Consider the following 72,089-nt stretch of genomic DNA (forward strand, 5'->3'; position numbering starts at 1 on the left):
AGTTTTTCTAACATAAGGGAGAGAATATGCTGCTAAGAAATATGTTGTGAATTATCATCAGTATGATCCTCAGATAATTCAAGTCAAATGCTGGAAGCATTTGTTGACCCAACTATTTCATATTTCATCTGCAAAATACTCCTAATGTCCCTGAAGGACAAAGTCTATAGCATGCATGAAGCATGGTAGATGAATCGATTCCAAATGCAACAACCCTTGAAAAGGGTGAGGACCAAATGTTTTAAAGGATCATAATAATGAGGCAATATTCTCTTGAAGAGCCTACGACATAACACTTCATAACACCTCATGGGAGAGGTTCAGATACCTGAAAATAATGAAGTAGATCTCAATAAGTTATGTCGAATTGCGAACCGATACAAATTGATATCTCGTCGACGACTTCTTTGATACAAGATGCGCGCAATATTGTGTAAGATTCTGATGATCTGAGTTCTATGTCTCTTAAAGCATGCTGACGTAGAAATAATTACCAAATGATATGATACATCTTGGTAAGCGTAAACTTTATTAGACCTGCAGTCCAGACATTACTAGTTCTTGGGGAACTTGTTCATAATCCTTATTAGATTAAATCAGGTAAGGCAAATGTGATTTAATCACCTTAGTGAATATTCATTGACAAAGGAACAAAGATAATCCTATTTACCCTTGTCTATTTATGATAATTAGAACCTTTCACATTATTATGTAAGTTGATGACTTGAATATTATTAGAGTTCCTGAAGAGTTTCCAAAAGCAATGGATTATCTGCTAAAAGAAGTTGAAATGAAAAATTAGATTGGTCTTAGATTGGTCCTAAAGTACCATATATTTGTGCAATTGTTGCATTTATTTATCTAGCTGTAACTATAAAGCATGATAGAATCTCTCTCTTATATAGAGATGTTGAAATATGATCAATTGCATAATGCAGATAAGCCTTGACATGAATGTGTTTATCCTAACAAAAATTGTCAAGTGATTTGGGTATATAGGGCATTCATCTGATCGGCGTAAGAGTTCGATCCAGATATATTATCTATTCCCATGAGAGGTTACTATCATAGCATGTTGTTCTACATGACAGTCAAATTATACAAAGATAAGAGCTAAAGCAAGCCATGAATGTACTTGACGTGATTCCAACAATATTATATGGTGATGATGCAACTCTATCTAACGAATGAAGATGCAAATGATCATTTGATAGATCTCATCACAAAAACTCTGTCAATCTCAAGATATGATAAGTTGGTATACAAGATCGGAGTACATCATGTTCAAGAATTATGTGATGATTTAATTAGGGGGAGTAAAATACGCGTTGTAATCTTTTTCCCTTGACAAGGTTTTGTCCCATTTGGGTTTTTCTGGTAAGGTTTTTAATGAGGCAGCTAGCAATGCGTATTACTAGACACGTGTATTCTTTTTCCTTCACCGGGTTTTTCCTAGTAAGGTCTTACGAGACACAACTCTATTAATGAACATCCAAGGGGGAGTGTTATAAATACACCGTATTGTGAATGTTCATTCAAATACACAGTCAACTGGATAAGCATACTATTAAGCAGACAACTTGCCAATAGCTCAAGCAAATAGCTTGCAAGTCGCTCAAGCAGGCAACTTGCAAGCAGCTTCCTGAAAAGCCTTGCAACAGCTTCCTTAGGCTTGCAATCAAGCAGGTAGGTTGCAAAGTAGCTCAAATAGGCAGCTTGTGAGTAGCTTCTAAAAAATCTCGTAGTAGCTTCTTTTTATCTATAAATAGAAAGTCAATTCAATTCATTTAGACATCAATTGAAAGAGCAATAAAATAATTTATCTCACTCTCCTCAATTTCTTTGGCTATATTTGTTATTGCTGTGTAATTTTAATATTATTTCATAACACCTCCCTTTTTTTTTAATCTTTTTTACACAGTAATTTAAAAAGAAAGAATCATGGATTGAGTCACGAAACTTCAAGAACCGACAAAAACAGGACTTACCCATTTCCTAAAACTCACATAAAAAACAGAAGACCACAACAGACACATATATCAAGAAGTCAATTTTCAAAACCAAAATCCAAAAATATCTCTCTTTCATCAAGTGACAAAGCTTCAAGAACGACCGCCAAAAGGGACTTAACACAATTCCTGTCAGTGTCAAAATATTTATAGTTTTTACTAAAAATATTTATCTTAAAATATTTATTATTTTATTTAATTAAAAAAAATACAGTAATTTTTTTTCTTTTACCCTTGTATTAATTAGCAACATTTAAGAGGTTCTCACTGGAGTAGATATTTATCGAGGAGAGATTATATCAAATATGTTAAGAGGGTAAAATAGTCAAAATATTACTCTTATAAATACTTTTTTAAGAGGCGTGTAAATAAAAAATGCGACAAATATTTTGAAACGAAGAGAGTACATGAATCAATTATCAAACAAGTTAATTTTCAGAACTAAACCCCAAAAATCTCTTATCAAATGAGAGAACTTCAATTACCAAAACACAAGAAACAGAAGTAACCCAATTCCATAAAGTCACACAAATTTTTTTTTTTCTTTTTAACAATACACAAAGTTAATCATTTTTTTTTTTTTTTGGGTGGGGGTCGTTTCTGTTTTTTTCTTTTTTTAATTAGTGAAGAGAACTTACAGATACAGGAAGTGGGATGAATAAAGTGATTTTGAGTTTAAATAGAAGAGTATTAAGCGGAGTTCTTGAGAGAGCAAAGGTTCAAGCACACTCCAATCTTTCTTTAACTTTAGTCTCATTTTTCTATTTCCCTAGTAGGAGTCTCATGGATTACCTGTTAGCCCATGAATAAGGCTCGTGGGCGGCATGGGATAGATAAAGATAGTGCGGGGGTAGAAATATTCTATGGAATTAGCTATTTCACTTTCTATATGGGATAGCTAATTTCACCTTTTAGTATAAAATGTTCGAATAAAATAATCTCAAGACTAATTAATTCTATAACCAAACACGAATCAAACGATCCCATGGATTGATGCTTCGTTAGTTTCTTTAATAGTAATGCGCATCTTTCAGACAGAAGAAAATCAACGCAAAAACAACTAACCTATTACTCCCTCCGGTCCATAATAAATATCTGACACAAATATCTGAAGTTGTCTGAAGGAAAAAGTCATCAGAAAACTGATATCAAGCTCAACACTGTATCCAGGATTACAACTAACCAAAAATTTCAATAGTATCTATTAGCTCATACAAGCAAAACAAAACGCCAGAAACTGCAAAGATTATAAAATACAATTTCCTTAGAAGATGCGTTGAGTCTTTCCCATGGTACTCTTCAAGTACAAGCATCTCACCTGTTAGCATTAACGACAAAGAGACATTAGTAATAAGTGGACTCAAAGGAACTATAAGGTAAATGCTCGTGGATAAACGAACTGACAGGATGTTAAATAAACTCACATTTTGCCAATTCTTCTTTAGCAAGGACACTAGAAAGTTGACACTCATCTGCACGTTCTGGAAGATTTGTTTCTCCTCCATATCCATATTACCTACGGCAACTCCCATGCAAAGCACCTTCTTCAATTGGAATTTGATGGTGGCCTTGGTCTCGTTAACCTTAGACTCGAGTGATTCCTGGTGGGTAACAAGGGTAGGAAACTTACCTGCATTTTAAAATTAAAAGATAATCGGTTTAGAGATGGGCAAAAATGATCTAAATGAACCACAGCTAGTGAGATAGGCATTTATGATCTTTACATTACAACACTGCAATTGTGAAAGTCTAGGCATGATGATTAGTGAGAACCAAACAAAACCTACAATAAGAACATGTACCAACTTTTTTCACAACCATGATTAGTGGATTCTACATTAATTACTGGAAAATGCTAATTAGGGAAAATTAGAGAGGTGAGAATTTCATTAACCAATATCTTCTGGTAAGTAGGGTTGGCAAAACTAGCCCATGAAAACATGACCCGCCCAACCCTATGAAGTTTGGGCTGGTCGTTAACCTACCCATTTATTAGCTCAGTCCATTTTAGCCCATCTAAAAATTGGCCCATTGAAACCTTGTCAAAATATTTTCAAAAGACAACTTTTTATTTTATATGTTTTATATACCTTTATTAAAGAAAAGAAATAGTTTTATTAGATGCTTACAAATTATAAAAGAACAGACAAAGAAATTAAAACTTGGTAAGAATTGGGCGGGTTGGGTCATGACACACGTTTCAGCCCATCCCATTTCAGCCCAAGTAATTTTAGGGGGCTCATTTTGTTTTATTAACTCAGGCCATTTTGACCAGCCCAATCCGTCCATTTGACACCCCTACTAGTAAGTGTGTTGAACATGTTTTGGACAAGGTGGTTTGTTACTTGCAAGTAAGATAATGAGGTAAGGGAAGTAATTCTCTATCAAAATAAGCCACAACCACCAATATGTAACAACTATAAACCAAAGACATTAGACTTAAACCAAACTAGATCTATTTAGAGCTAATTAAAACATCAAAATAGTCTAATGAACTTGCCTGCCTTGTTCAAACCAGGGCCCAAGAGACGGGGAATCTGCTTAATAACAGCTTCTGATGCCAAGAAAGCATGGTATTTCTTTGCGAGCTTCTTAACTAACTTCTTGTTTTTGTTAAGCTTCTTCAGGCCTTCCACATCCATGTACTCCAAACCAATCTTTGTTGCCTGGAAGACAAATGTGCAACAAGCTTTGATTACACTTGCACAAAACCATCTAGAGCAGTAGCTTTAGCCTTTAGGTAAATTAACAACCGCGAAATTTCAAATAGTTAAAGAGGACAAAGCAGGTCTAATCCATATAAAAATGGACCTCTATAAAAGTTGCTGCTTCCTCAAAGCTAAGAAACTGCCAGTCGTAAAATGAAATTGCACTAATGTCGTACATCTAAAAATTAAACCTTAGAAGTCACTGCCAAAACATGTGAAATCAAAAGTTCAAGAGTTCTTTGATAACAAATGCTATCATCTCATACCTCACTAAAGATCGGAAGAATATAATTGAATCAAGGGAATGCTGATTTTGATCCTTGTAATTTTTTATCAAGAACATTAAACCTTCAATTAATTGATATACGCGCTTTTGATCCCTCTAATTGTGAATCTCCACAAACTTAATGAATCTTTACTACTACTTCATATTTGAAGATAATATACTTCAAAAATAGTCTAGATTTCACATATTTCCAATATTAAGGGACAAAAAACACACATTTTAGTTAACTGACAGAAGTGCAATTATCCCTTGAATCTATGTTAGTATTACACGAATTGAGTATAAGCCTTAAGGACCATCACCTAAACCTTACAGAATAATCTTGAGGGGATGCTTATGCAAATGTGAGGCATTATAGCTTGCCCAAATGTAAAAAATAAGGTGCAGGGGAAAAATGCAGCCTAATTATTCATGTGACTAGTTAGCGATGATTACCTCTTCAACGTGCTGAGCATCTCCGAGCATGCAAATCTTCATCTTAGGGCGAGGAATGTGTGGCAACTTAACTGAACCACTGAAACGCTTGTCCTTTTGAGGATCATAATTTTTCAGACCAATCTGAAGCTCAATGGTTTCAGTGAACTTCCTTTTCTTCTCTGCTGAATCATTCTTAATCACAGAGATGGCTTCTCTAACGGCTTCACTCTGAAGCTTACTGTAACAGAATCAACATCAAAACCAGATCAGTGAAGGTAATTAACAAGAACGTCCAGGATATTCCAACTAACCAACTTATTAGAGTTCTTTTCAACTATGTCATGCTAAAGTCACAGAAATAAATAAAATCTTAACTCTACAACTCAATCAACTATACCTCAACCCAAACTAGTTGGGGTCTATTATATAAATTTAGGCCCATGTCACTTCAACGCTCCATAATCAGCACTTTAAGAAAATTCGGGTTTCTCTAAAATTACTGATTCCCTAAATCTCACCCGTCTCCTTATCAGTAACATTGACCATACTAACCATATCAAAATGACTTCAAGCAAATACTATGTGAATGTCAGATTCTACACCTAACTTAGAACATTTGAAACCTGTGAATCAGTGTATTTTACTTGACTTCCAATCTTTTAACTTTAAGGGTGTGTTTGGTATGGCGGAAAATTTTCCCATGTTTGGTTAGTCGAACATTTTGGAAAATATGTTTTCTAGGAAAACAAATTCCTTAAAAATGAGGAAAAGGACACACCCTCGCCCCCCCCCCCCCCCCAAAAAAAAAACACACACACACACAACAGTGTTTAGCTAGATTATATACAAATGTTTTTGGGACAATACTTTCTTGGAAAACATATTTCTTCGTACCAAACACACCCTAAAAATCAGGTTTTTTCTTACATTAGATTCATTTGCACATTCCAGAAAACTGCACATCAACAAATGCCAAAAAAATTCTTACAAAATGAGAGTTATCCATCTCTAGTTTCATTAGTAGGACAATAAATATTCGTCACATTCAATCAACAATTATCTTATTGACCAAGATCCCACTATATTAAAAGATTCATATGCCTAATAAAGATAATTGAATGAACAAGTAACAACCTGCATATTCTATATACACAGCAGAAACTAAAGAATCAAATCATTTTCAAATTGTGTAAAAAATAAACCGTACAACATAACAGAATAAAATAATTGTGGTCCAGAACCCATAAACTAAAAACCCTGGCTCCGCCCCCGTACTAACCATATCAAAATGACTTCTAGCAAATACTATGTGAATAGTCTAAATATACACCTACTTAAAATATTGAAAACAGTGAATTTTACTTGGCTTTCTATATTTTAACTTTAAAAATCCTATTTTTTTCCTTAAATTAGATTCATGTGCACATTCAAGATAACCCCACATCAACAAGTTCCAACTTTTTCCACATAAATAAAAAAGCAAAATAAAAAATTTCCTACAAAAAATAAGAAATACCCATGTCTAGTTTCATTATCAAGTTAATAAATATTAGTCACATATTCAATCAACTATTATCTTAAAAGACTAATATGTCAAATGAAAGAAAATTGAATGAACAAGTAACAAACTACATACTCTAGACAACCCCAGCAAAAAATAAAGAATCAAATTGTGCAAATCATATACTAAAAATTGTAATAGATGATAAAAACAAATAAAGTTTGGAGCTTTGTGCAAACCTCATGGTTCAAAGCAAATTGAGAGGAATATTTTGCAAATAGAAAAGGAGATGAGTGAGTGACAAAGCGGCTACTTGGTGGCAAGAATTTTGAGGGTTAAAGCAAGTTTTAATTGGGCCTATTTTTGCACTTTGGATTCAGTGATAGGAGATTTTGTTTGTTTTATCGGGCCTACTAAAAGATACTTGGGCTTGTTCAGAAGTACATCCATTTTTTTGCGCGGAGTGACCTTCTTTTGGGCTGGTCTTTATATTTTGCCCCTCATTTATGTCTTCTTTAATTTTTGTCCTTGTCGCCTGTTTAATGAAAGTTTTCTGACGAAATTACCCTTAACCCATTAAAAACCTTTCTATTTCGTCATTTGCCCGTTTCTCTTTCTTTTTTTGCTTCTTCATTCCTCCTCTGTTTTGTGTCTGTCTTATTTGTTCTAAAATTTAAGTACGAATTTGGATCTGTTGCTCGTTTCAATGTTTGTTTTTATGTTAAATTGTTGTTTGTTGAATTGATATCTTTGTCTTCGTCGTTTTTTATATTTAATTGATCTTTTTTTATTTAAAATTATAGTGTTTTGTTAAAGTGTCTGTATGATTTTTTGAACTTTAGTTTCGTTCCCCATGTATATATTTTGGTTTTTTGAATGTCGTATTATGAATGTCGTAATATGTTTTAGTTGATTTTGATATGCGTTTTGATTTTCTCTTTGTTGAATCTTTGAAGTTTTGCCTGTGAACAGCTGTTTTATGTTGTTGCTATTGTTTTTGTTTAGTAAACTGGTTTTTGTGAACAATGTGTTTGTCTGGTGCAACATATGTCGGGTCCGGCAGAATTCTTGGTTTTTGAAACTGAAGTTACGCCGGTTCCGACATAATTTCGTGATTTAAGTTAGTTTGTATGTGTTTTGATTTTTTGGTGTTTTGTTTTTGTTAATAATGTTGGTTTTTATGAAAGTTTATATGTTTTCCTAATTATAAACTTTAGTTTAAGATTTTTGGTGTTTTTTTGTTTAATAACCTGTGTTTTCAAGAAGAATGTGTTTGTCTGAGGCAACATATGCCGGGTCCGGCAGAGTTCTTGGTTTTTGAGACTGAAGTTATGCCGGTTCCAGCATAAAGTTATGCCTGTTCCGGCATAACTTCATGAATTAAGTTAATTTATGTGTGTCTTGGTTTTTTGTTGTTGTCTTGTTAATAATTTTGGTTTTTATGCAATCTTATGTGTTTTTGGTGTTGTTTTGTTAATAATATTTTTGTTTTGGTTATGAAAAATGAAAGTTTGCCTCTCACGGCATACTTTATAATTTTGTAAATTGAAGTTTTCCCCTTCCGACAGATTTTTCTAGTTCTTAACACTTGCGTAAATTTTTGTTTTGCTCATAAAAATGAAAGTTTGCCTCTAACAGCATACTTTGTTCTTTTGTAAAGTGAACTTCTGCCTCCTCCGGCAGACTTGTCTAATTCTTAACACTTGTGTACTTTTTATTTTGCTTATGAAAATAAAAGTTGCCTCGAACTTGTTCTTTTGTAAAGTGAACTTCTGCCTTTTCCGACATACTTTTCTAGTTCTTAACACTTGTATACTTGATGTTTTGCTTATGAAAATGAAAGTTTGCCTCTAACAACATTTGCTTATGAAAATGAAAGTTTGCCTCTAACTGCATATTTTGTTCTTTTGTAAAGTAAACTTCTGCCTCCTCCGGCAGACTTGTCTAATTCTTAACACTTGTGTACTTTTTATTTTGCTTATGAAAATGAAAGTTGCCTCTATCAGCATACTTTGTTCTTTTGTAAAGTGAACTTCTGCCTCCTCCGGCATACTTTTCTTGTTCTTAACACTTGTGTACTTGATGTTTTGCTTATGAAAATAAAAGTTTGCCTCTAACAGCATATCTTGTTCTTTTGTAAAGTGAACTTCTGCCTCCTTCGGCAGACTTGTCTAATTCTTAACACTTGTGTACTTTTTTATTTTACTTATGAAAATGAAAGTTGCCTCTAACAGCATACTCTATTCTTTTGTAAAGTAAACTTCTACCTCCTCCACCATACTTTTCTAGTTCTTAACACTTGTATACTTGATGTTTTGCTTATGAAAATGAAAGTTTGACTCTAACGGCATTCTTTGTTCTTTTACAAGGTGAACTTCTGCCTCCTCCGGCATACTTGTTCAGAACTTTGCCTGATTATTTTTTGTCAACTGAAGTTACTATAATTTCAAGTCTAAGTCATTGAGCATTGTATACTAATCAAATGGAACATATAAACTAATCAAAATCAGAACAAAGTAATAAATTTGATCAATTCTATGTTGTTGAGTAAAATTATGATTCGCAATATTGAATCTCAACTGAATATCAGTTGTTTAGTTCATAGAAGATGATTTGTTGTTATTTTCAAATATTAACAAATCTAAACTTAATAAAGCATCAAATTGTTGAATTACGTTCAATTGAAACGCTATATATTATGTATTTACCTTTTCCGACATTGTAGCAGCAAAATCAATGGAGATTTCTCCAGTGAAATGTTGGAACGATGGAACGATTAAAAGGTTTGTTGTTGGAATGATGGATAGGTTTAATTGGATGTTTGGGGTTCGTTACAGACTTTCAGATTTTTATATGTTATGGATAGGGGTAGTAACGTCTTTTTCTTATTATCTTTTAGCTCAGAAGGGCAAATATTAAAGACCACGCATTACGGGGGCAAAAATTAAAGACCAGCGCATTTGAAGGGCATTCGCGCCAATTGCCCAAGTACAACCGTTACGTGAAGAAATCAGTTTTTTTGCAAGCTTTTTTTGGCATAAGTTCTGTAACATTTATCTTCGGAAATTAAACTTCTGTCTCGCTTTGCATAAATTCTGTAGAAATTAAGTTATGCGGCATAACTTGTATAATATTTTCAGAATTTATTGTTTTGTTCAGAAACTAAAGTTATGCTTTTTGGAGCATATGTTTTTTAGCCTTTTTCGTGCATGTTTTTTAGGAGCTTGATGTGTTTTTAGCCATTTTTATGTTGAATTGTGAAAGTTTTGTCATGTCTGGGGTAACTTGTGTGATATTATGATACGAAAATATAAACTTATGTTGCGCGAAATTTGAGGGACAAATATTAAAGATCACCCCGAAATAAGGGTATTTGTGTGAATGACCTTGAAGAAATTGCATGACTTGGCTTTCAAATGGGCTGATCTTTAATTTTTGTCCTTTAGCAATTGAATTTATGCCTAGTGGGGCACAAGTTCTTTAAGGGCAAAGTCTTGTGGGGTATAACTTCTGAAATATTATGATGTGAAATATAAACTTGTGCTCGCGAAAAAATTGTTTGTTATGAGAGCAAAAATTAAAGATCATCACAAAATAGGGCATAAGTGGCACTGGCTGCTTATTGGGCGTGCTTGAAGAGACTTGTTCTACCTAATGTAGCTTTTGTAATTAATTGTCTTTTTTTTGCTTCTTTTCTTTTTTATTTCTCTACTTATCTTCTTTACTTCCTTTTTTTTTTTCTCATTTTTTTTCTTATTTTTTGTTCATTTGCACTTTTTTCCAAATCATACTATTTTTTTCACCATAGTCTAACTCCATATTTAATTCTAGCTCCTTTCATTTCGTTTTTTTTCTATTTGTTTTCTAATTTCTTGTTCCTTTTTCATTTATTTCTTTTGTTTTGTTTTTCTTTTTCATCTTCATAATCCAATTTGTTTCACCCTTTGTTGCTATTTTTATTTATTACTTTTTTATTTTTTATGATTTTCATTTACTTTTTTCTCCTTTTTTAATTTCATTTTTTTTCAATTATTTATTCTTTACTATCTTTTCTTCATAATCTAATTCTACACACCTTTCGGCTCCTTTATTTATTTATTTTGTTTTTTTCTTTTTTTATATCAATAAAAAAGATATTGATATATTATATTTATTTATTTATTTATTCTATATCTCAAAAAATAATTTATTCTAGCATATAGTATATCAAATCAGTAGCAGTTGAAATATATATATATATATCATGTGCTGACAAGGTATCATACAAGACTGACGGCTCATTCCTTCGAGAAAAACACTTTGTCCTCCATGATACCAACGTGGTATATATCATATACTGATAAAGTATCATAGAGGACTGATTCATTCCTTCAAGAAAAACACAACTCAACCCTTTATAATTCCAACATGGTATATATCATATACTGACAAAGTATCATGGAAGATTGATTCATTTCTTTAAAAAATACTACTCAATCCTTTATTATACCCATATGGTATATCATATACCATATAGGTATCATAGAGGACTAGAAGTTCATTCCTTCAAGAAAAACACTCTTCAATCCTCTGTGATAGTCACACGGTGTATATCATATACTGACAGAGTATCATAAAGGATTGGTTCATTCCTTCAAGAAAATGCAAGTCAATCCTCTATGATACCCACATGGTATATCATATACTAACAGGGCATCGTAGATGGCAGATTTATTCCTTCAAAACCGCTCTTCAGTCCTCTATGATACCCACATGGTATATATCATTTATCGACAAGGTACCATAGAAGATTGTTTCATTCTTCAAGAAAAACACTCTTCAATCCTCTTTGATACCCACATTGTATACATCATATACTGACAGGGTATTATAGAGGGTTGATTCATGACAGGGTATTATAGAGGGTTGATTCATTACTTCAAGGAAACGCAACTCAATCCTCTATGATGCCCATATGGCATATAACATATACTGACCCTTCAAGAAAAACACAACTCAATCATATATGATACCAAGGCCACATGGTATATATCTTATACTAACAAAGTATCATGAATGATTGACCTCACATGATATATCATATACTGACAAAATATCATAGAGGACTGATTCATTCCTTCAAAAAGGAGCCCAGTCATCTATTATACCCACATGGTACATATCATATATTGACAGGGTATCATAGAGACCGATTCATTGCTTACATCGTCCTTTATGATATCATATATATATATATATATATATATATATATATATATATATATATATATATACTGGCAAAGTATCATAAAAGGATTGATCCACTCTTTCAAAAAAAAATTCACTCCTTTATGATATTCACATGGTATATCTTATATATTGATAAGGTATCATAAAGAACAAGTTTATTCATTCAAAAGAAAAAAATTATTAAAAAAAAATTCAACAAAAAGAGTTTAAGCTTAATTTTAAATCATTTTGAGCAAGTTAATTTTTATAAAACAAATTATTAAAAAAATTGAGTCATAGTTTAGATATAAAGTTTATTTTTATTTGCAAAAGGAAAAAATTATAAGAATATTTTTCTATTAATTTATATTTTTAATAAATAAGTAGTGACTTTAGTATTTTCTATGTCCTATTGTAGTCTAATTATTTACTTTTGCTATATTCTTTTTAATCTAAAAATGGTTAGCTAATAGTTTGGTGTTTGTATTTTATATTTGTCTTTGAAAAGAAAGAAAAAGATAAAAATAAAATAAAGAAAAGACAAAAAAAAAAGAAAAAAACAAAGAAAGAAAAAGACAAAAATATATAGATTAAGTAAATGTTTTGGAATGAAGTGTAGGGGTGTTAAAAAGGAAAGTTGGTCCATAGTCTTTCTCGTCGGTTAAGTTTGGATCATTATCCACGTGGCAAACATGCATGTAATTAGAATTAGGTAATAAGTATTTATTATTGTAGTACAAAAGCAGTTAATAAGCTAAAGGTGGCATCAATCAGTGATTTCTTAAGTTGGCATACGGGTAATTATTTATTGTCGTGCGGGTAGTTAAAGTTATTAAATTTTTTTATGGGGACAGAAATGGGTAAATATTTTTGCCTTTTATGGGTATAAATAACAAGCGTATAGTTAGTAATAAGTAAGTATATATTTGGTGTATAATATATACAAACTAATTATAGATAATTCATACCGCAATTATACATTGGATACTAGCTAAAATTAGTAAGAAAAATAAAGATTAAAGTTAATTTAACATGTTTTTAATTCATAAGTTTGTTTTGTTCAGTTGGCAAACACTCCGGAAACAATTACTTCCTTACTTTTATTGTTTCTAATTTCAGTGCATAATTAAAGGAGCTTGTTGAGAATCTAAGGAATATACACGTCACTTAATTGCTTTTTCCTATTTGGTGAAATATTTTTAGGAATAATATCCCAAATGCTCCTCAATTTTCATCACTGTTAGTGTACATGATCGTAGTATGTCTCGTCCCCGCTGCATCGAAGAGTATCTATGTACTATGTTGCAGTTCATTGATAATGAAGATAGCGTTAGGGAGTAATTTTCTAACATAACAATTGGATGATATATAGGCGCATTTAGAATTTGCAATTGGTGGGTAAATGACTACTGACTGAGAATTTTTTTTAAAGAAATATCAAAATATCTTGTAGTTGTCAATGGTGACAGTGGGGTTTTTATTTGTTTGTGCACCTATTAATTAAATTGTTTGATTTATTCAAACTCATATCGTTTGGCTATTATGATATGAATAACTTATCCAAGAAAAAATGAAGAAAAATTGCTGATATGAATAAGAAAGGAACATAGATTTGAATTTAGGCTAACATAGATTTGAATTTAGGCTAGAGCTGAGGAGATTCAAGATTATCCTTAATATTGAAAATCCAAATTGAGTGGTCCCTTAAAAGCCTAAACTACCTAAGCAAATTCATTTGTAAATTCAGACGGTGAATTACAATTTGCACGGGTTCAATTGAATGCTCTTCATAGGTCAAAACTATTTTTTATATTATTGTACATAAAAAATGTTGAATTTCTTTCATATAAAGGAGATTTCAGTGCGCAAAAATGGATTCATAATTAATTACCACTAAGGTAAGACTTAGTGGCGGTATTTTATTAAAATAGATGAAAACTAAAAAACAACAAAACAAAAGCAACAAAAGGAAATAAAGATAGGTAAAAGTTTAGTTTCCTAATCGTCAAAGATATCGACTGGCTTCGTCCTAAATTCTCTCCACCTTCTTGAAATTTTCAACACCACGGGAGCTTCATCAGAGAAAATATCAAGTGTGACAGAGCCGAGAAACCTCCCCAGAGACGGCGTTGGAGCTAAACTCATCGATTTCAGCTTAGATCCACCTTCAAAGGTAATATCCAACTTCTCTGGTTTGACTGCACTTTAATTGCACCTTTTACACTCTCACCTAGTGCAGTGACGCCATAACAACGGAGTAAGAAACTCAAAAGATGATGAATCTCAAACAGTAGAAGAGCGGTCCAGATCTGGAATCCACTAGTACAAGCTATCTTGAGTGGGAAATATATCAAGCATTTGTACAAAAGCTAATGCTATCAGTAGTACTTAGGGTGTGTTCGGTACAGAGGAAAATATTTTTCAATTTTGTAATATTTTGTTGGTCAAAATTTTTTAAATTTTTTTTATAGAAAAACAAGTTACTTAAGAATGGGGAAAATGACTTCCCTAATGGAAGTATGGAAAACAAGTTCAACAAGGGGCATTCTACATTGATTATTTGATAGTTGTAACCCCCACCCTCCAACACACCTCATCTTGACCGCCATCCTCGTAGCCCCCTATCCCCACCACTTCACACCCGTACCCTCACCCCAATCTCCCATAGTATTTGAGTTAATCATAATTAATGCTTTTACAATAATACTTCTTATGCTTTTACAATAATACTTCTTACTTACGTACCAAACACAAAAAAAAAGTAAGAAACCCATTTATTTTCTTGAAAATTATTTTTCACTAAATACATTTTCCTTTGTACCAAACACACCCTTACTTTATGAATGGCGCCATTAGTAGTACCATATGTGGTCGTAGACCCTGTATCAGTTTAAAATAGATTTTTTTTTTAAAAGAACAAAACAAAACCAACAAAAGAAAATAAAGACAGACAAAAGTTTTGTTTCCTAATCCTCAAAGATATCGATCGAATTTGCCCTAAATATTTTCCACTTTCTTGAAATTTTCAACTCCGCCGGACCTTCTTCGGAGAACAAATCAAGTGTGACAGAGATGAAAAACCTCCCCAGAGGCGACAGAGCTAAACTCATCGATTTCCAGCGCTTAGATCCACCTTCAAAGGTAATACTCAACTTCTCTGGTCTGACTTCACTTTAATCGCGCCTTCTACACTCTCACCTAGTTCAGTGACTCCATAACCATAGAGTAACAAATTCAGAAGATGATGAATCTCAAGCGATAGAAGAGTGGTCCAGATTTGGAATCCACGAGTACAAGCTATCTTGATTGGGAAATATCAAGCATTTGTACAAAAGGTAGTGCTATTAGTACTACTTAGGGTATGTTCGGTACAGAGAAAAATACTTTTCAATTTTTTAATATTTTGTTGGTCAAAATTTTTTAATTTTTTTTTATAGAAAAATAAGTTGCTTAAAAATTAGGAAAATGACTTCCCTAGTGGAAGTATGGAAAACAATTTCAACAAAGAGCATTCTACATTGATTATTTGATTGTGTCCTCCCCACCCTACAACACACCTCATCTTCACGGGCAATTTGCAGGATTGCCCTTCGCTCGGGGTGGTCTTTAATTCTTGCCCCTCAAATTGGTGGTCTTTAACTTTTGTCCTTCACTAAAAATTCTTTGGTTTCGGATTCGAACCCCCGCTCAGTCAAAAATTTTAAAAAAATTCGCAAGGTAGAGTTGCCCCCCAAAATTGGTGGTCTTTAACTTTTGCCCTTCTAAACTCTGCCTTAAGGTAGAATTTTGCAAACGGAAAAGGGCCAAATATACCCCTGTACTATCAAAAAAGGGCCGAATATACCCCTCGTTATACTTTGGGTCCAATTATACCCCTACCGTCATACTTTAGACACAAATATACCCCTCTACCGTTAAAATTGACCAAAGTTACACATGTTAGTAATATGTTAATGAATTAAATACATGTGGCATGCCACCTCACTAGTTAAATCCAATTTTACCCCTCCACTCCCAATCTTGTTCTGCCCCACCTACTTCTCTATTCCCTAAGGCTCTGATGTTCCTTGATTTTGGTCGGCCTCCCCTAAGGTCCGGGGTTGGCTTCGGGTTCAAATCTTAAGAAGCCCAATAAAACAAGTTGCCGTGACATTTATGAGGGGAGGCCATGAAAGTTGATTTTGAGAACTAAAGCTCCTTCTGAAGTTGCTTGTTTTGGATCAATTGCTGCTAACGATGCTTGTCTTACCCAGACACTCTCCAAAAGAGGGGTTTTCATTATATACTAGGTGTTTCTTCTGTGAGAAGGCATTGGAAACAATTAACACCTACTACTACTACTACTACTACTACTACAACACCGTGGTTGGTCCTGGTAGATTCGGATAATGTTTTTCAAACATTTTTGGAGTTCAATTGGTGAAGCCTCTTAAGGATGTGAAGAGTTTGCTCGTATGTTGAGTTGGACAGAGAGTTGGAAAAGAGCTGAGACCGATATTGTACCCCTTCCTCCGCGAAATTCGTCCACTTTAGTAGAATTACTGGAAGAAAATTTCAGTTTGTGAAAGTGGTTCAATGGTGGCAGTAGTAGGGGAGGTGGGGTGGAAGAAGATAGGGAGTGGAGGGGTAAAATTGAGTTTGGTTAGTGAGGTGGCATGCCACATGTATTTAATTTATTAAAATATTAATGCTATGTGGAACTTTGGTCAATTTTAACGGTGAAAGGGTATATTTGTACCTAAAGTATGACGGTAGGGGTATAATTGGACCCAAAGTATAACGAGGGGTATATTTGACCCTTCTTCGATAGTACAGGGGTATATTTGGCCCTTTTTCGTTTTGCAAAATTCTGCCTTGTGAATCCAAACATCGGCCTTGCGATTTTTTTTTTACTGAACTGGGGTTTGAACCCACAGACTCAGTATATTAGGCGAAGGGAAAAACTTAAAGACCACCAATTTGAAGGGCAAAAGTTAAAGATCACCCCAAATGAAGGGCAATCCGCGCAAAAAAAAAAAAGTTGCATCTTCACCCCACATCCTCGCAACCCCCCATCCCCACCACTCCAAACCCCTACCTTCACCCACCTCCCATAGTATTTGTCTTAATCATAAGTAGATGCTTTTAAAATAATATTTTTTCTTACGTACTGAACACAAACAATAAGTAAGAAACCCGTTTATTTTCCTAAAAACATTTTTCAAGAAAACATTTTCCTTCATACCGTGTACTCCCTTAATTTACTAACGGCACCATCAATAGTACCATTTGTGGTTCTAGATCCTGCATAAGTATCATTAGAGGCAGTTTCACTGTTTCCTACTAGAAGGGGCAATTTAGTGACAGCATTTACACAGTAACAAAACATGAACAAGTTATTATCAGAGGCAGTGGACGGTTAGAGTTACATATATCCTTGAAAATTCTAGTAAAGCAAGTTTCTTCCTTGTCTAGCTTGAAGGTTTGGCAAAACAAACAAGGGAGGAACGTCAAAAAACATGGGATGATCATAGTAGTCTTGCTTAGCTCCTTCCTTTGCACAGGTATTCACATACTAGTATTCTATTCTAATACTTTCTCTTTTACAATTTATGCGATACACTTTCATTATTAAAAAAATGATATATTTTTATTTAGAAATTATTTTGGGTTATACTTTTCATTTTATTATTTAAGGTTATACTTTTCATTTTATCCTTAATGAGATAATTTATAGTCACACAAACATATATGACTTGCTTCAATTTACAAATTTCAAAAAGAAAATACTTTCTTAAATTCTATGCTCAATCAAATAACATCACACAAAATGAAATGAAGTAAAACATATTTTTTAAATCCTGTTCAATTTATTCATTTGGCTCCGCCACTAAATCCATAGGTAAGGCAATAACATACATACATGCACAACAACGGCTAGTATCAAAGAGACACTATTAACTAGTACATCACAGTAATCCTTTTAAAATCCTTTAACTTACATGCACAACAAAGACTAGTATCAAAGAGACACTATTAACTAGTACATCACAGTAATACTTGTAAGTAAGCAAGCATTCATCATATGATAAAAGCTATGATCGCCATTAAACACTTGACATCCTTCTAAGTGTTCTCAGTTTGTCAGCCATCCATTGAGCTTTTGTTGGTTGATTCTTTTTCTCCTCCTACATCACACACACATATATATGAACAATTACAAGATAGCTGTAAATAAATACTCTAACTACTTTAAAATAATCATATAAAGGTAATCTTAAGCATATTTTATATATTTATATAGGAAATAGTCATACCTCTTCTTTTCTTTTTGTTGCAACTTGAGCCTTGGCCATGTTAAGAAAACAAAAAAAAAAAGTAAATTAATATTAAAGGTGCTATGTGTATTACATAAAACACCTCCCCCCCCCCCCCTCCCCCACCCAAAAAAAAAAAAATCCAATTATACGGATGCGATTTTTATCTTTCAGCTTACCACAAGCAACTTGAGCCTGTCATTCTCTTCTCTCATTCGATCGAGCTCTACCTCCAATTCTGCTGTATATGCCTGCATCATAGCAAAGTTTACTCTAATCAAGTAGTACTAGATAAGTTTGGGTTTAGAAAAGATAAAAAAAAAAAAACAATTTCTATGAAGAATTGAATTTATTTTTTTGAAAGAATAAATATCATAGATATTTAGAAGAGTATAGAAAGTTATATTGTAATATCTTTGATATTTTGGAAATGTGTAGAAATTGTAGACACTTAGATAATTGTAGTAGAATTATCTAGATTTTTTTGAATCTAAAAATAATAACTAGATGTTCTAAAGTAGCGGTAGAAGATAAGAGCAACTAGATTTTTTGTAGATGTATCTAGAACCATTCCTGCACAAGTATAAATAGGAGGTGACCCTAGTCATTTTGTAATCAATCTAATACAAACCCAATTTAATACCATTCAGTTTAATTCAAGTAAACCTTCTTCCTATCCATAGCTTCCTCTTATTTCGTTAAATCTTTTGATCTTAGTTAACGATCTTGGGCTAGTAGAAGGTCTCCCCAAATTTTAATTTTTATTCTGCTATATTTCTCTATATGGTGTCAGAGCCATAGCCTTGGCTTCTGGATTTTATTTCAAGATCGAGTTAGTGATAGATTCAACTGGTTTCACTAGGTAGATGGATTTGAGCAGTACGTCCTGTTAATGGACTGGGAATGAAATGTTGAACCAGTCCAATTACAAGTTAGGGAAGACATGTATGGAATCATACCTTGTTTGTAAGGATTTGTGGAATGTTGTTAATGGGAGTAACACAAGTCCTCCTGCCGACGGATCCAAAAATAACAACACATACAAGAAGTGAAAGCAGATTAATGTGAAAGAGGAATTCATCGTAAAGAGGTCTATCTCTCAATTTTTTTTGATCGTATTATAAGGTGCAAATTAGCTCATGAAATATGAGGACCTTCAATCGGTTGTTCAACAAGAACGATGAAGCCGGCTACAGACATTGGAGAATTAATTAGAGAACACCACTCAAGGTACTCTTTCTATTGCCGAGTACTTTTTAAAGATTAAGAACTTATGTTAGGAAATTTCGTTATTGAGTCCAGAAAAGGCTATATCTGAAGCACGAATGAGAAGAATTATCATTGTGGTTGAAGTGTGATTGATATATCTCTTTTGTTACATCAATTTAAGGATGGGTTCAACGAACATCCTTCGAGTTTGAGAATCTATTGTCATCATAGGAGCTACTAGCGAAATAGATGGCTGGCGTATCGAGCAAAGAAGCGGAAGAAAACATTCTTGTAGCTAACAAGAGGAATTTTAAATAAAGGCAAAAGCAAAGTGGTTCAAGACAGATGGCTTATTCTCAATTCCAAGAGGGTTCAAGCTCGCCAAGACAGAAGGAATAGTCTTATAATAATTATTGTAAGAAGACTATTAAATGTTGCTGATGTGGTGAAGTAGGACACAAAAAAAAAATTGTCGAGCCAAGGAAAGCAACATGGCTCAAATTGAGAAAGCTCCTGAAGAAGAAGAAGACTAAGGAAAATTCCTTGTAGTTGATACACGAGGAATAGATGCCATGACTTCCATCAATTTTGAAAGAGACTGGATCGTTGATTTACGATGTGGGCACCATCTTACTAGAGATCAGTCTAAATTTTCCACCTTTCATGAATGCAATGGTCATGAAGTATAATTCAGTCCATGGTGTGGAGAAGGAAGGCACTGTTGTCATCAACAAGAAGCAAGGAGGCTCTGCCACTCTCAATAGTGTCTTTCATGTTCCAAGTATGAAGAAAAATTTATTTTTAGTTACAAATGCAGTAGATGCTAGATGCTATCTACTATTCGGCCTAGATGACGTGAAGTACCTGCGAAATATCAAGAAAGTCAAGGCGGATACCATTCATATTGGTAAGAGAGTTGATGACTTATATGTTATCATCAGCCGCTAATCCATATGTTGAGAAGATGAGTAGCAATGATAGTACCCATCTATGGCATGCTAGACTTGAGCATCTTGGCATGGATAAATTGAAAGACATGGTGAAATTGAATCTAGTAAAAGGGTTGCCTAATTTTTTTTTTTTTTGGTGGAGGAGAGGTTTATGAAGGATGCCAATACAGAAAGTCACACCGACTTCTACTTGACATAACCTTGTCAAGGTGCAGTGTTTCACTAAAACAAGTTCACACTAATTTGATGGGGCCAATAAGTATTCCTTCGTTCGCCTACTCACATGCTGACTTTTATTGATAATTTTACTAGATTCACGTGGGTTTATTTTGTGAAGCACAAGTCAGAAGTCTTCAATAAGTTTATGAAATTCAAAGAAATAGTTGAAGTCGAGCTTGGTTCAAGGATAAGGCGGTTGCGAACAGATAATGGAGGTGAATTCACTTCTGAGGAATTTCTCTGTTTTTGTCATCAACTGGCATTAAAAGAGAACTCATATGTAGTGATATACCACAACAAAATGGAGCAGCTGAAAGGAAGATTCGGCACTTAACAGAGACATAAAAGAGTTATGAAATGTGCGGCATGTGTAACTAATACGATGCTACTTTTTTCCGAACAACATGAAGTTACCTTATGGATTGATGTTTGGGGAGAAGCCAAGCGTTAAGTATCTAAGAGTTTTGGCTCTATATGTTATGTTCATATCCTAGATTATCAACGGAGCAAGTTGGATGCTAAGGCAAGAAAATGCATCTTTGTAGGATATGACGAAAGGAAAAAGTGTTGGGAATGCATGAACCCGAAAACTCATCATTTCGTCATTTCTCGGGATGTCATATTTATGAAGTCTCCTTGTACTATGGAGCTGCGTCGAAAGGAGCGAATCCTAAAATCTCGAACCCTGGAGTTCATTACTTACCTATCACATGTGTTTTTTCAGATAGTACATCTGCTGAGAAGCTAAGAACTCAGCAACATGAAACTCAACAAGAAGATTATTTATGTGGTTCACAAAGGCTACAAAAAGACATTTTGAAGCCAGCCCGCTACAGAGATGAAAATTTTGTCAATACGTATTCATATTTCTTTGCCGGACCAATTAATGACGTAAGACCTTCCTCATTTGAAGAAGCAAGAGGAGTCGAGAAAATATTGTTAAGATCTTCACCAAGACACATCCAAAAGCTTTGTCTGAGTTCTTTTGAGACAAGTTTGGGATAGCTTCCAAAAAATTACTTTAAGGGGGAGTGTGAAAAATTAAAGTTATTTTTTTGAAAGAATAAATATCATAGATATTTAGAAGAGTTTCTAGAAAGTTATACTATAATATCTTTGATATTTAGGAAATATCTAGAAATTTTAAACACTTAGATAATTGTGGTAGAGGATATAATTATCTAAATCTTTTTGTATCTAGAATAATATCTAGATGTTCTAGAGCAACTAGATTTTTCATAGCTATATCTAGAATAGTATTTAGAACTATCCCTATACAAATATAAATAGGCGGCAACCCTAGTTATTTGTAATTAACCCAATACAAACCCAATTCAATACCATTCAAGTCAAGTCAACCTTCTTCCTTTTCATAGCTTCCTCTTCTTTAGTTGAATCTTTTGATCTTAGTTAAGGATCTTGAGCTAGTAGAAGGTCTCCCCAAATTTTAATTTTTCTTCTGCTATAATTCTCTACAATTTCTCACTTGAATGGCACTTATTTTCCATTTTAAATTTCCTTTGAATATTTTAGCTATTAAAAATTCTTGAATAGCCTTAGCTATTGATTTTTAATGGTTAGGAAGCCAACAAGGTGAAAGAAATCGAATTAGGGAGATTTTCGTACTGAATTTGATGATTGGAGCAATTGACTTAGTCGCGCACGCATGCCAGAATAATTTTGGAAAAAATATTTCTAGAATGACGCCGAAAGTAATTGGTAAAAGGTCAACTCATAATTAAACAACCTAGTTGTAGGAGCTAAGTTTAGCCGATAATTTGGGAATCATTATCTTAGGTCGTAACCATCACCGCCGGAGGAGCTAGGATTTTTAATAAGGAATTCAAAATATAAAAAAAATAAGCACATTAAGAAGCCAAGGGGATTCAATATATACTGTATATACATAAAAAATAATTTGATCTCATTTATGCAGTGTAATTTTTTATCGAAGTGAACCCCTTCTATACACTTGACTCCGCCCCTAACCATCACAGTTATTATGTAACTCTATTCACCAAGACTTGAAGCACATGAAAAGAAATCACCTAACTTAAATTTGTTTTTATTGAAATTCAATCTCAGATCTCCCGGAATCTTATTCCACTTCATTGATCACTAAACCATATCCACTTCTAAAATCTAGAAAGTAAAATTTAATTTGGAGATGGAAAATTATACTAACCTCCTTTCTAGCTCTGGATCTTGCAGCAGATTCTCTGTTCTTAATCATTCGACGTTGTCTCTTCTCCGTTAATGCTTGATCATCATATGATGACCTTCTTCTTCTTCTCCCACTGCTTGGTGGTTCACTAACATCTGATGCACTGTTGGGTATTTCATTTTCATTTGTAGCAATTTGATCTGAAGGATGGTGCACATTGAAATCAACAGTAACTTGTTCAAGGATATGATCACCTCCCATACCATTTTCAGCACCATAACTTAAATGTTGTCCTGGTCAAATATTTCCGGGAAAAAGTTGCATTATTTCATCTCGCATGTCATTTATTATTTTCTCAATGAACGTGAAAAGAGTTAAGCGATAGTTAAAGTGGAACAAAGAGAGTATATGTGAGTTCAAATAATAATATGATGCGAATTTCGAGAGTCAATTTTCTTAAGCTTGACCATGAATTTAGAGATAGAATCTCTTAGCTTGTTCAAATAAAATTTACGGAAAAGACTCATAAATATCCCGACTTATGCAAAAAGGGTCATTGATACCCTCCTTCCACCTTTAGGTCTAACAATACCTCTCATTCCACCTTTTGAGTCTAAAAATACCCTTAATTAAGGTTTGTTTTAGGACTCAAGTATACCCCTCAAATTAACCGGTCAAATGTGACTCTTTTAAAAGCCACATGGCAGAAGGGTATTTAAAAGAGTCAAACTTGTCAGTTTGAGGGGTATGTTTGAGCCCAAAAACAAAGCTTAGGGGTATTTTTAGACCCAAAAGGTTGAAAGAGGGGTATTTTTAAACTAAGAGGTAGAAGGCGGGGGTATTGTTAGACCCAAAGGTGAAAGAAGGGAATTTACGAGTTTTTTTTTATATGTTAGGGATATTTATGAGCCTTTTCTATTAATATATTTGGAACCTAAATAGGAAGTAATATAAGTCACAATAAATTAATATTTTAAAATATTTAAAATGCATATGAAAATATTGTTGCCAAATAAAAAACTCATTTGAAACTCGAAATTCAAAAGATTCCACATAAATTAATATGAGGGAGTAATTAAAGTTTTTTAAAAATTACACTAACAAAATTATTTTACTTTCTAAATAGTAACGATACCATTCATATGAACAAATAAATGTTCATGACACGTGCGATAAAATAGGAGTGATGTGTTTAAAAAATGATAAAGTGAAAATGTCGTTACACATTTAATTTACCTTCTATAGGAGTATCTTGATTTGAATTGGGCATAACTTGATTTCCTTCAGTGTCCCAAAAATTGTGGAGCATGCCATCAAAATTCATAGACCCATAATTTCTTTCCTTCCTGCTTGATGAAGAAATTGAAAGGTAATCTGAAGGTCCTCCTTGCATTTTTGGTGATTCTTCTAAATTAACAGTACGATAATCAACACTCTGCAAAGTAAAAGGAGTAAGTCTTAAATTTCATCTATCAATAAAAAACAAAAGTAAAATAGTTAAAACGGAAAAGGGCCAAAATTACCCCTGAACTTTAAAAAATAGTTCATTCATACCCTTCGTTATACTTTAGGGTCAATTATACCCTTACCGTTATACTATGGGATCAATTATACCCTTATGTCTAACGGCTGCCACGTGGCATCATCTCAGCCCTTCAAAATTATTTTACCCTCAAATAATTTTTTATCCACTAAAATAACTCAAAACGACCCGATTTTTTTTTTCCAGCAAAAATAATACGGAACTATTTTTATATTTTTTCTGGAAAAAAAAAAATTCGGGTCGTTTTGAGTTATTTTAGTGGGTAAAAAATTATTTGAGGGTAAAATAATTTTGAAGGGCTGAGATGATGCCACGTGGTAGCCGTTAGATATAAGGGTATAATTGACCTCATAGTATAACTGTAAGGGTATAATTGGCCCTAAAGTATAACGAAGGGTATGGATGAACTATTTTTCAAAGTTCAGGGGTAATTTTGACCCTTTTCCGTAGTTAAAATACACACAAGCTGGTTCAAAACATGAATGAAAATCGAAACAAAATAGTACTCCCTCGGTTTCAAAGTATTTGTTGTTCTTATTAAAAATAACTGATCCAAAATAGTTGTTATTTTAGAAAATCAAAATATAATTAGTTACTAGTTTTCACTTTTCCTCTTACTCAATAAATGTGGTGAAGAAAAGAAAGCATTATTAAATCGAGAACAAAGACAAAATGAGGATAATTTGATCAAATTACTCTTTTAGTTAACTATTTTTAAGGGCGCTAAAACCAAGACAAGTAAATTGGACCAGAAGGAGTACAACCTTTTCTAGCATTAGGAGATTAATTAGGAGTAATTTTATTAATTAGCAGTGAGTTTGACTCCGACTTAAATTATCCGTACCCAATCCCTTCACTTGATTATTTATTTATAGGGTGTTTGAATTGACTTTTTTAAAAATAGCTTATAAGCTAAAAGTTAAAAGTCATAAGTTGTTAATATTCAATTTTTAGTTTTTAACTTATTTTTGTACTTTTTAGCCTAAAAGTAAGTGTTTAACAACACTTTTTTTTTTCAAACACTACAAAAAGTAAAAAAGAACTTAAAAGCTAAAAATAAAAAAACACTTAAAATAAGCCATTCCAAACAGGCTCTTAGTAAAAAGTATATTGAAAAATAGTTTGATGCCAGGAAGGATGAGTTTTGTTATTCAAAGAAGTAATAAATAGATACATTCGCACCACTATTATTTTATGGCAAGAGGTATAAAATTTGTAGTCGCAAAATCCAAAATTGTATTGTAGAAGAAGAAGCAATAAAGAGAGAGGAAAGTGGCCATGCAGGAATAAAGGTAAGGTTGACCTACTGAAATTCACTGGATAATTTCTTCTTATTAGTAGAGGCATTGATAAATAAAGTTAATTGATAGTTAAGCCGGTGAAAGATAATAGATACCTTTTAAAATAGTTAAAATACAAGTAAATTGATGCAGAGCATGAGTTTCATTATAAAAAGATATTAATAAATAAAGCTAATCGATAGTTGAGCTGGTGAAAGATCATAAATACCTATTAAAATAGTTAAAATACAAGAAACCGACTCAGATCATGAGTACCGTTTTAAAAAAATAAAAATAAAACTTTTTCATTCGCGATTGTTAAGTCATCCTACAACTTTTTCTAGCTATACCAACATCGAGTTCAATTCCGATTTAAATTATCGGTACCCAATGCCTTCACTTGTTTAATTGTTTTACTAAGAAAATTTTCCAAAAAATAGCTGCTTGAGCCTTGATGGTAGGATGATAAAAAGCTTATCATCGATCTCTCATTCTGGGAGAGAAGGGGTAAATAATTGACATAAAAAGGGAAAAAAAATTAACATAAAAAATGGAAATTTGACAAGTCGAATCTTCATTTGATTCAACTTTTAAGTCCCTTCGAGGACATTTGAAAAAATTACAGCGATACAGGAAAGATTAGTATGATCCTTGTGCAAGAATGACAAGCACAAGTCGAGAATCTTTAGAGCCTAACTTTAAATTGAAACAGAACCAATCACCATTAAAAAATAAAGAAAAGAGGACTTGCATGTGAAAAAGATGGGAGACAGGTCACATACTTTAAGATGAAAGCTGAACTCCAATAGCTTCCTTTGCAGGAAAAAATTCAACAAGATTTGCTGTGAATTAGAAAAATTTTAGACATAAAAAATGTTCATTTTATCATTGTCACAGGAAGCAAAAGATACAAGAAGAGAAATAAAAAAGAGAATAAAATATAGAAGAAGAGTTAAAGAAGTTAAGGGGATTATTTGTAGATACGTCCATGACACTTGCCAACATTTTTCACCGAAATTAAGTGCGTTTCAATCCCTAATTTGTACTCTTTTGAAGTAGTTAGTCATTGGAACCTCCGTCACTAACTAGCTCTTAATTATTTTTTGAACAAAAGTTAATTTTTTATATTTCTTTAAGCTGATTATGCTACTTAGTATCATTAGTTTCTTTGGCAAAGATAAAACTAGCAGGCATTATAGGAGCTTCGTATGTTATAAGTAGATGTTTAAACGTCATCCTCGATGATTGATAATTGGCTATAAATATATATGTTTTTCTATTGGTGTTCGTAGGGTAAATTATACTAGTGATTTATACTAATAGTGATTTTTATATGTGTAGACGACACAATCAGACCGAAATGAAATGTAAGTGTGTGACCTAGAGCAAAAAGGGAATGACTTCTAAACGAGAGGTTCACTTGAGGGCAACGACGTCGTAGGTATACTTGGACATTATCACAATCCAAATCTATGTGACTAGCACTCGACATAGTACTCGACCCGAGCGAATCAAACTCATGTGATGCACTCCGACCGTATGCATAAAACCATAATAACTGTGAAAGCCTTTTTGAAAATCGTATGCATTTTCAAATTCAAAACCTGTTGGAAAAATTGATAGTCACTCCGGTGAGGATCCAATCAATAATGGTGAGGTTCCAATCAATAATGATGTAGAGAAGATGAAGATATGAAATGCAGGAAGACAAACGTATACTTGGACCATTTGAAACATGTTTTGGGCCACTTCCACAATTGAGCCTATCTACACTTTCACTTTGGGCCAGCTACTTCTCAAAACTGCCAGACCACACAAAACTGGCCCAAAGTGGCAGCTGTCATACACAAGTATACACAATGTATACGTACATAGTAGATTCTAGAATTCTCATAGGTGTACATTCTATTTTGTATAAATACCACATAGATGAATAATATGATGATAAATGTAGAGGTACATAGTACTATAGAATTAAATCAATTGTACAGTGACAAGTGTACAATACTATATTTAAGAGTAGAGCAATGGTACATTGCCAAGTGTATAGGTAGTTAAAATTAGATTCCTTTCTTTTGCTATTTATAGGAACCTTGTATAGCCTTTACAGATCATCAAAATATAAAACAGAAATTTCAGATATCTTTTCTATTCTAATATGGTATCAGAGCCAGGTTCTCTAATCCAGTGAAATTTCTGTTTTTTTTAAATCTCACTTTTCACTCAGTTTTTCATTTTCCTTGAACACCAACAATGGCTGCTAACGCAGAGGTGATACCAACTGCTGTGGTTGCAACTGAAGCTATAAATGCTTCACACCCCTATTTCATTTCCCATTCAGACACACCAGGAATGCAGCTGGTGAATGCTCCATTTGATGGCAAGGGTTTTGCTGGTTGGAAAAGAGGTATGCTGATTGCTTTTGCTGCAAATAACAAGTCTGGGTTCATTGATGGAACCTCCCCAAAACCAGCAGAAGACTCAGATCTGCAGAGCGCATGGTCAAGGTCAAATAGTATGGTAATTTCTTGGATCCTGAACTCACTTTCTAAAGAAATTTCAGAGAGTGTGATCTATTTTGCTACTGCTAAAGAGATTTGGAGTGACTTAGAGGCCAGGTTTGGCCAGAGCAGTGGTGCAAAACTGTTCCATCTCCAAAAGGAATTAAGTGACCTAACACAAGGATCAAGTGACATTGCTACTTACTATACCAAGATGAAAAGACTTTGGGATGAGCTTGAAAGTCTAGACTCTTTCAACTGCAGCTGTGTGTGTACCTGTGAGGCAAAAGCAAAAATGATTAAGGCAAAACAGGATGAGAAGCTGGTGAAGTTCCTAATGGGACTAAATGACATTTACTGTGGTGCTAGAGGAAACATACTAATGATTTCCCCTCTTCCTTCTGTTGCTAATGCTTATGCTCTACTAATGCAAGAGGAGAAACAAAGAGAAATGCATTCTATAACTAAGTACCCAGGGGAATCCTCCTCCTCTTTCATTGCTGATGGACAGGGTGGTCAGAGGCCCTTTTTTAATGATAACAAGGGTCAGAAAGGTGGTTATACCAACAAGAAGTCTACCCTTGTCTGCAGATACTGCAAGAAAGTTGGTCATACTATTGACCAATGCTACAAAGTTAAGTGTTTCCCCTCTAATTTCAAGTTCACAAAGAACAGAAACCAACAAAACTTTGCTCAAGGAAATGCAGTGATGAGGAATGGAGGAGATGCAGACCAGTTTTTCTATAACACTGATTCTGGAGACACAAACAAACCACTAAGCCAAGAACAACTGCAGCAAATTGCTCAAATGCTGAGCCAAATGATCAAAATCAAAATGCAGAACCAACAATTGAGGGTAATGGAAACTATGCTGGTATAAAGCCTATTTCTTTCTCTTTCAATACAAATGCTCAAAACAGTCAAATAAATAGCAATTCATGGATCATTGACTCAGGTGCAACTGAGCACATGAGCTTTAACAGAATTTTTTTTGTTTCTATTCATCCTTTGCCTAAACCTATCTTAGTCAAGCTTCCTAATTCCCAACATGTTAAAGTCACACATGCAGGTTCAGTTAGGTTATTCACTCAAGCTATAATTCATAGAGTCTTATTTATTCCTAGTTTTCATTATAACCTTCTTTCAGTTCATAAGTTATGCCTACAGTTTGACTACTGGTTAATGTTCAACTCTTCTCACTGTTTTTTGCAGGGCCCTTCAATGAAGAGCCCCATGGTCCTTGGTAAAGCTCACAAAGGCCTCTATGTGTTCAAGTCTCCTCCAAATTCAAGTCAACTACCAGTTTCTAAATCTTTCCAGTCTTGTAATGCTTTGTCTATTTCAATGTCACAATCAAAAGGCACTAGGCCAATAGCTTTATCTTCAATTTCCTCTGATGAAACTAGCAGGCTATGGCATTTTAGGTTAGGCCATATGCCCCTTTCTAATATGAAAACTATCAATGAAATTCCAGTTTCTTTTTGTTCCAAATTTGATGTGCCTTGTACAATTTGTCCTTTAGCAAAGCAAACTAAATTGCTCTTTCCCAACAGTAGCATCACTACTAAATCACCTTTTGATTTGATACATATAGACACATGGGGACCCTATAAATCACCTACTTATGATGGTTTCAAATATTTCCTTACTATAGTTGATGACTATAGCAGGGGCACTTGGACTTTTCTCCTATCAACTAAAAGTAATGCATTTCCTATCCTCAAATCTTTTATACTCATGATAGAAAGACTGTTTGAAAGGAAAATTAAGCAAATTAGATCAGATAATGCTTGGGAGTTAGGATCCAGTCATGCATCCTCCGATTTTTTAAAGTCCCAAGGCATTATTCATCAAACTTCTTGTGTTGAAACACCACAACAAAATGGAATCGTGGAAAGAAAGCACAGACATTTATTAGAAGTCAGTAGGGCCCTCTTATTTCAATCTAACCTCCCTCACAAATTCTGGGGAGACCGTTTATTGACAGCAACTCATTTGATTAATAGATGTCCTACTAAACTGCTCAACTATCAGACTCATTTTGAAAGATTATTTGGGACCAAACCAAAGTATTCATCTCTAAAAACCTTTGGATGTCTTGCTTTTGCTTCTACCTTGGTTCAAGGAAGATCTAAATTGTGTCCTAGGGCTGAAGCCTGTATTTTCTTAGGTTACCCCTTTGGGAAGAAGGGGTACAAACTCATGAGTATTAAAAATTAGAGAATTTTTGTGTCTAGAAATGTGGTTTTTAATGAAACAGTGTTTCCTTTTTTCCAGAAACAACCTGAAGCACCTATATTTAATATTCAACCTACAGTCCCTAGTCTCACAACTCTAGATCCAGTATCTATCCCTACTCAACAAGACCATAATAATCAATCCTCTATTTCTGATCCACCTTCTGTTCCCACACAGCCAACAAATGATCAATTCCAGTATATTATATCTACTTCTCCTTCTGATTTCACTCCTACTACAACCAACTCTCAACCAAATTCAAAGGATGTAGTTTCTGATCATACCACACCTTCCATAGTTCTAACTCCTACTCTATCACCTTCACCTTCTAGTACTCCTACACAACCTAATACTGCCATCATCAGACAATCCACCAGAGCTACTAAAGGAAAAACTCCATCTTATTTAGCAGATTATGTGTGTGACACTCTGCACTTAGCAGATGTGTCTACTACATGTTTTCTTTCCCCAGTTTCCCCCTCTTCTCGTCATTTACCTCTCTTTCTTCTACAAATCAACATTTCCTTAACTCCTTATCTAATCTACAAGAACCCACCAATTTCTCACAAGCCAGTTTACACCCAGGATGGCAGGAAGCCATGGCCAAAGAGTTTGATGCTCTAGTTTTAAACAGAACTTGGGATGTGGTACCATTTCCTAAAGGGAAAAAGACACTACCCTGCAAATGGGTATACAAAGTCAAGCTTAAATCTGATGGAAATGTTGAAAGACTTAAAGCAAGATTGGTCATAAGAGGGGACATTCAACAGGAAGGGATTGATTTTAATGAGACTTTTAGTCCTGTTGTTAAAATGACAACTATAAGATTTTTGCTAGCTGTGGCAGTTAAAAGAGATTGGGGTTTATTTCAACTAGACGTTGACAATGCTTTCCTACATGGGGAACTAGAGGAAGAAGTGTTTATGAAATTCTCTCCTGGTATGGAGGATCCTGATCCTACTTTGGCATGCAAGTTGAATAAGTCTCTCTATGGCTTAAGACAAGCCTCGCGCCAATGGTATGCTAGGTTGACTTCAGCTCTCAATTTCAAAGGGTATTCTCACTCTCTTAATGACTACAGTCTATTTTTCAAGAGAAATGGTTTAACAATCACCATTTTAGCAGTCTATGTAGACGACATTGTCTTAACGGGCAATGATATGATTGAAATTCAGTCCATCAAGGCATTTCTGGACTTGGAATTTAAAATCAAAGATTTAGGAAACTTACAATATTTTTTGGGTATGGAGGTAATCCGAGAACCTCAAGGTATGATTTTAAGCCAGAGAAAGTTCACTTTGGATCTGCTCAAGGAGTTCAATTGTTTGAACCTCAGACCAACTTCATCTCCTTTGGATCCGTGTCACACATTAAGCCCAACAAAAGGGAAATTATTACCAGATGCTACTATTTATCGAAGACTAATAGGAAAATTGAACTTTCTGACACATACCAGACCCGATCTTTCTTTTTGTGTCCAGCATCTGAGTCAATACATGCAATCTCCTCGACAACCACATTATGATGCAGGAGTTCACGTTTTGAGATATCTCCTTACAGATCCAGGTCTTGGCTTATTCATGTCTTCTTCTCCTTCATTTGCGCTTATGGCATTCTGCGATGCCGATTGGGCCACTTGCCCTGAAAGTCGACGATCTATCAGTGGATTTTTCATCAATTTTGGAGATTGCCCAATTTCTTGGAAATCCAAGAAACACCCATCGATTTCACTCTCTTCGGCTGAAGCCGAATATCGGTCAATGCGTCGAGTAGTCGCAGAAATAACTTGGCTTGTTCAATTGTTTGAAGATCTATCAATCTCCCCATCTCTTCCAATTCCATTACATTCCGATTCACAAGCTGCAATCCATATTGCTAAAAATCCCGTGTTTCATGAAAGAACGAAACACATGGATTTAGATTGCCATTTTGTTAGGCAACAGTACTTAGCCGGGTTGATTTCACTATCTTTGTCCCATCTTCTTCTCAAATTGCCGACATCTTCACAAAACCACTTTCTGGTCCTCCTCACCGACGTTTATTGAGCAAGTTGGGTTTGCATGTTGCCCCCTCCAACTTGAAGGGGGGTGTTGGAAAAATTGATAGTCACTCCGGTGAGGATCCAATCAATAATGGTGAGGTTCCGATCAATAATGATGTAGAGAAGATGAAGATATGAAATGCAGGAAGACAAACGTATACTTGGACCATTTGAAACATGTTCGGGGCCACTTACACAATTGGGCCTATCTACACTTTCACTTTGGGCCAGCTACTTCTCAAAACTGCCAGACCACACAAAACTGGCCCAAAGTGGCAGCTGTCATACACAAGTATACACAATGTATACGTACATAGTAGATTCTAGAATTCTCATAGGTGTACATTCTATTTTGTATAAATACCACATAGATGAATAATATGATGACAAGTGTAGAGGTACATAGTACTATAGAATTAAATCAATTGTACAGTACTATATTTAGGAGTAGAGCAATGGTACATTGCCAAGTGTATAGGTAGTTAAAATTAGATTCCTTTCTTTTGCTATTTATAGGAACCTTGTATAGCCTTTACAGATCATCAAAATATAAGAAATTTCAGATATCTTTTCTATTCTAATAAAACCATACATGACACATTTCATATTATAAATAAAGAAATTAAAAAAAAAAAATCATATGTGTCGGGTACACTCCCCCAACATGACTTATCCATGGAGCCTCCATACCAAAGAATAATACAAAACACTTGCAACAATTCTTGACTAAAGAAATTAAAATAAGAAACAAATTCTAACTACCACGGAATAGAAGTGATGCCTCAACATATACCTTGGGAGGAAGAGAGTCATCCTAGCCCTATCCGCTCATCACATACCAAACCTCATCCTGTAATATGAAAAATAGAGGGGCCCAAAAGAGGCTGAGTACATTGTGACAGTATTCTATAAGCATAAGTGATTCCCTCTAACTCAAAGCTGAGACAAGATTTTATTAGATAATTGATGCAATCATTATTTGAGATAGGATCACAACATAACATGGAAGTCACCAAGCAAAGTGATCATGTGCCTAAACTTAAAGAAAACTGGCCAGTTGAAACTGAGTGAAATATGAGACCATGGGTTGAACCGTGGGCACGATTGAAGCATGATAGATTATAGTGAGAACAGAAATTGGGGCCCTTAGGTTTGTTGGCCAACCCTGGCTAGGTTCCCCATCCGTAAAACCATGTTTTCACAAGGGACATAGGAAGGGACCATGAAGGGAATTACGAAATCCTGGAGTGAATTGCAGGCACAATTCAAGTGTGACCTTTTACAAGGAGAAGAGAGGCAAGAGACAAAGGGTAGCCTGAAGGCCTAGAGGTCAAGGGTCAACTGTGGGGGATAACCTTGCTAAAGGTTATGTCGACAGTTGCCAACCTTGGGAATAGTTGCCCAGCTGTGGCTACGGTAAGCACATGCCTATAAATTATAGACATGTGTCAAGGAGAGATAGAAAGAGTTTGAAACCTAGAGAGAGATGTAAGCGACCAAACATTGAATGTTATCCCAATTTGAGTAAATGTGGCACATTTATAGTATATTCCACATATTTATTTCATATGCTAACATTCAATCACATTGAAATAACTGGATTTTTCAAAGATATTCAAGAACATTCACTACTAAAAAACGATCTCCAAAAAAGGATTGAAAAAACCGATCTAGGACCGTCAGTTTAAGACTAATTTTTTTTTTAATTAAAATCAAAATCAACCTCCGTAGGAAAATAATTTTTTTCTTTCAAAAAGTTGACCACCGAAAGTTGCTTTTTTAAACTAAAAATTTACCGGCCGCTCGTGGTCGGTCGGTAAAATCCCTTTAATATCTGCCTGACAGAGATGAGAATGCAGGATCATCAGGAAATTAGGGATCTGGTAAATTTTACTGACCTTTTCGAGATTGAAGCCGATGGATTCTGAAGTGGAGGCGCACTATTGTTGAAGAGCGAGGAGCCAAAAATAGATCCCATCACCATCACCAATCAAGAGATCCATGAAAATGACAGGTCAATCCAGTTGGCTCCAAATGGTTGATTTCCCTTGTTTATGCCAATCAGAGGCGGATCTAGGATTTGAAGGTGGCGGGTGCCACAATTTTTTTCAATGTACATCTTGTTAGGAACGTGTATTTGGGTCGGGTCCATCTCTTTTTAGTTTATTCGGGTCAACTTAATAGTTTTTTTTTTATTTGCAAATATAAAAATTACATCTCAAAAATCAAGAAACGAACATAATTAACATCTTAAACAAGGAATCACACTCATTAACACACATTAACAACAGAAGTAAAATCAACATTTTCACCGAGGAACTTGCATCTCTTATGTATATTAAAAAATGAATTTGCACAAGTAAAATAACATCTTCAACAAGGGAATTACACCAATCAAAATAAGAAAAATAATAGAAAAACTCTTCAATATGTAAATACACCCCATAAGTAAATGTATAATTAGATAAACTACAAGTTCTCAACAATAAATCATAAATTTCATGCTTTTCTAAGCAGTGCTTACGAAGTTTCCATCACAATTTAAGTAGTAGAGTGATTTAAATTGAATTTAATAATTATAGAATAGCATAAATTTTTATCATACATTCCCTCCGTCCATTTTGCTTTGTCCATTATAATAAAATTATATGTCCACTTTTACTTATAAGTTATATAGTTTGAAAAAACAAGGCATAATTTACCATTTTATACCTATTTTACCCTTATTAGTAAGTACTCCAATTCATTTCTCATTTTATTTATTGCTTATTAAGAGTGTCCCAAGTCAAATATAGACAAGTAAACATGGACGGAGAGAGTAGTAAACAAAAGAAATTATTAAAAAAAAAAAGAATTTTGATCTCAATCCAAAATTCCCATTGAAACCCAAGTTTTTCGATTTAAATACTCACAGATTTGAGATTAAGAGAAATGCTTAATTTAAGATTTTGAAGTTTCTATTTGTGTGTTCTCGCTAAAGATCACAGATAAAATAATAGAAAAGAGGAAAGGCAATATAAATAATAAAAGATAAATAGAAAATTGGGAGGGCCGAAAAGAAAATTACTGGTACAAAGGAAGTAAAAAGCGCAAAGAAAAACGGGAATCGGAAAATGTTAAAGATATATTCAAACTTGTGTTTACCAGCCATGACACCTTTATCTAATTTACGATTGGGGGTGGCAGGATCAAATATTTAACCTAATTTAAGCAAATTATAATATAAGTAGATAAAAAAATTATTAATCGAGGGGTGGCATGCCACCCCACCCCAAAGGGTGGATCCGCCCCTGATGCCAATACATTATTTGCTAATCGCGAAATTTTAATGAAGTGACTGGGGCTAATGAAAAATTTGGAGGAAACCCTACAAAAACAGAAGAACTAATGCTTTCCTCATAAGTCTAGATAATATCGACATGATACAATTAGGTTTTATAGGCAACAAATTTAGTTCGACCAATAAAAGAAAAATAGGGCCCACATTATTCTAGAATGTTTAGACCACTTTTTACTAAACTCTAACTAGTTACAACAATACCCGGACATGACTGTGACTCACCTACCTCGTACCCATTCTGACCACAGCCCAATCTTTTTAAATACTGACAAACCTATTGTCAAACCCACCCATAGGTTTAGATTTGAAACTATATGACTGAGTCATCTAGATTTTAAAAACATTGTAAATCAGCACTAAAGAACAATAACTACCAAATTGCCCTAACATCCATGAAGTAATGAATAATGCGATAACTGGAACTACAATGTGAAGGACATTGCTAGTATCATCTATAACCACTTTAAAGACACCTATTTCACTGGACAAATTCAATGTAGTTTGCCTCTTCTCAACCACACCAATTCTATTCACACCCTCAACTCATATGACCATAGGAACCTTACCAAACAGTTGACCCAAGTGAGATAGATAAATCTATCAAATCCTTCAAACAAACAGTTGACCCAAGGGAGATAGATAAAGCTATCAAATCCTTCAAACCCCTAAAGTTTCATGGGTCAGATGGGTGTTGCACCCTATCTTCTTCCAAAAATTCTGGCCTGACACCAAAAGTAGTATAAGCAACCTTTGTTTTTATGCTTTTGATAAACTAAGGATAGATGCGGATCTCAACAAGACTTTAGTCACCCTTGTCCCTAAGACTAAGCACCCTACTAACATTACCTATTACAGACCATCATCCTCTGTAACACATAATATAAAACAATTACTAAAATCCTGGATCAGAACCTACCATTATCAACCCACCCAATGTAGCCTCATTTCTACAAAAAGATCGACTGATAATGCTATTATAGTACAAGAAGTTGTTCACTTCTTTAAAAAACAACACCCTGATAAGGGAAAAGGAAAATGATTATCCAAATTGATCTAGAATGTTTTTTTGACAAACTTGAGTGGCCTTTCATCTATACCTCCTTAAAAGACCTTAACTTTCCACCCACTCTCATTTACTTGATAATGAACTACATAACTACTACAACCACTGATCACATTATTAATGTCACTCTTATATATCACTTTGAACCAACTAAAGGATTCAGACGAGGAGATCCTTTCTCCCATACATCTTTATTATCTGTATGCAATCCCTCTCTAGGAGAATAGAGCATCAGGTGGACATTTGCAATTGGCAGCCTATCCAAATCAACTAACAAGAACCCTTCCTACCCCACCTAATATTTTTTGATGACCCAGTCCTATTTACACAGGCAAGCATTAAAAGCTCCAACTCTACCATTAACACTTTTAACAGTTTGAAAGTGCAATCTGGCCAATAAATTAACTTCCACAATTTAAAATTCTTCTTCTCTAAAAATGTCCCTCATGCTACCATCAACAACATCCCTACCTTACTAAACATAAATGCATCCAACAATTTTGGAAAATATCTTGGCTTCCCCATAACCAACAAACATCCTTAAAATTCTGACTACCCATACATTATTGATAGAATGAATACAAGACTTAAAGGTTGGAAAGCCAAGATACTATCCTTAGCGGGGAGGCACACCCTTGCCCAGATAGTTTTAAATGCCATTCGTGTTCACCCTATGCAACTAAACCTTCTTCTAACTCCTACTAGGACACAAATAGATATAATCCAAAGAAATTTCATCTGGGTACTATTGCTAAAAAAAGAAAGGTTCACCTCTTCAACTGGGACAAGATCAATAAGCCTAAATAATAAGGGGAACTGGGATGTGATGTGTTGTAAAATTATGGCACATTTGATGCTTTTTGACCGTAAATTTTACTTGTTTTTAAGCAAGTCAGTGTCGTTTTTAGTTTTTTGCAGGTAGATAAGCATTTAAAGGACAAAAATTAGAAAGTTGCAGAATTTGCCTTTGTGAAGAATTACTGGCCGTAATTTGCATTACGGTCCATAATCTTGGAGCGTAATGAAGGATAAGCTTAAACAGAATGTGCAGAAAAGAATATCAAATTTTATGGACAACTGTTACAGTCCGTAATTCAAATTATGGACCGTAATTCAAAACGTAAAAATTGATATGTCATGAGGCAGAGAGACAAGTTTTGGAGATGAAGAGTTACGGTCAGTGGATTACTGACCGTAAAATGAATTACGGGCCTTGAAACTTGATGGTGCTTTTGCCCAAGTCTCAGCAGGAAAGCCAAACCGCAAAATGAATTACGGTCCGTAATTTGAATTACGGACCGTAATTGGTGCCGTCAGGGACTAAAGTGCAATTCTGTAATTTTTATGTTTTTGAAACCTATAAATAGTCCAATATAGGGTTTTATTTATGATCGTCTGTTATACTTTGACACTTGACTTAGAGCATTGAATACTCTATTATTTTTGGAGCTTTCAACATCAATTCAAGTATTATTAATTTCTCTTTTCATCAAAAGTAAGAAATTATGAATTCTTCAATCTTTTATTGTTTATTCGTTGCCATGAGTAGCTAAACACCTTTACTAAGGTTGTGAACCCAAGAATGGGTGTTTGTGATTGGGATTATGATTGATATACACATAATGGATTGTTAGGGTTTATTTGTTCTTCGTTTTAATCATATAGTTAGTGGTTGCAAACATTAGCTAACGCCATAAACTTTGGTTTATTTGAGAAAATAACTAGGGTTTGGTAAGAACAAATAACAAGAACTCAATGCTTTAAACCTTGTTTAATAAATTCACTTAGGAATAAGAGGAATTTACTTGGCATAATTAACCGTTCTTCATGCATACTTTCTTATCTTTGGGAAAAGCATAGAAAGAAATAATCTTTTCTTATTGAGAAATAGTCTAGATTCACATAGAGGTTAAGTGCATTCATACAACGATCCATTAGAAGTATATCAAGATCAAGACCTATGATCATACACTTTATCTGGCGGGGACACAACCTTGGTTCTTTTTACCCATATATTTACAACTCAATTACTAGTCACTCTAAATTAGTCCACAAACCAAAACTCTTATAAAACCCTTTTTCTGGAATACACCAGGACCGCAAGATGAGTCTAATACTCGTTTAGTAAACTTTTCACACCATATTCCCTATGAGATTCGATCCCAACCTAGTTGGGTTACTATATTTGACAGCGTCCGCTTTATGTTATTAACTAGTGTAATTTGAGCGTATCAAATTCGGAATGTACCAATATTATTGCAAAAAATCACCCACTCCTTACTAGCCTCATTTGGAGAGCTCACAAGAACAAAATAGCCTCTAGGCGAAAACCCTTTATATAAGCTAGAAGAAATAACTCTAACTATACTGCTAATCCTGCTGATTCCTACATCGGGAAAAACACTACAAAAGCTATGGAAAATTTCAAAAAATGAATTGCTTGGACTATTGGCATAGGGGAACACATCAGTCTGAGATGATAAGTGGTTTTCCAATAATAAAACCATTAGAGAACAAATAGAGACTCCCTATCTAAAAATCATTCAACCTTAAAACTAAAGCACATTATCAAGAACAGACATTGGGATCATCTTGATCTCCAATTTGAACTTCCCACAAATATCATCAACCAGATCTACAACACTTACATCCCCTTCACTTCCTACAGTAAAGACTCTCTTTATTAGTGTCACACCCCCAATGAGGAGTATGACGGGCTCCGGCCCGTAGGCCGAAAATCACCTGACTTAACAGTTACTTTGAACATCGCATACCATAACTCAAAGAACACCTGCACGCAGAAAAGGCCCAACATAGAAATATCCGATAATTCAACACATATGTACATATGCGGACCGACAAGGTCGCCACTACATAACGTATATCATAAAGCCGGCAAGGCCACCAGAAAATATCAAAAACCCAAAACAAGGCCAACATGGCTATACATAATATTTACATATCCCACTATGTCCATGAGCCTCTAAGAGTATACATATGAACATATATTATACTAACAGAAAAGTACCAAAAGATAGCAAGCCCGGAGTAGTGGCACTTGCTAACACCGCTGAAGCTGAAAAATCCTACTGTGGTTGCTCCTCGATAACTCTGTCAGAGCCTGCAGCACGAAATGCAACGTCCCGTGCAATGGGACGTCAGTACGGATAAAAGTATTGAGTATGTAAGGCAGGCGAGTAACAACATAATTAAAATATAAGTAACATTAATAAGGGCAAAATAAAACTGAACATTTGGAAGTAGCATGAGATACAATGCATGATAAAATCATTTGTATGCTTATATATATACGTAACAGATAGTATCCATTCCCGGCTGTACGGCTCGGTGTTATATGTGTAAAATCATGCCCGACCATTAAGGCTCGGTGTTATCATCATTAGCCTACGTCCGGGGCAATATCATAACATGCCCACTGCAGTGGTGTGCGCATCTACGCGCCATGCCCGACCGACTATAGCGCGGCACGGTGTAGTAAAATAGTACAATACATTTATATATATACCATGCATGAGAAGTCAATGATCTGACCTTGACCTTTCGGAGTGACATAAGGTCGGTAGCCTCCGAATAACTTATGGAATTCGTATCGAGTCCAAAGAAGTAATCGATGATGACAAGTAAAATAATATTTCAAGAATCAATAAAATAACAAGACATTAAGATTTGAAATACAAAGCATGGGAATAGAGTGGATTTGTTATAGAACACTTGTGTTTATATTCTAGTTGGATTCGTGCCAAAGAAAGAGGGAAACGAAAACCTTACATACCTTATCCGTCAAGCCACCACTTAAAGAATTCCTTACACCGATGCTTACCCTTCACCCGAACCTATATATCGAGAAATACATCTTTAATCACACTTTCATCATATTTCCATTAACTTATAAGCACTAATTATTGAAGACTAATTTAGGTTATGAAAATTTGGACAACATCTCCCCTATATCATCTACTTCCTCAAAATACCAAAACAACTCCCAAACAATACCAATAACATCAACAACAACATCCTCAATATTCTACAAGATAAATATGTATATTTTCATCCAAAACTCTCTTCAAACCTCAATCCATAAACCAACAACATCAACACAACAAACTATAGCTTTTATTCTTGTAAATATTCCTAAATCAACGTTGATAAAAAGAGAGATTCAATGATTCATACCTTATCTTTACTAAAGTAGCAAGATCTTCAATGTTTACTTTGTTTCCAAGCCAACTCCAACACAAAATGAAATTATAATTGCGACTACACGTTGTCCGGACCTCGATTAGTATTCCGTAACTTGAAATTTACTCAAAATCCTCACTTTTATGTGATGATATAAGAGCTCTCTTGCTTGCTGAATTTTCTGGAATATTTTGGAAGATTATGATGGAGAAAAATGGGGGTTTTAACCCTTTTATAGTGGCTAGAGTCGGCAGTACTGTAGCAGTACTGTAGCAGTACTGTAGCAGTACTGTAGCAGTGCTGTTTCTGCTCTATCAGCCTAACTTATAACGCCCATAATTCTCTGCTCTGATGTGCTATCGACGAGCGGGTTGTTGCATTCGAAACTAGACTTGACGAACTTCATTAGGATTTTGAAACACCTTAAAACTCCTAATATACATGGAGATATACCCCTCCAAAGTTGACCCAAAATTCTATTCTTGATTCTACCAATTTTTTTTTTTTTAAATTTTCGACAAACTTATTTTCTTTGATTTGCTTGGTCCCTCGTAACCTGAGATAGGTGCATACAATCTCACATATCCTAGGAAGTCCTCCAGGTCTACACTTAAACAACTAATGCCTAATAGATTTCATGTACAAAACTACGAGGTATAACAATTAGACCCTGAATGAACATGGAATCTTACAAAGTAAGGAAGCTTATACCACCTACCAGAATCCCTGTCCACTACTACCAATCCTGCAGACTATGACCACTAATGGATCTGGAAGCAACCATGTCTTAACAAAATTAAATTCTTCCTCTACCTACTGCTTAATCAAAGATTGCCAACTGCAGATTATCTTGCAAAGATCAACATCTTTGAATCCAACATCTACCCTCACTGCCATGTAACTGAATCCCTTGAACACATCTTCCTAACTTGCCCCAAGGGATCACGCCTAGGAATCAACAATACACTACAGGACACTCTCTCCAACTGGATGAAAACTCATTCCACCTCCTCAAATTCTGCACCATGCCTAACGGCTCATCAATGCCCTACCACATTCTCCTTCCTATCGCACTTTGGCATATCTGGCTAAACAGAAACCGTATCACTTTTGATAAAATCTAGCACACCACTAGTATCACCAACATCATCAATCAAGCGCTAGAATTCTACCACATAGGCAGCCATTCACTTCACAAAACCACTTCCCCAAAAATCACAATTGAAGTGAAGTGGAAAAAACCCCCGAATGGATACTATAAACTCAACATTGATGGGTCCTTCAACCATTCAACTAATGAAGGAGAAGTTGGAGGAGTAATTCGAGACTCACATGGAAATTGGCAAGAAGGTTTTGCAACAAAAATATTGGCCATATCTGCGCTTCAAGCAGAAATATATGCTCTATTAAATGCGCTAAACTTGCTTTTACAAAGAATCTGACACCACTTATTGTGGAATTACATATTTATGTATTAATCGATCTCCTTGCTAATGAACCGCAACAACATTTACTTTACAAATTTATTTTGAATGATTGCAGATTCCTACTGCAAGCACTGGAGAGGCCCCAGATTCACCACACATTAAGGAAAAACGACAAAGTGGCACCTGAATTGGCTGTATTTGGAAAAAAGGGAAGCACACAACCAATAGGAAATATTTTGGAACATTCCTTCCAGTTTTACTTTCACCACACTAAACAATGACTATTTAGAGGTTACATTGTAAAGATCTGCCTCCGCTTTGTATTAACCCTTAATTTCTTTATGATATGCAAGTTTCTTCGTTTCAGCCAAAAAAAATAAAAAAAAAATAAATAAATAAAATAAAATAGAAAACCTTAATAGTTAAAATTTGCTCTAATTTAAAGAGATTAAAGAGTTTCTCCGCCATTGGATTTTTCTTGCAAGCTCTTAATTAGATTTATAATAAGATCTAGTTACCTTCATGTGTACAGAGAAATTGCAAATTGTCTTTGAAAACTTCTTGAACCGAGTGACATATATATTCGAGTAATCACTTATTACTATTAAAAAAAATAATAACTATTATGAGTTCTTACAACAATTTTAAGTTAACTGGATTTGCAATCAAATATTTCCTAATATGTATATAGAATCTGGATAAAGGTTACTGAATTCACGTGAAACATATGTTACATGCTAGATTCGCGTTACTCACTTCAGAGGGAAAAATTATTTCATTTATTTCATTTTATATGACACTCGTTCCTTTCTAGTATGTTTCCAAAAGAATAACATTTTATATTAAAAACTATTTTACTTTACTCTTAATGACATGTTTTAATAGCAACAAAAATGTCATGATATGTTTAAGATTACAAATTCTAAGAATACTTTGGTACGTGCAAAAACTCTTTTTTCTCTTCCTCTTAAACTTCATATCAAGTGGAATATCGTTATATAAAATGAAACAAAGGGAGTATATATATATATATATATATATATATATATATATATATATATACTCATATGGTGTAACTTACTCAACCAGAGGTGTATGTAGCATTATATTTATGGGTTCAGTTGAATCCCTAACTTTCAACGCGGAGCATGAATTTATACGTAAAGATTTACTAAAATTGCAATAAATAGTAGATATGAACCCATAACTTTAGTCTTTAAACATATAATGGGTTCAATACTAATAATCTTAAAATTGAATTCATAGTGTTTATATAAATCCTGGATCCGCTTATGTACTCAAACACTTTGGAGTAACACCACACTTGATTTGTATTAATGAATTCACTTAATATATATATATATATATATATATATATATATATATATATATATATATATATATATATATATATGAATAGCTTATTAAGAACTCTTGCTCCGCCTGACATATTTTTATTGCGACAAAAATGTCATGATATAGTTAAGATTACAAATTCTAAGAGTACTTTTAATACGTGCAAAAAGTCTCTTTTTTCTTGTTAAACTTTACATTTAGTGAAATACCGCTATATAAAATAAAATAGAGGGAGCATAAACTTACTCAACACTTGGGAATAACACCACACTTGAGGAGATCAACTATAAAAATTTGTCCAAACAAAGAAGACCAACAGTATCGCTCGCTGTGTACAGCAGTACTGAGTGCTTTACAACAATTTTGATTCTCAACAGCAGCATTGCAGTGAACTAAAGCTGCATGTATTGGGCCACCAATATTTTGGTTTTTGATATTGGTGAATGGGAAATGATGCGATGAAAAGTGAATGGAATGTAAAAGGTCCCTTTTGTTTTGGTTAAAGCATTTGACCCACATAGGAAAAAGAGAGGAAAAGAGAGGTGTATATATTACATTACACCTTCTCTAATCGCTAAAAGGGTTGAGGGGGCAAGGACCCCTCGCGCCGTCGTCGTCGCTCGCTCGGCTTCGGCTTCGGATTTGTCAACGATTGATTGATTATCTTTTTAGACAAACTTTTCTTTAATTATTTAATTAATAATTTAATTAATTAATTAATTAATTAATTAATCCAATGTGGATCGATCCTGACTCGCGACTTGTGACCGACCCGGTCCGTTTTTCCCCTTCCCGGATATTTTTGAATTTCCCTCCAAAACCTGGTGACTGATCTGAATGGTTGCAAACATTCAGAATCAGTACCTCCAACTGTTATAAATTCTTGTTTTGTTCCAGAATTCATAACGTTTTTTCTGCAACAAAATAAAATCTTTCTCTCCAAAACTCTCTTGTTTTATTCTGTGTGATACACTGCCGTTGAGTGGTTCGCCGCTACCGGAATTTGGAGTACTACTATTTGATACGCTCAAATTACACCTATTAATGACGTAAAGCGGACACTGTCAAATATAGTAACCCAAACAAGGTTGGGGTCGAATCCCACATGGAATATGGAGAGAAAAGGGTACTAATTGTATGCGATACTAGTCTTTAAATGCTTTAATCCTATTCTGAATATTTTGAAAAGAGATTTGGTTTGGAATAGCAATTTTGAAGTGTTTAGAATTTGTTTAGATTTTGAGAACCAAAGTTGTGCCCCCACGATGATTAGATGTTATGCTATGGGTGTCAATATGATATATTTCTAATGGGCCGAGGTTATGTATGCACTTAATCTCTAATACACTTTCTAATATTTTCCAATAGTTAGAAAGTATTTCTTTTCATGATTTTCCCAAATGCAGAAAAGTTATAAATAAGGTTGATTAAATATGCCAAGTAGAACTCATCTTATCCCTAAGCGAGTTCATTAAACGAGGGTTAGCGCCCCGAGTCCTTGTTTTATTATTTCAAATCACACCCTAGTTCATCTTCCCAAATAAACTAGGGTTTGTGCATGAACAAGTGTTTGCAACCAATTATAGAACAATGAATACGAGAAATAATAAAACACATCACAACCCATTATATATATATACAATGTTAGATACCCATTACATAGCACCCATCATTTGGGTCCACACCTTTGATTAAAGAAACTACTCACACATTGTGGTCTCAAAAGTAGTAAGCACTAAATGAAACATAAAGCTTACAAAGTGTAATAAAGATGATGGAAAATGGAATCTTGTTGTCTTCACTAAGCTCCAAAAGGGGAGTATTCAATGCTCACCCACTAAAGGAACTTTTTAAGTGGTTACAATAAAATATGGATCCAAAGAAAAACCTAAAATGTTCTTTAAATAGGCTCCAAAGACGCATAGCAGAAACTGACAAAAGTGCCCCCGATAGCAAGATCGACGGACCGTCGATCGTTCGACGATCTGTCGATTTATCCGTCCTTTGTACCTTCAGCAATGTGTTCCATTCGACGGTGCCGTCGACCAATTCGACGGCGCCGTCGACCAGTTCGACGCTCCGTCGAGTATTCCGTCTCTTTCTCCTCTTGTTGAGAGATCCTGCTTGACGACACAAACGACGAAGCGTCGATCAGTTCGACGCTTCGTCGATGCCTTCGTCCTTTGTCGTCTTCAACTTTGTCATCACTGGAAAATCGAGCTTATCGACGCTTCAAAGGACGGTTCGTCGGCTGATCGACGGACCGTCGATTCTTCATTTCTGGCCAATTTTTCTTTTGTTCTTTGCTTTTTGCTTTTGGGCCATTGTTTTCCTAAAACACAACAAAACATATTAACGAGAACCAGACTTACTTGAAAACAACCAAAATTCATAGTAAAAAGGCGTCGAATGTGCCACAAATTCGCGGTACATCAATACCCCCAACTTAGGATCTTTGCTTGTCCTCAAGCAATTCAGACAAAACAACCACAAAATAAAATCACAACTATGCTAAAAATAAAGTAAAAGTGACTACAATGGTGTTTACTCTTCGCTACCGGCATGTGAATTTTTCAAATCAACTCCCTCTTTCATCATTCCCAAACAGGGTTCTTTCAAAACAAATTTGTTAGAATTGACCTTGACGCTTCAATTGATGACATCACATTATTAGAAGCATTTATGCGTGCGAGTATTCACCATTATGCCCTCACTTAGCTTGGAGAATGTCCCACACACAATTTTTCAATAAGAATCGGGACAAGGATGAATGAGAATAGAAAGCACTCGCGCTCACAAAGAAGTTCATGATTTACAAGTGTAGATACCATATGCTTGCCTTTAATTTCAATGCCTAACACTTTCGGATGGTTCAATTGTGATCACTATAGGACTTGTTCTTGGGTTGTAATGTAGGCTCGGGGACGGGTAGGATACTCATTTGGAAATTAGTGACTCATCCTCCTCGACACTATAGATTTTGACCTTTCTTCTCATGCCTAATCTATTCATTCTTCAACTCATGACTAAGATGTGATTTTTCTCTTACTAGAATTTATAATGTTTTTATGAGACAATATTATTATTGTTATAAAACTATATATATACATATACATATGTACATGATTTTTTTTTAATAGAACTTTTCTCAAATTTAATCCGCTATCACATCCAGTTCTCGACTATGCAACTCACACACCCCCAGCTTTAGGCTCTTGGGCTTTACTTCACACATATACCACCCCCAGCTTAGGCGATTTGCCTCTTTTCTCTAGTAGTGTCAAGGAGGGAATAAGTGCAAAGATGGAATGAAATCATGAAATGGGGGAAAGGTTTGTTACAACTAATCAAGAGAAAAAGTCAAAGGCTCAACGTGGGAACAAGTGATATTCATATAGAATAGATTTTGGGCTTTTTAAGGCTGACGTGACTATTCAGAAGGAAAGCCTATGATCAATTCACAACCGACTATCCTAAGCAATATAGCACGACCTACCAGGCAAGTTCTGGATCCACATATGCTAATAATGAACACAAGAAGTTCTCACACTCACAATGGCATAAGGATTTGAACACTCAATTCAGACACTCTAATATCTATGATGTCACAAAAAGAACCATACATGTAAGCCACTCATACTAATTTGTTCTTCTTCTTGAATATTTCTCCTCGGATTACTCCCATTGACTGTAGTGGCCCCTTTTACATAGTACTTTCGGCACCCTTCATAGGGGAAACAGATTGCCGCTATCTCCATCTTTTGCAGCCACAGCCGCTCGTGCTCCTCATCTGAATTTCGCTCAGGAGTGGCTGGTTGTTCTGTTGCTGCATCGCTAGAATCAGCGGATGTGGAGAATGAAGTCCCCTCTGTAGACTGAGAGGAAAGTAAAGTGGGTGATTCTGCTTGGGGCGTGGTGGTCTGTGCCCTCGATCTAGTCGTTGGGACTACCGCTTGACGGTCAGAGTCAGAGGGTTCATCACTAAGAGTAATGGCTGTTTGACCCCGACCTCGGCCTTTTTTGGGACCACCACCCCGTTTGACTGGATTCTTTGGAGGCATACCTGAGAAAAGAACACACTTCATTGTTAAGACAACCATAGAAACATAACAGAATCAGTCAAAAGTACAAGACATGCGATAATTGTTAAAGCTGCCAGTGGTCCGTCGATGTGCTAAAGAGTCGTTGAACAGATCGACGAAGCGTCGAAGTTCCCATCGAATTGATTGATGCGCCGTCGATCTCATCGTCGATCTCGTGTGAGGCACTGGAAATTTCAACCAAAAGACGGTGAGAAAGATGCCCCGTCGATCGATTCGACGGGCAGTCGATCTCATCGTCGATCTCTTTACAGCACCAAGTTAGCCACTGGAAATTTCAACTGAAAGACGGTGGGAAAGACGCCTCGTCGATTGATTCGACGAGTCGTCAACTCCACCGTCGATGGTGTTTTTGTTAAGAACTTTTGATAAGGCTCATTTGACGTTGAGTAGGACTGTCCGTCCATTGAATCGACGGGCCGTCGAACTGAGCGTCGAATGTTTTCGCAAGCTAAAACTACAGATCCCATACACTTCTTTGGCCGATGTGCCAATCGTCACGTATTTTGGGGTTACTCAGACTTCACCCCATATCGGCTTGGGTTAGACTAGGGAAAACATTTGGCGAGCAAAACAACTCGAAGGTCGTGATGCCCTCCAAGCCATTGTGACCCACAATGCCCTACTTTGGCATTTCATCGAACAGTTAGTGGGCAAAACAACAACAACCTCATGAATGAGGTGTGTTTGTCGTAATGCCCTCCGGCTTGGCTAAAGATCAATGACCCAACAACCACAAACAAACCAACAAACCACCCCCAGCAAAAAATGTGAGCATACCAGGCAAAAATAAACCAATAAAATGATGCAAAAACAAGGAAAACAATAAAAAATTAGCAAAACAAGCCATGGAATGCAAAAACAAACAACATAAGGGAGCACACAATCCAGTAAGTCACATACCTTGAAGTAGAATGAATATGGTTTCAACTTATTAGAATGGAAAAAACACCCGAAGAAGCACACACAAAGAGGGATAGAGTAGTAGGTCAGGGGGGAAAGTGGCGGTTGTGGGGCGGTGAAGGAAGGGCAGAAGTGGGTGGGGAACGGTTTTGAAAAGGGGGAGAGGTGGAGAGAGAGAGAGAGAGAGAGAGAGAGAGAGAGAGAGAGAGAGAGAGATTTTTAAAAAACTATGAGGGCAGTGGAACGGACGTGGGTTATAAACCCAAGTATCTGAACCGTTGCGGTTAAAAGACGGAGCGTCGATTAATTCGACGTTCCGTCAAGTGAACACCCCCTCCTTCGATTCTTTTTTTTTTTTTTAAATGAAAAAGAGAGAAGAACGCCCATCGAACTGACCGTCGATCAGTTCGACGGAGCGTCAAACCTGTCGTCGAATTGCCATTATTTCCAATATTTCAGGCGATCCACTCGACAGTACATTCGACGTTTCGTCGATCAGATCGACGGTCCGTCGAATGTGTCGTGTAACTGCTGTCCTGGAAATTTCTGGGTTCAACACTTAGGTTCTGCAACACATCAACAAACATTAAAACATAACTGAAAACAAAGGAAATACAAAATATAAACTACTTATAAAGCATTAAATGTAAGTTGCCTCCCACACAGCGCTTGGTTTAACTTCACGGCTCGACGTGATACCTCCATTTCCAGTTCAGGACCGTATTTCAAACGATACCTATAAACCACCTTACCATTATCAATACACCAATGGTAATGCTTTACTTTTTGTGCATTCACTTTAAAAGTTCGAGTGCCATCTTCGGTTTTCACCTCAATGACACTTCCATTTGGGGAAACACTTGCGATTTCAAACGGACCTGACCATCGAGATTTTAACTTGCCTGGAAAGAACTTTAGGCGCGAATTGTACAACAAGACTAAGTCCTTCGGTTGAAAATCCCTTTTGAGGATCTTCGAGTCATGATAGTATTTCATCTTTTCCTTGTACAGTGTTGCACTTTCATAGGCATTGTACCTAAATTCATCCATCTCGTTGATTTGAAACAACCTCAGCTTTGTTGCTTCATGCCAATCCATGTTCAGCTTCTTCAATACACAAAGGGCCTTATGCTCAAGTTCAATAGGCAAATGCCATGCCTTCCCAAATACCAACTTATACGATGAAGTCCCAATAGGCGTTTTGAACGCCGTACGATATGACCATAGAGCATCATCCAAATTTTTGGACCAGTCAGTGCAATTCACATTGACTGTCTTTGCCAAGATGCATTTTATCTCTCTGTTGGAGACTTCAACCTGACTACTCGTCTGAGGATGATAGGGAGTGACAACCCTGTGATGCACGCCATATTTTTCAAGAAGATCAGCAAATGGTTTGTTGCAGAAATGAGAACCACCATCACTAATAATAGCTCTAGGAGTGCCAAATCTAGTAAAGATGTTCTTTTTAGAAAGGCATTGACTCTCCTACCATCATTGTTAGGCAAGGCCACTGCCTCCACCCACTTGGAGACATAATCCACCGCAACAAGAATATATTTCAATGCCCCATACATCAAAGAGCTCCACCTTAAGCACAAAATTCATCGATGTTTCATGCTTCGGACCTATTGTGCCCTGGCGTTTGCATTTATCACAAGAACGTGCCAACATATTCGCATCACGATAGATGGCTGGCCAATAGTAGCCACACTCTAGCACCTTGGCTGCAGTTTTATTTCCACTGTGATGCCCACCAACCGGAGAGTCATGACAAGCCTTCAAAATATCCATCACCTCAGATTCAGCCACACATCTTCTGATCATATTGTCAGCACAAGTCCTGAATAAGTAAGGCTCATCCCAATAATACTGTCGGCAATCTCTTAAGAATTTATTCTTTTGATATGCCTTCAAATCTTCAGGAACAATGCCAGTTACCAAATAATTGGCAATATCGGCATACCATGATGCCACATCATTGGAGATTACCAAGACTCTTTCATCCGGAAAAGTGTCATCAATGTCCAGCACATCAATCGGTCTCCCCTGTGCATCAAGTCTGGAAAGATAGTCAGCTACTTGATTTTCTGACCCTTTTCGGTCTTTGACTTCAAAGTCAAATTCTTGTAGCAACAACACCCATCTTATCAACTGGGGCTTAGCATCCTTTTTAGCCATAAAGTAGAGTAAGGCAGCATGGTCAGTGTGAACCACTACCTTGGCACCCAATAAATAAGCTCAAAACTTTTCAAAGGCATAAAAAATAGCAAGTAGTTCCTGCTCCGTTACTGTATAGTTCAGTTGAGCTCCATTCAGTGTTTTGCTGGCATAATAAATTGGGTGCAAGATTTTGTTGAGCCGCTGACCAAGCACAGCGCCAATTGCAAGACCACTAGCGTCACACATTAATTCAAAGGGCAACGACCAATCCGGGGACACAACAATAGGTGTGGAGGTTAATTTCAGCTTCAACTCGTCGAAAGCCTTGATGCATTTCTCATCAAAATTGAATTTGGACTCTTTTTCCAAGAGTTTGCACATTGGGTTTGCAATTTTGGAGAAGTCTTTGATAAATCTTCTATAGAATCCGGCGTGTCCCAAGAAACTCCGAACTCCTTTTACTGAAATGGGTTGAGGGAGTTTTGAAATCACATCGATTTTTGCCTGATCAACCTCAATCCCTCTTTCGGAAATCTTATGGCCAAGGACAATTCCCTCCTTTAGCATAAAATGACACTTTTCCCAGTTGAGAATGAGGTTTGTCTCCTCACACCTTTGTAGCACCCGATCAAGTTGGTCTAAACATTCATCGAATGAATCTCCCACCACAGAGAAATCATCCATGAAGACTTCAAGAAAGTTTTCAACCATGTCAGAAAACATTGACATCATGCATCGTTGGAAAGTAGCTGGGGCATTGCAAAGACCAAATGGCATTTGGCTAAAAGCGAATGTCCTATAGGGACAAGTGAAAGTAGTCTTTTATTGGTCTTCCAATGCAATGTTGATTTGGTTGTAACCTGAGTACCCATCCAGGAAACAATAATAAGACCTTCCAGCTAGCCGATCAAGCATTTGATCAATAAAAGGCATAGGGAAATGATCTTTGCAAGATGCAGTGTTCAACTTCCGGTAGTCCATACACACTCTCCAACCGGTGACAGTTCTTGTAGGAATCAACTCATTTTTAGAGTTAGGAACAATGGTGATGCCCCCTTTCTTTGGCACACACCGGACTGGGCTTACCCATGGACTGTTGGCAATCCGGTAAACCACCCTAGCATCTAGCCACTTAATAATCTCTTTCTTTACCATCTCTTGCATCGGTGGATTTAATCTTCTCTGATGCTCAACATTTGGTGAACTTTCCTTCTCCAACTGAATTCGGTGCTCACAAATTCCGGAGGAAATCCCCCAGATGTCTGCAATAGTCCAACCCAAAGCTCTTAAATGCTTCCTCAAAACTGCGATGAGTCTTTGAGTTTGGCCCTCGTTCAGAAGAGATGACACAATAACTGGGAGTGTGGAATTTTCTCCAAGAAACTCATATTTAAGATGGGATGGAAGTTGCTTGAGTTCCAACTTCGGTGGCTCAATAATTGATGGTTTTGCTGGAGGAGTGATTCGTTTCTCTAGATCAAGAGACAATTTCTTGGGCCCATAAGAGTAAGATCCCAGACCGGTGAGTGAATTCACTGTCTCAATATATCCCTCCATTTCTTCTGCATCAAAGTTCACCAAGATGGCCGATAATGCTTCACCCAAGCATTCTTCCTCTATTTTGAATTCTACCGCTTCATCCACCACATCAACATAATTAATGACTGAAATACTTTGATAAAGACTAGGTAATTTCATACCCTTGCTAGCGTGAAAAGTCACCTCCTCATCGTTCCCCCGGAACTTGATTTCATTCTTCTCAGAATCCATAAGAGCCCTCCCTGTCACAAGGAAAGGTCTCCCCAGAATAATAGGAATTTCTTGATCAATAGCACAATAAAGAATCATGAAATCTGCCGGCAGTAGGAATTTCCCGATTTGAACAAGCACATCATCAACTACCCCCACTGGCCTTTTTATCGATCTGTCAGCCATCTGCAACCTCATGGTAGTTGGCCTTGGCATCCCTAATCCTGATCTCTTGAAAATATCAAGGGGCATAAGATTTATGCTAGCCCCGTTATCACACAAAGCCTTAGCAAAGTCCTGCTGCCCTATGGTGCATGGAATAGTGAATGCTCCAGGATCTTCCCTTTTTTGCACTGTGGTCCTGGAAATAATGGCACTAACGCGATGAGTGATACCCACAGTGTCGTGTTTCAATGGTTTTTTTTTTTTTAAAGAGATCCTTCAAATACTTAGCAAACCCAGGCATTTCTTGGACAGCCTCCATGAAAGGAATGTTCATCGTCAACTGCTTGAGTTGATCATAAAATCGCAAGCACTTGTTGTTATATCCCGTATTTCATACGTTCGGATAATTCGAGAAAGTCGTGGCAAGTTAAGGACAAGATCATTTTCAAGAGTTATTTGATGTACGAGTTGTTAAGAATATTATTTTATGTACATTGGTAGTATGGAAATATTGGGAAAGGCCGCGGGTAAAAAGAGAAATTCGCAAAATGACCAATGGAAATATTGTGGAAGGCTAGGGGTAAAATAGTAACTTCATAAAGTGCAAGAAAATTCCTGAAGGGCCAAAGTGTACATAAGAAGAAGTTGGTCTTCCTTATTAATTCTCAAGAAAGGTGAAGAGAATTCTAGAAAATAAAAGAAAGAGAAAAAGAAAAGAAATTCATAGAGAAATTTCTAGAGGGGGGGGGGGGGGGGCATGTGCCCCTCACATGACTATGGGACATATATATATATATATATAAGAGGTGGTCATCTTAATTCAAGAATTTGGGGAGAAAGAAAAACAAAAAGAAGGAGAGCAAGAACATAGGCCATTTCGGCCAAGACCTTGGAAAACTAGGTCCTTGAAATCTTGTTTCAAAAATTATTTTCTTCAAGTATTCCTATCAATTGGAGGGTCCTCTATGACATGGAAGAGTTGTTGGGGCAAGTAGAGCACATATTCTTGCAAGGTTATAATTTTAGCCAAGTGAAGAATCAAAGGAGAAAGGTAAGGTTTCATCTTCTTTTGTGTGTTGTGGATGGTTTATATATGTTGTTGTATAGAAAAATGAATGTAATCCATGAGAATATGGAATTTATGTTGTAGCCGTGTGGGTGGTTGACTTATGTAGAAGTGATGAATTGATTTTACTTAGTACCATGATTGTTGTGGTTATAGATGGTTCATGCATATTGTGGTATGTTGAAGTGAATGAAACTCATGAAAATATGTAGTGTGCATGTGTGGCCGTGTAGTGCTTAGGTGGAATGGAAGAGAGTGAGTTAATTTTATCTTGTATGTTGGTTCTTGTTGTAGTGAAATCTATGGTGGAAAGTGGAAGCTTAATAATTTTAGTTTAGGTGGTAATTGTTGGAAACTCGTTCTAGAAGCTTATGTTAATTGAATATAATGTTCTTGCATGTATGGAAGACAATGATGTTAGTATGGTGTTGTTGGAATATAAATTATAAGGTTGTTATTGTTTTTGTTGGAGTTGGAAAGCCTTGAAGGAAGTAGTATGCTAATTGAAATTGTTACTATGATTGTTGGCATTGTTGTTGATAGTTTGGCCGGGTTGAATTCCCGAATTGTTGTTGAGTAAATTGGCTAAGTTGAAGTTTTGGAGATGGTGTATTTATAGGGGAAGTGCTGCCGAAATTTCGGTAGACAAATGTTACCTTAAGATTCCACATCTAAATGCTCTAATCAATGTTTGGTAAATGTGACCAAATTGTAGATTTTGGCGGATTTGCAACTTGAATTTGGAGTAGCATAAGGAGCGGAAAAAGGTATGTAAGGCTTTACCCTTCCTTCTTTGGCATGTCTTAGGCATACTAGGATGGATACGAGCCTCGGGGACAACCCTATTCTCCGGAATCCGCACCTAAAGTTACCCCTTTTTCATTCAGCAGAATTGAATTAGATATTCCTGAATAGTTGGAAGGATTGCCTAGATATCTAAAACTTGCACAAATGAGACCCGACCACCTGAAAACTCTCACAAGTGACGCCATGAAATGTTATGTACGTAACTTTTGTACGCCGCCTCATTTGATCCGAGGTGGGCCCATTGTTCCCGGATTTTCCTTACTATTCCGTTTGACTTATTTTGAAGAAGAATCCAAAGAAAACTTTTGATCCTTATTCCGTTTATCAAACGATAAGTATTGTAACTATTCTAATGAGAATACTTCTATGACGATAATGATAACGATGATGTTAAGGAAGAGAATATGTCTATGATAAGTATGACAAGAATGATTCCATGACTAAGAGTCTTAAGCTAAGGATTCAATATGAGTATGAAAGTATCAAACTAGTTCTTGATCTTTAATTCTATTCCTTGGTTATGACACTATCTTCTAAAGATTCCAAAGCAGATGGATTGATTCCTAAGACATCTATGACTCCATTCTATGTTTCTTTCAACGCTATTCTCCGTTGATAGTCTCGCCTTAAAATACTCGTTCCTTCAAGGTGAGACAAAGCGATCATGGTTATTCCATAATGTAATCGGAGGTGACCGACCTTACGTCACTCCGATGGATACATGATTTTCTTTGGCTCTCCTGCATGCTTATATGACATATGTATACAAGATATGTATATGTACATAGGGTGGGGGAAGGGATACATAGGGGATGGGAAGGGAAACATGTTTCATTGTCAGCTGGCTTATCATCCCGGACGCGGGATGTATGGGCGAGCCGACGTATTTCGGCGCTATGTGGGCGAGCCGACGTTGTTCGGCGCTATGATATGACATGACATGATATGATATGACATGACATGATATGATACGACATGATATGATATGACATGACATGATGTGATACGACCAGACAAGCATGCATGGCATTCGCCCCCAGGGGCACTCATACGTACAGGTTACTCTTTTATCCTATGACATGTTCTATGTTTCCATGCAGTTATTGTTCATACGCACATTTCTTACTATGTTACTATTCCCGCCTTACATACTCAGTACATTGCTCGTACTAACCCCTCTTCTTCGGGGGCTGCGTTCATGCCGCGCAGGTATACCCAGACGTGTTGAAGCTAGCATAGAAGATGTTCCAGCGGGGTTGGTAGGCTCCACTTGTTCTGGAGTGCTGCCGAGTCAGAGTATACGAGCCATGATGTTTTGTTCGGTGATAGAGACTTTGCAGACAGAGTCGTGAGTATAGAGTGTCAGCTTTGTAGACGGCTTCGCCAGTCAATATGTTATTATGTTTCATGTCACGGGTCCCACATGATGATTGACTCTACTTATGGAAGGAAAAAAAAATTTAGAGCTTACTATGTATTCTATTCTTGATTGATACAAGAGTTTATTTATGTAATGAGAGTCAGCGGGTTCGCTCGGCTCCAGATATGGGGTCGGGTGCCCATCACACCCTAGTAAGGTCGGGGTGTGACACTTGTCATCTTCTGTTTTCCTCACTAGCCTTTGAGGAAAAGGCGGTGAAGATTTGAACAATTGGCTCAAAGGGCGTAGAGCGCCAGAAAGTTTTGCTTTCCCCTTTTCCTGTTTTTCTGCTTATGCCTTGAGATTATCAAGATTCTGCTCTTCTTCAGCTATAATAGGGACTTCCTCCTCTGTTTCTTCCTCCACAATAACCTCAAATATATCAGGCTGCGCTTCTTCTTCAACAATTGGCTCGAGATCAATCACCTTTTTCTCAGCACCTTGAAGTATTTTTACACTTCGGGTGCTAATAGCAGCTACATGCTCCACAGAGTTTACCCTATTACTTTTCGGATTTGGAACTGTATCACTTGGTAGTTGTCCACGTTGAGGAGTATGCACTTCTCTGGAAAGGTCTCTGAATTGCGATTCAAGCTTCTGAATGGAAGCTGAATGAGATAGTTGAACCTGAGACATTTCCTTGATTGTGCTCTCTGTTCTGTCCTGATTCATTAGCATTTTCTGCATCATACTTTTCAGCTCCGCAGAATCATTAGGCGCATTACTAGCAGAGTTGCTAGCTGAATTGTCTCTCCAGTGTTGGGAATTTGATGCTTGCCCCTTGGTGGAATGTAGGGGTTCGAGCTCTTGTTGCCATAATTATTGTTATTGTAATTCCCTTGATTTGGATTTTCCTGCTCATTTCTGCTATAATTGTTCCCTTGATGTTGGTGTTGAGGCTTTTGCCATGGGTGATGACCCGGACCTTGATAATTTTGCCTTTGATAGCCCCTTTGCGAGTTGTTGATATAATTAGCATCTTCATACTGTTGTTGCCCATCTTGGTACAACCCCTCAGGGACTTGATACATGCCCTGTGGATGAGGTGGTAACTCCTCAACAACATTTACCCCTTGTGCATCCTTTTTTGCCAACTTCTTTGATAATAGATCCACCGTGGTTTGCAATTGAGCAAAGGCATGATCTATCTCATGGTTTTCTTTTGCAACGACAGCTAGTGATGGACTACCATAAGAGAGCCTCTCACTATCAGTTGAATGCCAAGCTTGATTGTGGGTGGTGAGTTTATCAAGCAAACGGGTGATAACGATAAATGACTTGTCCATGAAGCATCCTCCTGCGGCAGTATTGACAGCGATCTGATTTATTGTATCTAAGCCCTTGTAGAATTTCTCCGTGAGAATAGCATCCAGAAACCCGTGAGTTGGAGATTGAGCTAGATAATACTTGAACGCTCCCACGCCAAATATAATTGTTCCCCCAGGAGCTGTTTGAACTCAAAGATCTTATCTCGAAGTTCAACAGAAATGTGTTGGCTAGCTCGCTCCAGGTATGGATAGAATTGCTGGGAAGCTTTTCATACCATTCCCTTGCTTGGCCAGCTAAGGAATATTTGAAGACCCGTAACCGCAGTGCATCAGCAGAAACAACACCTTGGGATTGTTGAGCACACACGTGCAGGAAGTTCTTCAAATGTCGAAGTGGACAATCCTCCAAAGAATTTCGGAAATAACCTTCAAGTTTCAGCAACTGATAGATAGAACTATCAATTTTGAACGTAGCATTTCAAGTCCTAGGAGGGACCACAGCAGAAGCATAACCATCCTCATTGATGAATTCCGCAAATATATTCTCCTCTTCGTCCTCTTCTGGTGCAGGTGGGTTCACTTGGAGTCCACCTTGGTTTCCCTGATTGCGATTCTGTCTTCCAGCCATGTTCACCTGGTTCACCACAACAGCAAACAAGGTGTGATGGAATAGAAAAAGTTTTAAAGAAGAGTACGCACAATCAGTAATTTCTAAACATTATTCCCCGGCAACGGCGCCAAAATTTGATACGCTCAAATTACACCTATTAATGGCGTAAAGCGGACGCTGTCAAATATAGTAACCCAAACAAGGTTAGGGTCGAATCCCACAGGGAATATGGAGAGAAAAGGGTACTAATTGTATGCGATACTAGTCTTTAAATGCTTTAATCCTATTCCGAATATTTTGAAAAGAGATTTGGTTTGGAATAGCAATTTTGAAGTGTTTAGAATTTGTTTAGATTTTGAGAACCAAAGTTGTGTCCCCACGATGATTAGATGTTATGCTATGGGTTTCAATATGATATATTTCTAATGGGTCGAGGTTATGTATGCACTTAATCTCTAATACACTTTCTAATATTTTTCAATAGTTAGAAAGTATTTCTTTTCATGATTTTCCCAAATGCAGAAAAGTTATAAATAAGGTTGATTAAATATGCCAAGTAGAACTCATCTTATCCCTAAGCGAGTTCATTAAACGAGGGTTAGCGCCCCGAGTCCTTGTTATATTATTTCAAATCATACCCTAGTTCATCTTCCCAAATAAACTAGGGTTTGTGCATGAACAAGTGTTTGCAACCACTTATAGAACAATGAATACGAGAAATAATAAAACACATCACAACCCATTATATATATATATACAATGTTAGATACCCATTACATAGCACCCATCATTTGGGTCCACAACTTTGATTAAAGAAACTATTCACACATTATGGTCTCAAAAGTAGTAAGCAATAAATGAGACATAAAGCTTACAAAGTGTAATAAAGATGATGGAAAATGGAATCTTGTTGTCTTCACTAAGCTCCAAAAGGGGAGTATTCAATGCTCACCCACCAAAGGAACTTTTTAAGTGGTTACAATAAAATATGGATCCAAAGAAAAACCTAAAATGTTCTTTAAATAGGCTCCAAAAAGGCACATCAGAAACTGACAAAAGTGCCTCCGATAGCAAGATCGACGATCCATCGATTTCTCCGTCCTTTGTACCTTCAGCAATGTGTTCCATTCGACAGTGTCGTCGACCAGTTCGACGCTCCGTCGAGTATTCCATCTCTTTCTCCTCTTGTTGAGAGATCCCGCTTGACGACACAAATGACGAAGAGTCGATCAGTTCGACGCTTCGTCGATGCCTCCATCCTTTGTCATCTTCAACTTTGTCATCACTGGAAAATCGAGCTTATTGACGCTTCAAAGGACGGTTCATCGGCTGATCGACGGACCGTCGATTCTTTATTTTTGGCCAATTTTTCTTTTGTTCTTTGCTTTTTGATTTTGGGCCATTGTTTTCCTAAAACACAACAAAACATATTAACGAGAACCAGACTTGCTTGAAAACAACCAAAATTCATAATAAAAAGGCGTCGAATGTGCCACAAATCCACGACACATCACTATTCTGGTAAAATAATCGTTCTATCCTGGGAGGGGATAATCCATCAACCTCTAGTTCTGTGAGGGGAATAATTTCCTTAAGGACACACTTTGAACTAAGTGGGCTCGATTATATTCTGAAAAATATATTTATTTTCCAACACCGTTTCTGTTCATTTTTCTAGTTTCTGTAGTTTACTGGTTTTAAGTATTTTACTGTTAAGTATTTTATACTGTGTAATCTGTTTTTACTAAGTGTTTTACAGATTGTGTTAAAACTTTATTTAAACTTATACATATTACTTTGCGAACAATCTTAAGGAAATTAGATATAATATTATAATATGTATTCTGTTTAAGGAGATTAAAACTTGTGTAGTTTTCTACTCCATATGAATATTAGTATTCTGACTCGAATATATAAAAACTTCGTTGGAATACCAAAGTTCATAATTATACTGCGATTCGAAGAAATAAAATCTTCATCGTTTAAGTTTGTGATTTAATTGCTATTCTGGTTTTATTTACTAAAACAGTTTGTCGATTTGACAGTGACAAAGAAATAATGGCAATTGAGACTGGAACTCCCTCTGCGACTGGAACTCCCTCTGCGAATATTGCACCAACGGTTACTCCTACGACCCGTACCGCTGTGCCACCTGCTGAGAAACCTGCGAAGTTCACCGGTGCCAACTTTAAAGGATGGCAACAAAGAATGTTCTTTTGGCTTACCACCCTTAGTATGCAAAAGTTCACCAGTGAGGACCCTCTCGTGCCTGCTGCCGACATGCCTGACAACCAAAAGTTCATGGTTACTGAGGCTTGGAAACAGGCTGATTTTTTGTGCAAAGGCTACATTTTGAGTGCCTTAGAAGATGACTTGTACAACGTTTACAGTGCAGTAGAGACCTCCAAAGAACTATGGAGTGCACTTGAAAAGAAGTACAAAACCGAAGATGCTTGCTTGAAGAAGTTTGTGGTTGCCAAATTCCTAGACTACAAAATGGTGGATGGAAAAACCATTCGAACCCAAGTTCAAGAGCTTCAACTTATCTTCCATGACCTTATTGCTGAAGGTATGGTAGTGAATGAAGCGTTCCAAGTGGCTGGAATGATTGAGAAGTTTCCGCCCTCATGGAAAGATTTCAAGAATTATCTTAAGCACAAGAGAAAGGAAATGAAGTTGGAGGATCTTGTGATTCGTCTCAAGATCGAGGAATATAACAAAACGGCTGAGAAGAGGTACTGTAAGAGTTCACCAATTGAAAGGGCAAATGTCGTTGAAGATGCTGCTCCGAAAAATAACAAGAAAAGGAAGAGGCCTTCTGGAAAGGAGAAGGTTCCTAACAAGAAAAAGTTCAAGGGGAACTGTTATAATTGTGGTAAAGCAGGCCATAAAGCTCCCGACTGTCGTGCCCCCAAGAAGGACAAAGAGAAAAACAAGGGTCAGGCAAACATGGTGGAAGATGTTGATGACCTGTGTGCAATGCTGTCTGAGTGCAACCTGGTTGGTAACCCAAATGAGTGGTGGCTTGATTCTGGCGCCACTCGACATGTGTGTGCCATGAAGGAAGCATTTGCAACATACACTCCCGCTAGACCCGGAGAGGAGCTAAACATGGGAAATACTGCAACAGCCAAAGTTGAAGGATATGGAAAGGTTCGGTTGAAGATGACATCCGAAAAGGTGCTGACTCTCAACAATGTCATGCACGTTCCAACAATTAGGAAGAACCTAGTTTCAGCCGCACTACTCGTGAAGAATGGGTTTAAGTGCGTGCTGGTTAGTGATAAATTTGTACTTAGTAAGAATGACATGTTTGTAGGAAAGGGCTACCTCACCGAGGGCCTTTTCAAACTTAATGTAATGGTTGTTGACAGTATTAATGGAAAATCTGCTTCTTTTTACTTATTGGAGTCAAATAATTTATGGCATGTTCATTTAGGACATGTCAATTACAAAACCTTGCGGAAAATGATTAATCCTGAAATATTGCCTAAATTTGAGTGTAATATATCTAAATGTCAAATATGTGTTGAATCAAAGTTTGTTAAGCATTCGTATAAGTCTGTTCAAAAGAATTCAAATCCTTTAGACTTAATCCACACTGACATTTGTGATATGAAGTCAATACCATCTCGCGGTGGGAAAAAGTATTTCATAACTTTTATTGACGATTGCACTCGATATTGTTATGTTTATTTGCTAAATAGTAAGGATGAAGCAATAGAAACATTTAAGCAATATAAGAATGAAGTCGAAAATCAATTGAATAAAAAGATTAAAATGATTAGAAGTGATAGAGGTGGGGAATATGAATCTCCTTTTGCAGAGATATGTTTAGAAAATGGGATTATTTATCAAACTACTGCCCCCTACACACCACAATCAAATGGAATTGCGGAAAGGAAAAACCGAACATTAAAGGAGATGATGAATGCTTTATTAATAAGCTCCGGTTTACCGCATAGCTTGTGGGGGGAAGCTATCCTTACAGCTAATCGAATACTCAACAGGGTGCCCCACAGCAAAACACAATCTATTCCATATGAACTATGGAAAGGAAGAAAACTCAACTTGAAATATTTCAAAGTGTGGGGTTGTTTAGCAAAGGTCCAATTTCCTTTGCCCAAAAGGGTAAAAATCAGACCAAAAACTGTGGATTGTGTTTTTATTGGCTATGCTACAGACAACAAAGCTTGTTGGTTCATGGTTCACAAATCAGACAACCCCGAAATTCATGTTAATATGGTAATTGAATCAGATAATGCTGAATTTTTTGAAAACATTTATCCGTATAAAACTGAATGTGAGTCGTCAAGTGAAAGATCCAAACGACCGCGGGAAGAACCAAAGGAAAGTACACCAAGTGAAGAGGATCTAAGGCGTAGCAAACGTCAAAGAACATCTACTTCCTTTGGACCAGATTTTGTGACATTTTTGCTTGAAAATGAGCCTCAAACATTTAAAGCAGCGATGTCATCTTCTGATTCAACATTTTGGAAAGAGGCAGTCAATAGTGAGATTCAATCAATCTTAGATAACCACACATGGGAAGTGGTTGATCTTCTTCCTGGAAACAAGCCTTTAGGTTCTAAATGGATTTTTAAAAGGAAAATGAAAGCTAATGGCACTATTGACAAATATAAGGCAAGGCTTGTGGTCAAAGGTTATAGACAAAAAGAAGGTCTTGATTATTTTGACACATACTCGCCTGTAACAAGAATAACGTCCATTCGGGTGTTAGTGGCTCTGGCAACCGTGTATGGTCTTGAAATTCACCAAATGGACGTTGAAACAACTTTCTTAAATGGTGATTTGGAGGAAGAAATTTACATGGAACAACCCGAGGGTTTTGTGGTTCTTGGTAAAGAAAAGAAAGTGTGCAAACTTGTAAAGTCGCTTTATGGACTTAAACAAGCACCCAAACAATGGCATGCTAAATTTGACCAAACCATGTTGGCAAATGGCTTTAAAATCAATGAGTGTCATAAATGTGTTTACATTAAAAACACTCTAGGTCACGAAGTCATTGTTTGTTTGTATGTTGATGACATGCTGATAATGAGCAAAGATATGGCAGGTATAAATGCTACAAAGTGCATGCTGGCTAGCAAATTTGACATGAAAGACTTAGGAGTTGCTGATGTAATCCTAGGAATCAGAATTCATAGAACTCCACAAGGTATAGCATTATCACAGTCTCACAACATAGAGAAAGTACTTGACAAGTTCAAGTACTTGGATTTCAAGATCGCCAGAACTCCAATTGATGTGAGTTATGCACTTCAAAAGAATGAAGGTGAAAGTAAATCACAAGGGGACTATGCGAGAGTGTTGGGAAGTCTAATGTATATCATGAATTTTACACGACCAGATATAGCATGTGCTATTAGCAAATTGAGTTGGTTTACAAGTAATCCCAATCACACACATTGGATGGCAATGAAACAAGTTTTGGGGTATTTGAAACATACTCAAGACTATGCTTTGCATTATAATAAATATCCCGAAGTGATTGAGGGATATAGTGATGCAAATTGGATCACTGGATCGTCTGAAGTTAAATCCACGAGTGGATATGTTTTCACAATTGGGAGTGGAGCAGTGTCTTGGAAATCATCCAAACAGACTTGCATCGCCCGTTCCACTATGGAATCTGAATTCATAGCTTTAGACAAGGCCGGTGAAGAAGCTGAATGGCTCCGGAATTTCTTAGAAGATATTCCATTCTGGCCCAAACCTTTGGCTCCTATATGTATACATTGCGACAGTCAAGCAGCAATAGGTAGGGCAGGGAGCGTAATGTATAACGGAAAATCTCGTCACATACGACGGAGACACAATACCGTTAGACAACTCCTCTCTAGTGGAATTATCACGATTGACTATGTAAAGTCAAGAGATAACGTAGCGGATCCGCTTACAAAAGGCTTATCTAGAGAGGGAGTTAGTAGATCATCAATGGGAATGGGGTTAAGGCCGAGGACAAGTCATCATGCCGGTAACTCCACCTAGCAGACTGGAGATCCCAAGAGCTAGGTTCAAGGAGATGATACAAAGTTGTGACTGACGGTTCAACATTGTCAAATAACTCAACCCATTCTCGGATGAAGACGATGTTCAGAAATAAGGATAAAACTTTATGGCTTGTTAATGAGTTAATAAAGCATTAAGATTTTTAATGATTATCTAAATCTGGCAGTGTATGACCAGATAATGTGGCTATAGGACCACATGTTTAGAAATCACCTATGTGAGTGTTAAGTGTAAGCCGCTTTAAAGGGGAATGACAGTGAATGCCCATTCTCTATGCACTCATGAAACCAGGCGGTGTTCATGGCTGAAACGAACACAACCGTGAGAACCATAAACGGTTGAGGGTTGATTGTGTGACTTATGTTTTCTAGGTATACAACAAAGTTCGACGGTTTAAAGATATCAAATCTACCGATTGATTGAGTATATCCGATATAAGTTCACTACGGAAAGTTCAAAGGGAAACCTACTTATCCAGATGCAGTCAATCTTCGCTTGTATATCACACTTGTCCGTGCATTCTTTTATACTATGGCCATTCCCCATTCATGTGGGGGATTGTTGGGTTTTGATATTGGTGAATGGGAAATGATGGGATGAAAAGTGAAGGGAATGTAAAAAGTCCCTTTTGCTTTGGTTAAAGCATTTGTCCCACATAGGAAAAAGAGAGGAAAAGAGAGGTGTATATATATTACATTACACCTTCTCTAGTCGCTAAAAAGGTTGAGGGGGCAAGGACCCCTCGCGCTGTCGTCGCTCGCTCGCTCGGCTTTGGCTTTGGATTTGGAAAAGATTGATTGATTATCTTTTTGGACAAACTTTTCTTTAATTATTTAATTAATTATTTATTTAATTAATTAATCCAATGCGGATCGACCCTGACCCGCGAATTGTGACCGACCCGGTCCGTTTTTCCCCTTCCCGGATATTTTTGAATTTCCCTCCAAAAACCTGGTGACTGATGTGAATGGTTGCAAGCATTCAGAATCAGTACCTCCAACTGCTATAAATTCTTGTTTTGTTCCAGAATTCATAACGTTTTTTCTACAACAAAATAAAACCTTTCTCTCCAAAACTCTCTTGTTTTATTCTGTGTGATACACTGCCGTTGAGTGGTTCGCCGCTACCGGAATTTTGAGTACTACTATTCTGGTAAAATAATCGTTTTATCCTGGGAGGGGATATTCCATCAACCTCGAGTACTGTGAGGGGAATAATTTCCTTAAGGACACACTTTGAACTAAGTGGGCTCGATTGTATTCTGAAAAATATTTTTATTTTCCAACACTGTTTCTGTTCATTTTTCCAGTTTCTGTAGTTTACTGGTTTTAAGTATTTTACCGTTAAGTATTTTATACTGTGTAATCTGTTTTTACTAAGTGTTTTACAGATTGTGTTGAAACTTTATTCAAACTTATACAGATTACTTTGCGAACACAATATTGCCATACCCTGCCTGTCAGCAAAGGCAGATGCAGAGTATCAGTATCGGGTTCATTTGGACTAGCATTCTTAATGTGAAGCTTAAATTTATGTGTAAGATCTATGAAAATCGTAATAAATACTAATAGATATGAACTTTTAACTTAAAAAATATAATGAATTCAATACTAAAAAAGTATGAATATTGAGCTCATAAAGTTTAAATTCTGTATTTGTCCCCACTTCGGAGTAAATTCTGTATTTGTCCCCACTTCGAAGTCTAAGGGATCAATACTGCTATATCCTGTCTGTGCAAAGGCCCCATGTAGGAGACTAGAAGTTAAAACAATGCTAACCAACAAAATGGCTAAACTAAAGAAGCTATATTTCCCATCTAATCTTCTAATTAATTTTTTTTCGTCTTCTAAGGTTTAAGACTTGATGTATGATATGTACTACTAGTAGCATATGTAATGAGAGACTGAGATTTATGGAAAGAAGAGAGCTGATATAAAGAGGAAGCAATTAAAGCATGCATAGATTCAGTGATGGAGCCAGGATTTTTATTTAGAGGGTTCAAAATATGATGAACTGAACACACGAATAAGCCGAAAAGGGTTCAACATATACTATATATACATAAAAAATAATTTTAAGGCAATTTTGGCCCTTACTGACTCCACCCCTGCATAGATCTCGAGAAGGTCGACAGTTTTATGAAGTTCTGTTTATTGGTTAAAGGAGAATGATGCAGTCCAAGTATGGTGCAGGAACTTAGCAAGTATTGTGGTAATTTTAATTGGAAAATATAAGTTGGCTTTCCTGTAGTTCTTAATTAATTAATTAAGGATTCAAGTTATGTATACCGACCGTTATAAAGGTCTTTTTACAGAGTTGATTATTTAAGCATGATAGAGATGCTCTGATGCATGATGAGCTTCAATCAAAGCCCCCTGATTTTGCAGCCACTTCTTCCGTGCTTGAATCCTAAACCACCAACTACATAGCAGCTCTGAAAGGGCCAGCGATCACCACTGTCAAACCTAGCTCCATGGTGATTGCAAGACGCACTGTCCACGATGGAATCCCAGCAGTAATCTTCAAAGCTGAAGACTATTATGGTGGCCTGACCAACGAATGCAAGCTCACCCTTGTCCTAAAATTCACCTATAGAAGGCCCAAAACTGAAGAAGTCAAAGACAAATTTCTGGAACAAACACCTCTCAGAGGGAAAGTTAGAATTGAGGCATACAACTACAATCATGTATTCGTCGAATTCAATACGGAACCTGATTTTGTCGTTTACTTTCAAAGATTCACGGGTATTACTGGAAACCTTATCCTCATGTTCAAACGATCCCCTTATTTTGACCCTTATGAGGAAACTCCCCTAGCACCTGTTTGGGTGTTACTCCCTTAGTTAAACTTTCATCTTTTCAATTTGGACTACCTGAAATAAATCCTTACTAATGTTGGAACCTCCCTCAAAGATATATGGATACTCTTGGTAGATCGAGGTCTAGTGTGGCCAAAGTCAGCAAGTTGGCCAACCAGATCCCAATGAGACTCTTAACAACGCAAACATGGAGCACAATGGAGCAAAACCACTAAACAAGACAGAAGACAATCCAGTGGCATAACAAAATTAATCAAAGCAAGCCTGGAAAGAAGAAATAAGCCACCACCTACAAGGCCATGTGAATGCCAAGCATGTTTAACAAGCAGCCAATACTACTGAGACAACCACAACAATAGAAAAAGAAAAGGACGAGCAATAAGAAAAAATCCAAAAACAAAAAGGAAACGGTTTAGGAAAGCTAGCCTCCTAAAATTCAAGAATATATTGGGGACAAAGCAAAGAACAAACAAGCATCTGGAAACGACAGATCATCATATCATATATCATCATCATATATTATTAAAAGTGGGAAGCTCCTATCTTAAAAGTTGGATTATAATTTTGCCCTTGCACTAAATAAAGACGTAGTAATAAAACATCTAATTAAATGTTAAATATCTATTATCTCCTTTTTTGGGTATTTTTACCTTAAGTTTTCTCATTCAATTACTAAAGAAACGTTTCTTAATCAAACAGTTATGAGGCCAATCAAGAGTTGTAATGGATGAGGTAAAAGTTCATTGCAGAATGAATAAACAATTGATGATTATTCATTACATTACATTACAACAAAACGGACAGTTTTATATACACTTGAAAAGCCAATTAATGTACATAATACGACCTTAATGCGATGATAATGAAAAGGTTCAAAGAATGGAAATCAGAAAACAGCTAGAGTTGTTATTTCTTGAAGGTTTAATTTTGTAATTGTAATTATCAGTGCTCCTATTGCAAGAAGGGTGAATTTTTTGTGTGTAATAGAGAACAAACATAAAAACATTGACCTGATGTTTTTATGCAGTTCTCTGGAAAAAATAAGATTTCGTGATTACATAAAAACATACTTATCTAAATAGATATAAATTTGGAAAAAAATAATTAATACCTTCTTGATTATGTAAATGGGCACTTTTGGACCAAAATAAAAAAGCTAAGAGGACATATAACTAAAAAAATTAATTTTTATGATTGTGTCTAGAAGTTGATGATTGTGTCGTTTCCTTTTTTTAGTTAATTAATTTTTGGACATGTGTCATCTTCGCACGTGTCCAAAAATTAATTAACTAAAAAAAGGAAACGACACAACCATCAACTTCTAGACTCTCAAGGAAAAAATCCTAGTAGCTCCAACAACAAACAACAGAGTGGAGAACCAGAGTCCTTAGATATTGATAACGTTCAATCCTACGCCTCAAATGAAATGTCATACGGTCGCAACAATAATAAATCTAACAATGGTTGGGGTCGATCCACGAAGAGTGCGCATGTGTTAAGATGTCAAAAGTGTGAGAATTTAGAAATTCCTAAAGTATTCTTTGAGAATTTAGAAATTCCTAAAGTATTCTTCAAATAAAAATAAAAGAATGATTGATTAATTACTTCTAAAACAAGACTATTACACTAATTAGAAATTTATCGAACACTTGAAATGTAAACTATTTCATTTGTTTTCAAATATTGAAAAGGACCGGGGTTGTGACATCAATACGACATAATTAGTTCATGGACAAAAGCATCCTGCTTAACTACTTTGAATTAGCATTTATGATCCAATTAATTACGACTCACTAAAATTTTCCAATTCTTAGCAAGCTTTTTCACAGAATCTTTTCAAACCCAAAGGAATATATCAAAACGCAATTACATATGGCCCAAGTAGAAATATCCTATTCTTGATTTGATTTCATTAATTCCTTAATAAACTCAATTTCTTGCTACTTGTTCAATACCCAAATCAATTTCTACTTTTCCAACCAAGAAATGAACATACATGGGCCTAATTTAGTGTTTGCAACCACTGATAATGTCCAAATCCACTCCTCAAAGAGAAAGTGTACACGGTCGTATGCAATATAATTTACCCAAATATGAGTCGGGGTCGATCCCACAGGGAATAATATACTAGGCGATTTAAACAAGTAAGGAATTATCACTTGCTATGCTAAGCCAAACACTTGATAATATTTTGATTTTAAGAAAATTATAACTAATGCAAAAATGTAAACTAACCTAAAAAGCAAGTAAAATGATCAATGACCACAAGCATTGATACAAGGAACTCTCAAGTAACGATCCAATATATTTTATGATATTACAACTAAGAGCGGGTTTATGTTAATAGATATTGATTTCTAAAATCTCATTGAAAGTCTTCCAACCAAATCAATGAATTTTACTCTAAGCTTTTCCAAGCCTTAGAGTGTGATATTAAGCACAATCAATTTAACCTCAAGTAACCATCCTCTTCCGAGCTCAATTTATTAGATGGGTTTATTGACCCAAATTCTTGTTAATTAATCTTTCCCAACCTAGATTTCCTCTTCCGAGCTCAATCAAAGTAAATGGGCGAGTCTTAGGGTTAGCTAATCCCTTAAGAAACATTAAAGAACAAGATTAATTAAATCAACAAAGACCCACTTCAATAGCAATAAAAATCATTCAATACATAAGCAAAACAAGAGTTTCATCCAACACTTTAATCATAGAATATTATCATAAACAAGATTCAAGTGAAGAAAATAAATACTACACACTTAGATATACAATACAAACAAAGGAATTGAAGAAATGAATTAAAGGTTTAAGAAATGCTCAACCAAATCTTCAAATCTTCAACCCCAAAGTGTGGTGTAGGAACCTAGTCTCCAAAACTTGTATGAAATGGCCAAAGATGAGTTTTACAAACCCTAGCATTCTATTTATAGAAGTGCCAAAATGGGAACAAAATCTAGACAAAAATGCCCTGCGTGCACAACATGCTACTCGCATCTTGTGTCGCATGTGCAGCATGCCTGTCGCATGTTGCGCCAAACTGTAGCATGTTGTGCCAAACTGTAGCATGTTGTGCAAATATCTGTGTCAGCACATGCTGCAGCAAGTGCTGCTCGCATGCACAACATGCTGCTCGCATGCACGACATGCTGCAGCAAGTGCTGCTAGCATGTGCTGCCAGAAAGTGCTGCTTGTTCTATTTTGCTCCGTTTTGCTCCGTTATGCTCTCCGGGCATCTTATCCTACAAAACGACATAAATACACAAAAAGTAACAACAAAAGTGTTTGAAGAGTTACAAAAGCTTAAGAAATTAGCATCGAATATCCAGTAATTTCACGGCACATCAACCACCAAATTAACAATAAGGCATAGACTAGTAGATAATCACAACCAAGTACTAATAAGCAAGATAATCAAATATTCATTCACATTAATGTCATAAGAATCACAACCCTACCTATTTAAGTTAGCTACTCATACTAAAAATGAAAAATAAAAGATGAAATGTAATGATAAACATAATTAAAGACTAAACAAGGAAGAAAATGCAAACTCTATTGGTGAAAACTCTCTAAATCCCCCAAAATTAGTTTACCTATTCAAGGCTTCAAAGATGAAAAATATTATGAAAGAAAATGACCTAGTTTCTATATACAGTTGTCTGAATATTGGGACAAAAATATCCTTCACAGCCATAAACATGGTGCTAAATATCTCTGTCTCCACGTTTCTCTTGATTTTCTTCAGAACTTGTCAATTTCTTGGAATAATTTCGCCTAGCCATTTATTTTTGTGGCTGAGACAGACTTCCTCATTCTCGGACTTAGTCAAATTCAAATTCTTCTACCATCAGAAATGGCTCCACGAAAGTAAAATGTGGACAAAATTTTTGTGTCTTCTCAGTCTTCTCTTTTCTCAATAGTTTGCTCCAACTTCTGTCCTTTTCATCATTCTTGATCAAATTTTTCATTGACTGCTTTCCTTGAGTTCCAAATCTTGAAAATCACCAACTTAAGTTAGTTTAGGACTAGGGGTGGCAAATGGGACATTTGGGTCGAAGGCGGGCTAATCAATATGGGCTGAGTCAATAGACGTGCCAATGCCCAACCTTGCCCAAATTGCATTTGGGCTAGGATGGGCTGAGTCAAGATGGGCTAAATAGCGGGCCGTAACCCAACTGCCCAACTTGACCCAATGCTTTACAATATTCTTAACTTTTAATCAAATCAACAATCAATATTTGAAAAAAATAATAATATTTCCAAGCTATACTATATCAAACTACTGTTAGTTTTTGCACAAATAACCAAAACTTTTAACAAATATTTATCCATTTTCAAAAGCAGTTTAATTTCAGTTTTGCAATGTTACTGCAACTTCACATAAAAGCATTCATCAATCATCATCAACTCTATAAATAAATAAAGTTTCACATCCTAATAAATTTCATAACTATTATAATATTTGCAGAAGTAGAAGTTTTCAGCTAATATGAGCTTTTAGTGACATGATTCTTCTTTTAGGCTACCATTTGCTGTTTGGCGCCCACACAATCAAGTATTGTGTAGCAGCCAAAGAAAATTAAGAAAAAATAATAATTTCGAATCTTGATTAGGGCTGGATTTCGACAAGAATATGGCGTGATGGAGAGAAAGAGAAATGAAAACTTACTGTAATGGAGAAGTTGTTGAAGGAGAAATGTAGAAATTGCTGTAAAAGAAATTAGGGTCTGAAGATTTTTAACTCTGGGTTTTAAGTTAATAAACCGAAATGGGAGTTTGAGAAGTTCGCTTCTATGGGTCAATTTGGGCTAATGTAATGGGTTGCTTTGGGCTACCTTAGATAAATGGGTTAAGCTGGGCTAGCCCAAACTTAGCCCATCATAATTTATGTCATGCCCAAATCCATGAAAACCTAGCCGGGTTAGGCGAGTCAATTGGGCCTATGCTGGAATTGCCACCCCTAGTTTAGGTTACTAAATTGCACTCAAAGACTCTTAAAACTCAAGATAAGGTAAGCACAAGTTGATATTT

At 36.0% G+C, this 72,089-nt stretch overlaps 2 protein-coding genes, 1 long non-coding RNA gene and 1 other non-coding gene across 4 annotated transcripts; 2 read left to right on the top strand and 2 right to left on the bottom strand.

Annotated features, from left to right (window-relative positions):
* Window positions 1–3,118: 3,118 nt before the first annotated feature.
* Window positions 3,119–7,315, bottom strand: LOC132626246 (large ribosomal subunit protein uL1z-like). The gene is made up of 5 exons (XM_060341053.1): window positions 7,161–7,315; window positions 5,439–5,658; window positions 4,510–4,675; window positions 3,434–3,639; window positions 3,119–3,327 (listed from the first exon to the last, which is right to left on the bottom strand). Exons 1-5 carry the CDS (start codon window positions 7,163–7,165, stop codon window positions 3,274–3,276), a joined length of 651 nt encoding a protein of 216 aa, XP_060197036.1. The 5' UTR covers window positions 7,166–7,315; the 3' UTR covers window positions 3,119–3,273.
* A 7,023-nt stretch (window positions 7,316–14,338) lies between these two features.
* LOC132626248 (uncharacterized) lies at window positions 14,339–23,147 on the top strand. Its single transcript, XR_009577210.1, has 3 exons — window positions 14,339–15,270; window positions 17,584–17,672; window positions 23,015–23,147. It is a non-coding gene; the product is annotated as an uncharacterized LOC132626248 (long non-coding RNA).
* On the bottom strand, window positions 17,943–26,738 carry LOC132626247 (ABSCISIC ACID-INSENSITIVE 5-like protein 2). The gene is made up of 6 exons (XM_060341054.1): window positions 26,573–26,738; window positions 24,204–24,402; window positions 22,989–23,260; window positions 18,605–18,676; window positions 18,426–18,455; window positions 17,943–18,296 (listed from the first exon to the last, which is right to left on the bottom strand). Exons 2-6 carry the CDS (start codon window positions 24,358–24,360, stop codon window positions 18,216–18,218), a joined length of 612 nt encoding a protein of 203 aa, XP_060197037.1. The 5' UTR covers window positions 24,361–24,402; window positions 26,573–26,738; the 3' UTR covers window positions 17,943–18,215.
* LOC132629503 (U6 spliceosomal RNA) lies at window positions 26,385–26,490 on the top strand. The gene has a single exon (XR_009578278.1). It is a non-coding gene; the product is annotated as a U6 spliceosomal RNA (small nuclear RNA).
* Window positions 26,739–72,089: the final 45,351 nt, after the last annotated feature.

Source organism: Lycium barbarum, chromosome 2 (assembly GCF_019175385.1).
Source record: "Lycium barbarum isolate Lr01 chromosome 2, ASM1917538v2, whole genome shotgun sequence".
Classification (NCBI taxonomy): Eukaryota; Viridiplantae; Streptophyta; class Magnoliopsida; order Solanales; family Solanaceae; genus Lycium; species Lycium barbarum.

Bases quoted from the DNA above. Each gene is read 5' to 3' on its own strand.
- LOC132626246 (XM_060341053.1), bottom strand. The intron at 4,676-5,438 runs GTAATCATCGCT...TTTGTCTTCCAG, and splicing joins ATGCTCAGCACGTTGAAGAG to GCAACAAAGATTGGTTTGGA. The intron at 3,328-3,433 runs GTGAGTTTATTT...TAATGCTAACAG, and splicing joins TAAAGAAGAATTGGCAAAAT to GTGAGATGCTTGTACTTGAA.
- LOC132626247 (XM_060341054.1), bottom strand. From the start codon at position 24,360: ATGCAAGGAGGACCTTCAGATTACCTTTCAATTTCTTCATCAAGCAGG. The intron at 18,677-22,988 runs GTTAGTATAATT...GCTATGATGCAG, and splicing joins GATCCAGAGCTAGAAAGGAG to GCATATACAGCAGAATTGGA. The intron at 18,297-18,425 runs GTATGACTATTT...TGTGTGATGTAG, and splicing joins CAACAAAAAGAAAAGAAGAG to GAGGAGAAAAAGAATCAACC.